The sequence below is a fragment of the Pinus tabuliformis genome, chromosome 7, assembly GCF_031772625.1.
Source record: "Pinus tabuliformis cultivar Carrire ecotype Pingquan chromosome 7, CPIR1, whole genome shotgun sequence".
Classification (NCBI taxonomy): Eukaryota; Viridiplantae; Streptophyta; class Pinopsida; order Pinales; family Pinaceae; genus Pinus; species Pinus tabuliformis.
The window spans coordinates 425,770,140-425,842,228 of record NC_142293.1 but is presented as its reverse complement, the minus strand read 5'-3'; positions in this window follow the sequence as shown (position 1 = coordinate 425,842,228).

Below are 72,089 nucleotides of genomic sequence, written 5' to 3'. Positions count from 1 at the left end.
GAGCTAGTTAGGGAATCTTCATCTTAGCTTTGAAACATATATAGCCATTCCAAAATCTTCATCCAGTCCTTGCATATATAAAAACTTCCTATAAAAATCCTGAAAAACAGTTAGAAACTGGCTCCTAAGAAAAATCCTCGACATACTAGGGCTAATCCTGACCCTAATCCACCCATCATTGTTGATAATCCAAACACTATTCCAAGAAACATCAGGAAGCAACAAAAGCAGGACCAGCCTGCTATTTTGACCTCAGTTGCAGATTTTCCCAACCTTTCTACTCCCCTTAAAGTCCTCTTTAGGTCTGTTCCAAGTTCTCCTAGTTCACCATCCACATCTCAAAGTTCTCCTCCCTCATCCTCATTCACTGCACATATCCCCTTCAACCATCATTCAGGTTCAGCTTCACCTGTTACCCCTGTGGTACCCACTGTTCCTATTATCCCAGCAGTCCCTATAAATACACTCAACCCACCAAACATGGCAAATAGATATGCACCCTTGCGGCTACCTGCTAATCCACCAGCTTTACCCCAGGATTACCAAACCAAAATCTCATATTTTGACTCCACTGGCCCTTACTCTGCCATCCAACATGCTAAGAGGATGCAAGACCATTTTGAAAACTATGAGATAGATGATGACAGTGTGAGGATGAGAATTTTTGTCCAAAGCCTGACAGGTGATGTTAGAACCTGGTTCAGGTCAATTGCTGCAAATACTATCACGACCCCTGATGAGCTCTATCAGGCCTTTACTACCAGGTGGGAGAAGAAGAAAGATCCCCTGCACATACTTGGTGAATATGAAACAATCAAGAGAGGCCCTCAAGAGACTGTTCTGGAGTATTGTGCCAGATTCAATAATGTGTACAATGCAATACCACAAAACTTGAGACCCCCCCTGATTTGGCCTTGTACAAATTCCCTGATGGATTTGATTCTGACATAGCATTTCAGTTGAGGGAAAGGGAACCTGAAACCCTTGAAGATGCTCAAAAGGCTGCTGTCACAGTAGAAGCAAACTTGATTGCCAAAAGAAACAGGGTAAGGTTAGAAAAGAGAAGCATATACAAAGAAGAACCCACATCCTTTGATCAAAAACTTGATGCCATACTCAATAGCATGAAGAGACTGGGTGATAGAGTGGAATCAGTTGAAAGAAAAGCATCATGGGAAGCTCCACAAAATAACCCTCCTAGAAATCCAAATTTTAGGAGGAACCCAAACACAAACAATGGCAGGGCCAATGCTGATCCGGAAATCAGACCTCCATTTCAGGAAAACTATGCTGAAACTTCCACATTGACTGAGCCAAATGAAGATCCTGAGATTAATTTGATAGGTCTAGATGGTGAAAGTCAAGTTTTTTTAACCCGAGAAGATCATGAGGATGATGAAATCAAACTATTCCAGACCAAATCAGGTGAATCCTTTGATTTTAAACAAGGCTATGACACTGCTGTTTATGAAGTCCATAAACAATACAAACTAAGGAGCAGGACAGTGAATGTAAACCAGCCCGAAAAGATAAAGGGTAATCAACAGTCTAAAACAGTCATAGAGCTTAATGACAAAACAAATTTACCTACAAAAGAAATGATCATTGAAGAGGTCACGGAACCACGGTTTTTGAAAGATCAACCTATGGCCACTTCAACTGCTCAACCTGATTCTAGTATTACTCCCCAAGAGATCAGTAACACAGATAAGACACCAAATCGAGATAAAAATGAAGAAGAAGACTTAATGAAAAAAGAAAGGACTGCTACCCATAACCTTAAAGCCCAATCTGAAAAACCTTTTGATTTAGGCACTGAAATTGGCAAGCTTAAGGTAGCAATTCCCCTCTTAGAACTGGCTAAACATGATATCTATAAACTACAGATCAAGAAATCCCTTCAACTCACCAGCAACAAGGATGATGTCAATGTGCTGGATGATACCCCAGAACTCCTGTTTGGGCCAGAAGTGGATGGAAAAGCCGTAGTCACAGGGGTATTACCTTTTTATGTTAGCTTACATATTCATGATAAAATATTGCACAATGCAATGTTTGATTCAGGTGCCTCTCACAACCTCATGCCAAAAGCAGTCATGGAAAGATTAAATCTAGATATAACAAGACCATACAAAGACCTGTTCTCCTTTGACTCCAGCCAAGTCAAGTGTCTAGGTCTCATAAAGGACTTATGTGTGTCCCTGGTTCAATACCCAAACAAAACAATCCTAATGGATGTGGTGGTTGCTGATATCCCACCTAAGTATGGAATGCTGTTATCAAGATCATGGGGAGCTAAACTCCAAGGCTCCTTACAATTAGACATGTCGTATGCTACCATCTCTGTTTTTGGGCAACCAAAAAGACTGTACAGAGAAACACTCATGAAATACATGGTCAGCAGTGAAGAAAAGCCTCAAAACTTTCCCATATATGCTGTCCATTCGGACATAGACTCATACATTCTTTTTAACAGCAATACTGCTCTCACAAAAAACAATGTTGAAACTGATATACTCATACAAGAAGAAAACTCGGATGAAAAAATCATCATTCACAAAACAACAGTTGATCAAATACTAGACACTGCTGATGATCTAGACTTCAAGCATACCAAAGTAAATGATGTAACTGCCCTACAAGACAAGCCAGAACAAGCACCAAAACTTCTGCTTACATTGCCAGCCCATGAACAGATCATAAAAACTCCTTCACAACAAAACATTCTATGGTTCCTTGAGTTTGATGGCTCAGTCAACAAGTTAGGAGCAGGAGCTGGAGTTTGGGTACACAATAAAGAAAATAGTTATGCAGAAGGCAGAGCCTATAGATTAAACTTCAGATGTACTAATAATATGGCAGAATATGAAGCTCTTTTACTAGGCCTCAAGTTAGTAAAATTTTTGCAAGCTGCCAGGGTTTCAATCATGGGTGATTCAGATTTAGTCATTCAACAAGTGAAGGGAAATTTTGTCACCAATGACAAAAGACTAAGGACTTATAGGTCTGCTGTTGCTGATGTACTAAATGTTTTCTCTGAATTCCAAATCACCAAAATTCCTAGGACCCAGAATCTGCATGCTCATAGTTTGGCCACATTTGCAAGTACCTGCAAGCTGCCTTTTGGACCCCATCACTGTTTTACAGCTGAGGTAAAACATAGACCCTCTATTCCAAACAATGTGAATGATTGGCAAGTATTTGAGGATGACAAGCAAATAAACCATTTTTTAACGCTGCAAAAAGAATTTGCAGGATTAAATATTGACATTGAGACAGCAAGTCAATCACAAATACTGTTCCAAAAGAGCACTCACCCAATGTCACCCAGAACAGCAAAACAAATGCTAAACCCAACCATTTTCAACATGGATAACATTCAGCAAATTCAAGCAATCAATTGTGAAGAAGTGGCTGATGCTGAAACTGAAATTATAGAATTGAAAGACAATTTTTTACCCACTGGCTTAGCTCCTTTGGAAGACATTTTTGACTCAAATGATGTTCCCAGCAAGCCAAAAATGCAGCCCATCAACAATGCCATAGAAGAATGCAACATTGGGACTGTGGAAAAACCAAAGATTATCAAATTGTCTGCTTCCTTACCTCCGGACCAAAAGCCAAAATACATTGACCTCTTCAAAGAGTTCCAGGATGTCTTTGCATGGAGTTATGAGGACCTAAAGTCCTATGACACCGCTGTTATCCAGCATACTATCCCTCTCAAGCCTGATCAAAAGCCCTTTAAACAAAAATTGAGGAGAATCAATCCTATGCTTCTCCCAGCAATGGAACAAGAGGTACAAAAAATGTTTAAAGCAGGCATCATAGCATCGATCAGATTCTCTGAATGGATTTCAAACTTGGTCCCCACAAGAAAGAAAACTGGTGAAATAAGGCTGTGTGTGGACTTAAGGAATCTGAACCAAGTATCTCTTAAAGACAACTATCCCTTACCCAAGATGGATCACATTCTCCAAAGAGTAGTAGGCGCCACAAGGATCTCATTACTAGATGGATTTTCAGGTTTCAATCAAATCATGGTACACCCTGATGATCAGGACAAAACAACATTTACAACCCCATGGGGAACTTTCAAATATGTGAAAATGCCTTTTGGATTAAAAAATGCAGGGGCTAATTTTCAAAGAGCCATGGATATTGCTTTTTCCAAAGAGATTCATGACTTCTTAGTCATCTACTTAGATGACCTTACACCTTTCTCAAAATCAGACCAAGAACATTTAAAACATTTAAGACAGATCTTTATAAAATGCAGAAAATATGGAATCTCCTTGAATCCCAAAAAATGCCTGTTTGGTCTAGAGGAAGGTAAATTATTGGGCCACATCATCTCAAAAGATGGCATTAGAATAGACCCAGACCGAATCCAAGCTATCCTACAAATGCCCCACCCAAGAAATGTCAAAGAACTGCAAGGATTCTTGGGAAAAATCAATTTCTTAAGGAGGTTTATTCCAAACTTAGCAGAACTAAGCAGATTATTAAACAACATGCTGAAAAAGGATTCAAAGGTCAAGTGGACTGTTGAAGCCAATCAAGCATTTGAAGGTATAAAATTGGCCCTTACCCAAACCCCAGTCTTGACCAATCCTCAGTTTGACAGAGAATTTATCATTTTCTCTTTTGCTTCCCAACATACTATTGCAGCTGTTTTATTACAAAAGGGTGACCAAGGAAATGAGAAGCCAATTGCTTTCTTTAGCAAAGCTCTTAGAGATGCGCCTTTAAAATATCAAATCATGGAAAAACAAGCTTATGCTTTAGTCAAAGCAATCAAAGACTTTAGGATTTATATCCTTTATTCCCATGTCAAAGCATATGTGCCAAGTCCTATTGTCAAAGACATTCTCACTCAAGAAAATTTAGAAGGCAGAAGAGGAAAATGGATTGCCAGCATTTTGGAATTTGACATTGTGATAAAACCTACAAAACTAATAAAGGGGCAAGGTCTAGCCAAATTAATGACAAAAACAAATTTTCAAGCCTTAGACATCAATCAGCTGGACAGTGAAACAGAGCTGGCGACTCCAAAGATCAATGTAGCCTTTGAACAATCCCCCTGGTACTCTGATATCTGTTATGTATTACAAAACCTGTGTGCTCCCCCAGGACTGTCCAAAACTAAGTGTAGGTTCTTAAAAATGAAAACATCAAGATTTTGTGTAATGGATGGCAATCTGCTGTGGAAAAACCATGAAGGTATATTGCTGCACTGTCTAATTGAAAATGAAGCTGACAATATCATAAAAGAATTTCATGCAGGTGACTGTGGTGGACACTTGTACTGGAAGTCCACTGTGGACAAGATACTGAGGGCTGGTTACTACTGGCCCACCATGTTCTCTGATGTCAAGAAATTTACAACATCATGTCATAAATGCCAAATGTTTGAAGGAAAGAGACAACTGCTGCCACTTCCTTTAAGGCCTATAGCAACATAGAGACCTTTTCAGCAATGGGGATTGGACTTCATTGGGGAAATTCATCCCTCATCTTCGGGACAACACAGATGGATTCTAACAGCAACAGACTACTTCACCAAGTGGATTGAAGCTGCCCCATGTAGACAAGCAAATGATTCCACTATCATTCAGTTCTTGGAGAATAATATTTTGGCTAGATTTGGATGCCCGGACAAAATAATAACAGAAAATGCTGCTGCATTCAGATCTAAGAAAATGGTGAACTTCTGCCATAAATTTCATATTACTTTGGGCCATTCTACTGCGTACTATCCCCAAGGAAATGGCCTTGCTGAATCATCAAACAAAATCCTTGTAAACATTATAAAGAAGGTACTTGAAGAGAACAAAAAGAACTGGCACAAGAAACTAGTCAATGCCTTATGGGCAGATAGACTAACAACCAAGAGATCAATTGGGACCAGCCCATATGAATTGGTTTATGGACTAGAGGCCAGATTTCCCTCATCACTAGGGATACCTGTCATGAAGCTTCTTCAAGAAAGCCAAGCTGAACCAAATGATATGCAGAGAAGAATAAATCAAATCATATGCTTGCAGCAAACCAGAGACCAAGTTTTCAGCCGGGTTCAAGTGTTACAAGAAAAACTAAAGAAAGCCTTTGACAGAAGAACCAAAGCAGAAGATTTTAATGTTGGTGATAAAGTCCTCAAGTGGGATGCAAGAAGAGAAGAGAAAGGAAAACATGGAAAATTTGATTCCTTATGGAGAGGACCATTTGCTGTCCAAGCAGTGCAAGGTAACAACACTTACTTCATAAAAAGCCTTAGTGAAACTGACTTGGATGAAGGTCCTGTGAATGGCAGGATGCTGAAGCACTATTTTGACTATTTCCCATGAGTGCAGCCTGAGGTTCCCTTGTATATAGGCAGATGTATATATTATTTTCTGGTTAGAGTGTAAAAATGCAGTTTTTGAAGGTTATTGACTATCAGCAGAAGGCACATAGAATCAGAGATAGACCAAGAAGGAAAAGCACAATTTTTGCATCTCAAAGCAGCAAACTTCAAGATTGGCAAGAGCAGTCAAGGAACAAGGCAATCTGACCTACTGTTCTTGGTCTTTCAAATGAAACATCATCCCCATGTGGAGCCACTGTTAGCTACCTATACCAATAGGTTTCATATTTCATGATTGGCTATAGAAGTTCCAAATATGCTCTGCTTTGATCATGCAAAGATCACATATTTCCAAGAAAGTACAAGGTCTGTAAATAGATTAATGCATCCCGATTTTGATGGATGGTCCAACAGCCTAATCTGGACCATGTCATGTTTTAAATTTTCAGTTGTAGAATAGAGAAAGAAGTTTGTCCAAACAGTTTAATCTTGGCAGACAACTAGCTTAGGTAGAGAAGAAAAGGTTCCCAACAGCTTAATCTGGGACCTTGGAAGAAATAAGGGTAGAAGTAGATAGAGAAACAAAAGAAAAAGCCAAGGAAAAGAAAAGGCAAGCAAGGGTCTGCAAGTCCAAGTGCACCCTCCAAGAAGAAATAAAAAATGCTAGGCAAATAGCTGGGTAAGTAGTTGGGGTTGCAGAAAGGTTATTTTCACCATTACAGATGTGTGAATTATGTTTTCCAAGGCAAAATTTATCAATGGACAAGGTGTTCATCTTCATCAAGTTACAGCAAGGAGCATGACTAACCTCCCTCTCTCCCTTCATTTCATTGCTAACATCCCCTCTTCAGCTAAGATCCATGGAAGAAGATCATGGTTTCATGGTGGTTCTTGTTCCTTTATAAACCACATTTCCTGTGTAAACTTCTTTTCATTTTGATCTACTCTCTAAACTAAGTGAGTTTCAAACAAACTTAGTGATACCACCTTCCCTTGCCCCCTCCATCCACATTAACCTCTAATTCTATTATATAACTCCCCTATTTTACCCTTTCCCTAATAGTATTAACACCATGGTGTATAAACCCCCAAGTTTTTATAAATACCCCTCCCCTTGGCATTATAGCCATATGTTCTCTGAAAAGGGATCAAAATGACATCTGGTCACTTTGATGAACCTATGCCATCTCTCTCTCCCTTGCTACAGGTCAATCTACTCATTATACCCCTCATTTGCAGAAAAAACCATGTAAAACCCATTTTACCAATAAAACCCTGTGAAAATGTGAAAAATACCCAAAAACCCACTTTTTCCGCCTAAACCAAAGTCGGGCGCGTATATTTGATTTTTCAAAAAATACGTTTAAAAAACATTACAAAAAGCTAAACCGTGACCTTTCTGCCTAGCACGTTTTTCGAAAAATATTATATTTTATTAAACCCGCCTGTCCGTATCGACCGGTCATGTCCCTAACCCGTCCGCCGTTGGATCGGGCCCATCAGATCTGACGGTTCACAGCAATATCGGGTTGGGCCCGACGTTCCCCCGTTACCACCCGAGAAGATGACGAAGCAGTACGTCAGGCCTGTGCCACGCGTCCCCTTCTCACTCTCTCGGGTCAGACTCTGACACTAACCGTGCCGTATCTAAGCCGCCCCGAGAGACCGTGGCGGTTATGCAGTTAACCGTAACCGCTACGGCTCTAACCGCCCGGTGGCTGGCCCACGTCAACTCCACGTCATCTCCGCCCTGCCATTTCCTCCGTCCTTTGTCCACCCCTCCGCCAACGTGGCTGCCACCTCACCGTCCCCATGGATCAATGAGAACCCGCCACGTCACCCGATGACGTCAGCTGACGTCATCCAACCCTGACCCACCAATGACGTCATGCTGACGTCATCACAAAAAGGCGCCAAATTTGGGAAAAAGTCTATATTATGGCCAAAATTTGCGCTTTTACGTTCTTTTCGCTCTATTTTTCCTTGCTCTGTTGCATGCCGTTCGCGTCCGATTCCTCGCCAACCTGCTAAAATCAACCAGGCGACCTCAAGAGCACCAATCCAGCCTGCTCATACAACCTCTGTTTGCTGTTTTACCAGGTATTTTTCGTCATTTCCCTCCGTACGCCTGCAGTTGTCTATAAAATCTCACAGGAAGCTTAAAAGGACGTTAAACTCATAATTCACCAGTGAATTCCTCTACAGAACCTCTGTTTTCAACCACCACCTCGAAAAACACTAGCTGAGCCTTAAAATTCCCAAGTCTTGTCAAAACAATTGAGAAATGCTCGCGCAATCGTGAGGCAGTAGTTATATCCTTTAAAAGCTTGCTACAAGTGACAGAGGGAGGCCTGACAGTATTGCAGCCCCAATTCAAACAAAATTTCACTTGCTCTTGGATTAATTCCCCTCTAATAGCTGTAGCTCACTTGCATTGTGATAAATCACCCCTGGATTGGTCTGCTCACTTCAAACAGTTCAATTACAGCTTAGAAGACTTAAAAACATCATGGAGACACCAATTGCACTCAATATCAAACCTCTGAATGCCCCTCAAAGAGAATTGGAGTGGAAAGCACTAGGAGATGTGGATTACCAGATGATGGAGTGGTTCAGAATGGGTTCTAAATATAACATTCATATGCTCAATGAACTAAAAGCCCAGCACCTCAGTGGGGCTGACATCCTGGGAATTTGGGACTCCAATCTACCCATATATAACCTTCCTCAGGCTACCCCTTTGCCTGAATTCATTTACAGATGTCAGGAGTGCTATGACCCCTGTCAAAGAGCTGTTTTGAGCCCCACTGGCTCAATCCTATTTCGAATTACCCCTGAGAGCATCAATGAGATGCTACACTTCCACACAACAAAGTCATTGGCTCCTCTCTCCATGGAGCACCTAATAAGGAAGGGAACTAAGCTGGCAGATGATCAGATCATCAAAATCAATCAGTTGTTTGTCACACCAACCTCTGAAACCATCAGAACTCCTCCCATTGGATATGAATACTTAAATGATTTGGGAAAAATGATGGTGGATTTGATTAGTTATGTCCTGGGGTTCAGGGGAGTGGAGGATGTGGATGACAGTATAATGGCAATGCTGTCCATATTTTCACCTGGAAGGGCTCCTGCCATTCACTATGACTATGCCACATATATTGCAGACAGGATCCATGAGCAGCTAATAAATCTGCCAAGGGAAAGATTATTTAGGTATGCCTCATACATCTACCATTTGTTTTTGTTATACCAATCAGATAGCTTCCCACTCCTCTTAAAGAAAGTGGATGCCCAGGGGAGTCCAAGATCAGTTGTCTTCTGGACATCAGTTTTCCACTGCAACTCAGTGTCACCATATACATATAATGAGTTTATTGATTTATTTATTCATCCAGCTTTGACACTACTGTATGGTGTCCCTCCTCCAAGATTGACTGATGATATGAGGAGAGTTCTCCATTTGTCTAAAAAATACAACATTGGTGATTGGTACTTCTACCAACACCACACAGTGATCAGGTATATGGCTGTGAGTTGAAGCCATATAGATTGCCCAGGTATGTCCCAATGAGACTGTTTGCCTTGGAGTATTTCAGGCAATTCGGAAATACTGACTGCCATCACTTTGAAAGCAAGAATAAGAAAGTACAGCTGAAAATAAGGAACCAGCTGGGACCTTTCCTTTTTAACAAGAGAGAGGAGGGATGGAAAGAGGCAGACGAAATCCTAGAGGGCCTTGGATTACAAACCAGTTTTTCTTGGGTACCCTATGACCCCAATCACTTCATTTCACTAAGAAGAATCAAATATAAACTAGGAACCTATGCACATGTGAGGCAGCCCGAGATTGAGCAGTATGCTAACACACTGAGATGGGCAGAGGGCACCTTAGAAGAGGAATTTAGTGAAGAAGAGTTGTTAGAAAAGGAAGCCAGAAATATTCAAAAGAATGCTGATCTGGAAAATTGTGTACAGGTTCCCTTCACATACAAAAGGCAACTTGGGACAGCAACTTCCTCATCAACAACACAGCAGGCTGCCGAGGATACTACACACAGCAAGGGCAAAGAAAAGCAGGTGGAACAGCCACCTCCTTTAACAGAAGAACAAGTAGAAACATTGCTGCAAGAACAGCAAGAAGAGATGGAAAAGCAAGCAGAAGGGCTGCAGCAAGAACAGCCAGGACAGCAAGAGCAGCAGCATCAAGAGCAACAAAGGCAGGAGCAACCTGCCCAGCAAGAAAAGACAGTGGAAAATCCTAAAACCACTGAGCAAATAGTGCCTCCGAGGCAAGATATTACAGCTGAGGCATCAATCCTCCAGACCCCTCAGAGGGAGGATACATTCATCTTTAGGAAAAGAGACAGGGAGACTCCCCCCACAGCATCAACAACTCATGGGGAGAAAAGGCAAAGAATAAACCCCTTCTCTGAAGAAGAAATGCCAATGGGGCAATCCTTTGGCATGGTTCCACCTAGCAGGGAAACATCAGCAAGTTCCTTACAACAGGAACAAGATAGAGCATTGGGAGGAGAGGTCAGCTCCTCAAGGCAGCAAAGGGAAGGTGAACTTGGCATTAAGCAACAGTTCATCGAAATCAAAAGGAGAAACGAGCCTATCAGGATACAGCTGTACAATCATCTGCTGAACATGGCTCCTACAAATCAACAAAGGCTCATGTCTGCCTTTGATCTACAAGAAGGCAAAATGATCATGAGTCATTTTATGCCAACAGCACTACAGCCACAATCTGCTTCAGATTATCTCAGGACTAACCTGGAAGTCCTGGCTAAAGACATCCACCCGATGGACAAGATTGAACTGCACAAACAAACGGGTGAAATGGTCTATGCTTCATTAGCAGACCAAACTTTGGACAACTACAGGCTACACAATAGCCTGAATAATACAGCGGCCCAGCTAGAACTAGAGAAGGCATCATCCCAAGCAAAAGACAACAGAATAAGGTCCTTAGAGGACATCATTATCGAGATTGGGCATGATCCCAAAGACATCAAAGGCATACAAGAGATTCTGAAATTGAGGGATGCAGATTTGGCAGCTTTAAGAAGGAAAATCAAACTCCCAGCCACAATTCACCCTCAGACTGATGATGTAGCCCAACAAAGACATGATGAAAGGGAAAACACTCTGCTGGTAACCCTGTACAAGCAGCTGATGCAAACACAGGAAAAGCTAGGAGAGGCAGAAGCAGCAAAGGCAGCATTACAGGCCACCTTGACACAAAGAGAAGAAGGGCAGACTTCCCAACCTCCTCCTAAAACTATCAATCTGGAAGAAGATGCCACTACTACTGCTCCTCCTCCTCAACAAACAAAAGCAACAGCACCGACTACATCAACAGCTTCACCAACAACAGAGCAGACTCATAGTCTGGATATGCAGAAGCTGCAAACTGAAATACAAGTCCTGGAAGCTCAAATGAAAGAGCTCAATGAAGTCAAAGAATCCCTAGCCAGTGTGAATGAAAAGTATGATAAAAGAAAAAGAAATGTGGCTGAGAAAGAAAGGGATGTCAAAACTTTAAAGAGAAGAATAACAGAGCTGGAAAAGGAGCTCACACTGGACAAGGTAACTGCTGAATTAAAAACTGTGCTGTGGGCCAATATTGGCCAATCTATTACTGACCAATGGCAGTATATAGAGACCATCCATGAGCAATTAGAGCTCATTCCAAGAGCACGAGCAGAAATTCACAAAGCAAGGGCTACTCTAGGCAGCACGCCTGAAGTAGCAACAAGGATGATCAATGTGCTCAACCACAAAACAAGCAGTCAGTTGACCGCCATAGGTATATCTAACAGAACTGAGCACATCCAGTCGATCAAAAGGGTTCTCACACTCAAGAATTTGGTACAGACATTAGACATAAGAACCCAAGACATGCAGACCGAGGTAAACAAATTTATGGAGAAGTTTCAGGTGTTGGAAAGCAGAGGGCCCCCTGGTTTACTGAACAACGCAGGGAGATTATACACCCATGACCAATATGCCAAAAGGGTCAACACCTTTGCCACCAGCCAGATCAATGAAAGGCCCAGCAGCTCAGAGGAAACAAGGCCAGCTACAGGACAGACTATCTACAACAAGGTAGAAAGTCTATTTTTCATAATGAATGAGATCAATCATCTTTTTGATGCAGCTCCCAACTTTTTCAAGTATACAGAAGCAGAAGAGACCATGGGTGCAATCCTAAGGCATCAGTTACCTACTCAAGAATGGTGGACCAATGCCATACAAACTATTTTGTGAACAGAGTGCCATTCAGCAACTTTTTGCTCATATAAAAGGTAAAACTTCCACACACAGGACAGCTGCAAAGGGATCAGCATACAGTCAAGATTAAAAGCTGAGCCAACTCAGCAGAGATTTCAGCCAAAAGGAAAAATAAAAGCTACAGGTGTCCAGGCCGAGAATCTACAGCAACGCAGCTCCAAGAACGCATTATCACAGCAGTTATGCAGGTCACTCCAACCGACTTAGTAGCCTCCAAAGGCTAAAATATCTTCTGACAAAGCATAAAGACACATTTACTTTATATTCAATGCTGTAATAACTTTCTGATTTTAATATCTTAAGAGTTGGTGAGATTATTAAATCTGAGATAACTTAGAACTCAGATATTTTTGTAAAGACCGAGAGTATATATTTTCCCCTCACATAAGTTTGAGGGGTTGTTGTTGATTTCTCCTGGAGAATTTACCAGACTCTAATTCTTTCAGAGCTTAATAAAAGTGATGGAATTTCTCGGACTTCTAGAGTGTTGAATGCGTTCTGATGGTAGTTGAATCTGCTGGATTCCTGTGTACTTCAAAATACAATAAGTGTTCTGTGCCTATCTTTGTTGTGTGTCTTCTATCTATCACATTTCATGTATGTTTCTAATTCTAACTGTTTGTCAATTAAGAAAAAGAATAACTTTCAGGATTTACTCATGCAGTACCCTGAGTTCAATCTGTGTTGTCAATGAATGTTTTCTTCAGCTACCGTTTTGATAAGTGTAATTCTTAATTGCTGCACTATCAAGAATATTGCTTTCACAGTGATCTTTGCTTTCAGGAATTCGAGTATGCTCCTGTATAAACAAGTATCACCTTCAAATCACCAGTTTAATAGAAAATTCTTAATTGCTTTCTATTGGCTGACCATGCATCACTCACTAAGTTAAAGTTGTTTGTTTGTATTACACAACAGGCCTTGCAAATCTGAAAACCATCACCTCTGCATTTCAAAGCTTTATAACCTCTAGACTCCATTGCGCAATGGTCTATTGTCCTTTAAACACTACATTCTGATCCCTGATAGAAATCCCCCAACCAAAATATAAAACAAACCCGAGCATTAATAGCTAGCCTAAAACACCAATAGAACAGTGACAAATTATACAGAGAGAGCCCTCTCTGATTACAGCTTGGCTAGAAGCTGCAATCCAAAGATTGGTTAGTGGTTACCCCGGCCGTATTCCCTTGGGAGTCATAGGGAACAACCTGGGTGTTAACACCCAACGCTGAGGATCTTGTGGGCTGTAGTTTTCCAATAGTGATGTCCTCGACATATGCCGGAATGAAACTGCTGCATAACCTCCATGGATTGTTCTTTGTCCAGAAACCTCAAAAGAATCTCAGAGGGGTCCCTCCAGTAGAGCAGGTTTTCATGAATGCAATATTTGGCTGCCCTGAGCTTGAAAAAAACATCTTGGAATACATATAAGTGCTCCAAGGAGTGGTGAATGCACTCTTCTCTTAGTTGTCTGGATGTACAACAACCTGGTTATACCCTGAAAATCCATCCAAGAAAGACATCACTTTGGCTCATGAGACCTTCTACAGAAAATGCTCCATCTTAGGCAAAGGATAATTATCCTTTTTGGAACACTTGTTTAGGTTTCTGAAATCAACACAGAACCTGATTTCTCCACTCTTCTTCCTCACCACAACCAAATTGGCTACGCACTTTGAATATCTTAGGGGGATTATAATTTTGGCTGCCAACAACTTCCTGATCTCCTTTTCAATCAGAGGAAGGAGTAAAGGGTTTATGGGTCTTAGTTTCTGTTTAAAAGGGATGGTATCCTTCTCTAAGGGAATTTTATGCTGGATGATCTTTTTGTCAGAAGTTTTCAGGTCACTATGTTCTTAGGAAAAAACATCAACAAATTGCTTCATTAAATTGTAGTACTCAGAACTTTGGACAGTAGATAGACGGGTGGAAAAATTTACATATCTTGGATGCTCTGGACTTCCTATGTTATGCTTATGGATTGCAAATTGATCCTCTTTTTGGGAAGCCTTATAAGGCACATCATTCTGGTCAAAAATCTTTTCTAAGTGGACAAGGCCTTTAGGTATATGATTGCTGGGCAGTTGCACAATGCTATTTTTTCCAATTATGTTTCTAAGTTGGGGTTGGGAACTTTCCTCCAAGGCTTCATTCTCTTGGTAAATTTGCATTTCAGAGAATTCATCAATGACTTGCAGAAACCTATTTACCTCATCATCATCTTCAAACATTATCAGGCAAGGACAGTCTATATTTCATCTGAACTTCATAAACTAGTCTAGGAGGCATGGGAAGGATAAACATGCTAGCAAACATAGCAAGGGAATCAACAAGCTGATTTTTTACTCTAGGGATATCTGACATACAAAAATTATCAAAAGAATCTTTGAGTCTCCATACCTCATCTCTATATGCTTTTAGCCTTGGGTACTTTGCTTGAAACACTTTGTTCACTTGCTAAATGATAAGATCAGCAAATCCAAACACCTTTATATTTATGATTCCTCTGTCTTTAGCTGCGTTAAGGCCCAATATCAGAGCCTCATACTCTGCTATATTATTAGAAACTTGGAAAGTCAAATTAAAAGAGAGATGTGTGATTTCTTGTTTTGGAGATATCAGCACCACCCCTGCTCCTGCAGTTTCCCTTGAACCTGCTCCATCAAAGAACATATCCCAAGCCTTTGTTCCCTCTTCTTCCATAACCTGGCCTACTGGTTTCCTGATCTGCATTGAGGCTTTCTAGGATTCTTCAATTTGGAGAATACATGCTCCAAAATCAGTTTCCACAACATAGATGGGATGATTAGAAGGATTCTTCTCATCATTGATGATATAAGCTAGCTCTGTTTCTCTGTACAATCTCCTACTCTCCCTTCAAAAAACTAGGACAGTGGCATAATATAAATCATTTTGTAATGTTCCACCCAGCCTCTTAATCCACCCTCTAGAAAATAGCATACCAAACTTAGGGGGAACATCTGCCACCACAATATCCATCACCATGCTCTTCATGAGTAGCTGAGTTGGGGTAATGGCCAGGTCTTTAATTAATCCCAGACATTTTACCTTTCTTGAATCAAAGGAGAATAGATCATGATAAGGTCTAGTAATATCAAGGCCTAACTCTTCCATGACAGCTTTGGGCATCAAATTATGGCTGGCACTAGTGTCTAGTAGGCAGTTATGGAGGATTTTGTCATGAAAGGTCATTGAGACATAAAATGATGGAGAAGTATCATCAGCAGGTTCAGTCATTGGGCTAAGGACAACTACAGGTTTATCATCTCGTAAATTTACATAGTCGGTGGAGGCTTGCGTGGCTTTCAGTTCAAGAGAATTAAGGATAGGCTTTCTAAAAGCCTCACTCTTTGCAAGTTCTATCAGAGGCACATATATTTTTAACTTCTAGACTTCTAATTCAAAGCTGAAAGGGGAAGGGGACTTGTCAGGACCTCTTACCTTTTGAGCTGGTGCTTTGAGGATGACAGGGTTAGCTGTTGGTCTTTTCTGTTTGATGGTCAGATGCTTAGTGGGGACAACAGCTCTTTGGACATGATTCTCATTGACATTGCTTGTTCTTGACCTCAGATTATACCTTTGTTGTTCATTGGCCTGCAGAACAGCTTCTCTGTCCCACTCTTGACTGGTTTGGTCCTGGAGTAATGATTCTTCATAGGGAGCCAATGTCAAGAAGGCAGAACTACCTTATCTTCCATGCAATGAATTTCATCCTCTTCTTCAAACTGCTCCTCCTCCTTTACTACGTTTTGGAAAGGAGCCTTAACCTTTTGTTCTTCACCGGCTTCTTTACCCCTCTGAATGATCTGCAATTTTTCATTTGCTCTTTTGAATGAATTTGGATTCCTTGGAGCAAATGTGTTTGGAAGCCTTGCTTTTCCAGAGCTCTTCTCAACCTTTAGCTTAGATATTTCAGCAGCCAATGACAGTATCATTTTAATCATTTTGTCTAATTTAGGTTCTGAAGATGAACCAAAGGAAGAAGAAGCCTCACCTCTCTGCCTCCTTCTATCAGTGCGGCTTTTGAGTTTTTTTGTAGCCATGATATTAGATTCTACCTCAAGGGCTACATCCTGCATTTCGGTCAGAGTGGCACATCTTCCTTCTCTCAAACAGAAAGAAAAAATTAGAGTCAAATGCATTAGCATAGGTGAGTTTTGTAGAGGTGGGGGTAGGCTTTACTTCAGCTGGTATTTTACTGTACATACGATTGAATCTTTTATTGAAATCAGATAATGATTCCTCATTTTCCCTCTTGAGGTTGCCAAACTCTGTATGGTAGTATAGTAGGTGTTTCTTATCTCCCCAATTCTTTAAAAACACATCATCTAATTCTTCAATGTCTACTATAGATCTAGGGGCCAATTGTCTGAACCACTTTCTAGCCTCTCCATCAAGGCTCTAGACAAACACTCTCATCCACACATCGTCTTCACTGATATCAAGGTTATCAGCATAACTATAAAAATATTTAAGGTGTTCTTCAGCTATTACTCCCTTTGTACTAGTGAACTTAGACATGTATTTTTGGTATTCTCCTGCAAGCATGGCATTCAAAGGAATAGGCAAGACCAAGGGTCCATACCTAGCAGCAATGATTCTTTCCATCTTTGTGGGTGCTTGTTGGCCTACCATGACTGGGGTGGATGGGAGGATATGGGCAGCTTGAACTGTAGGGAGCTGTCAAATAGATGACAGGGACAAAGGAATATGATGGAATGTATGGGAGGCTTTCTTTGGACTGAGATCTAAAGGGGAACTTATTGGACAAGAAGCGTTGTGAATCTCTACAATTGTTGCTTCACTAATAGTACTAGGCTCTAATTTTCAACATGAACATGCTCAGCTACAAGCCTTTCTTGCAGAAATGCACAATATTGTTTAGGCTCACCTGATCTTGATGCACCTTTCTATGATGTTTTTCTTTGCTTGACAATATTCTCAGGATCAGGCACTGGGTCAACTGGTGATTTCTGAGGATTTCTTCGGGTATGCCTCACGAATTGTGCCAGAACTGTAATGTGGAGTCACCAATGGGTTGATCCTCCAGTAGAGTCGCCAGATAGATGATTACAACTAGAAATGTGTCCAGACTTTTTCTATCATCAAAGCTAGAACTGTGTCGTTCTCCCAGGGAAGTTGAGCTTCACTCTCCTCTCCCCAGCAACGACGCCAATTATGTTAGAATTCCAAGAAACTCTCCTAGGTTGTAGCTCGGTGATGCCTGGTAACATATAAATTCAACTTATTGTTGCAAATGGATGAATGGAAGGAATGATGCTTTTCCAAGCCAGATAACCACTTCTACTTTGTTTCGCTCCAGACATGCGTGAACAATCTCAGACTACAAGGATTTAGACCACCAATTACTCACAATTTAAGATTGGTTGAATATGGAGAATACTGACCACACCAGCAGATGCACAAGACCATGTTATGGCTGGCTGCAACCAGTAAATAAGTCTGCAAATCTAATCTACTAATGCGTAGACTGGATGACAGCTCTCTAGCACTAGATGAAGAGAAACCTGAATAACTCATTCAATGATACATATAATATTTTAACACAGAGATAGGATGATAGCTACTCTAATGATAAACATCAAGTGTTTAAGCATACAGCATATTAGGCACAACTTGGAAGGGAAGAGAAGTGGAAAGTGATCAATTAACAACAAAAGAAGCTTGTATTAGCTAAAAATGAAGACGAGACACTGCAAGTGTCAAAATAGTTACAGTCTCTAGAAGTTCAACCTTACATCAGAACATCAACCATCAACCCTGATTACATCTTGCTTTCTGGTATATATAGAGTTTCATTACAAAAGCACTTGGCCATTTTAGGTATGGAGGGGTCATAATTAACCACCAACTGCATTTAATTCCTCATGGAGTCTCTGAGTGCATTTGATTGTTTCAATAGATGAATCTGATCTTTCCAGGTGCTCTGTCCTCTCAGGTAGCTGGAGTGTTTGTATCAATGAAGTTCCATAATTGCTAAATGCAGTTACCTACTCACGCTTTGTCCTTTTCCTCCTTGGCCATACTACTTGCTAAATATGGTTGTTGAGGAGAAACTGCAACTGGTACTGGTGAGCCAGTCGCCTTCATCCTTTAGGTAATCAGAACGGTCAAGGGATGTGGACTACAGGGCGAGTGGATGATTAGGGAGGCAGGAGAAAGATCAACCATCAGATCAAGAAAATAGGTAGTGGAGATGGCTTGACGAAAGATATCGGAAGAGGCGGGAGCAGGATGAACGTGGACCGTTGGATCTCAGACAAACGGATCTAACAGTGATCGGGAGGCGAAGGCATGCAACGGTTATCGGGTGGGGACAGAGGTTTAAGTAGTAAGCAGTATCGATCGCACCACCTTTGGGTGTCAGGCAGTAAAAGGATGAAGGCACGCGATTCCACTCGATGCATGACATGTAGCGGTGAAGGAGAGAGGAAAACCGCTCTCCATCGCGTGCTAACGTCCCATAGATTTGTGGGCGTGAAATGTTTGACAACCATCTGATCTTAGCAGAGATGATCGGACTGTGGAGAAACGATCGGGCAAGTCACTTTATCAGGCGTGATGAGAGCCGTTGGATCGGCGAGCAGAAATCGACAGCTGTGATTTAAAGGTGACGATTTCGTAAAGGTACGAAGTCATATGGGCGAGTTTTTATGGGGTTTTGGATTTTTCACTCAGGGATAGCAACTAAAGTGGTTTTGTTGGTTTTCTAGAAGAAAAACAGAGGAAATGGAGGTAACGGAGGATAAGCGGAGTGAGGGAAGGAAGGGAGAATGACCACCACGAGCCTCCTTTAAGCATCACCAAGTGGACCAGGCTCATTTCTGACCTTAAAAAATCACAGATATGTAGTAGAGATAACAGAATTAAATACACAGTAAGTGTAGAATACTTTTCTTTATTGTTATCTTCTAGTTTAATACAGACTCTATTTGCCCTGCGCACATAGCTTCAAGGGTCCACACACTCAGCTACGGACTTCCACCCTAGGCCTCTGCACACTCAGCTACAGATGCTCTACCTATGCTAAAACCTGAAACACTTAGAATTCTTTACCAAAACTCCAATGCTTCTCTCTTCACTACTCACTACTTAGAGCTTAGTTAGCTCCTTTTTATACAATCCCATGGTCCGCGGATCATGGGTAGATCTTCACAGCTGACTTAATACTTTACAAAATAAGGGCGGACAACCCTTTATGACTCTTGACACCTTCGCACTATGTGACCACAAAATGCAGATAATTTATAACTTTATTACAAAATTATCCTAAAACATGGGCTTTTAGCCCCAGAAATTATCTTTGGGGAACCCATTCCCAATAGGAGTGGAGAAGACAAGGTGCATTACAATACTCTCCAAGCTCTCTCCAAGATAGTCTTATCAGAAGTTTGGCTGACTAAAATCCCTTACAATGAGTTATGATGGAATATTTATAGGAAAGGGTAGGCTGATCCTTGACATTCCCCTTTGTGACAGTTCAACTACCCTCATGACTCTTCATCTACTCTATGATTGTTAAATCCAATTATCGACACTTGACTTACACTTAACAAGACATTCATTACAATGCACATGTACTCATGTGAGACAACATGGCTTGAGCAAGCCATGCAAGACATCACTGACACTCAGTTCACTATGATGAGACCAACTCTTTGACATGCTTGTGATGGTGAAGGTGGTGAGATGATGCCAAGCTTGGTTGTCTGTTATGGTATGTATGCACCCCATGGTTACATCTTACTGAAGCAAACCTTTTCCCCCATTGCAACCGGTGCATTGGTCCGGCTCCTTCATCCAACTCATCTGCTAACATGTGCATGGTCTTCTTGGGTGTGGCTGAACTAAAAATAGACTGATGCATAGTGTTCATGCTAATCTTCAAGTGTGTGCTGTTGACCATGTGCACAACTTACCAAAGTACATGTTTAGCTCTAGTTGGACTTGCTTCTTGTCTTTGCCTTGGTGAGTGTGCTGAATGGGTTGGATCGAATGTGTGTGGACAATGACATGCATACTACTGAATCGCTTGCATGAAACTAACAACACTTCTCACTATGTATGCTTTGTGCCAGCTGCTGGGATATATCTATAACTTGTACGAGCACTATTTCATCCGTGTGTTCATGTTGGACCCACTGTTGTTCCTATTCCTGCTACAACTCATTCATATATCTGTTCAGCTTCATGTTCTTCCTTGAGTTGTTGTTTCAACACATACAAATCTTTCTTTGTTCCATTCTTTGTTTTCCCGTGATCTTCATGTCGTGTCATCGCCTCACAGCCTAAATTTCCAAAGTTTCTTTCATCACTAGTGGATCTGCTTGAGATTGAAACTTTGTCCTGCCTCTGTGTTGTCCAAAGCCTTCGTCTTGCATTTGTTGCATTCGGTATGATGCCCTTAGTTGTTGTTCATGATGCTCCTCACTGTGATGCTGCTACTACCATATCTTGATGTCCTTGTCTATGAAAAACTTGAAATCTTTGTGAGTAGGAAAGCTCATAGACATTTGATCGAATACATCTCCAGGTGTGCTCTGAATGGTGACTTCAACTCTGCTCGCTTGGAAACCATTGTACCTGCACTGCTAAGAGGCAAATGAACACTTGCAATACCAGGAGACATGGCAATACTCATGGCGAGAAATCTGCCAGTTGAAAACCAAAATGAACTTGACAACTGACTTGTAACGTACCTATGTGACTGATCATAAAGGTTGTGCAATTTTGGTCGGGAGGTCAGAAGACTGACTGCCAAGACTATGCAAGGGACAATATCAGCTGTTGGGAGACTAACTCACTGCTGGAACTGTGCAATACAAAGTCCATTCTAGCTGTTGACTGCTAGATTTGCACAATGTGTAATCTTCGCTTGCAATGGTTCCAAGCTCAGTGATTGCATTGCGTAATTTTCTCAGCGAGTAGTCACTATCCATCAGAAATGCAAAAAGAAGTCCTGGACCATAGTGCCTGGGTAGAAATGTGCCTTTCTGGAGAGGGAGACTGAGCCTTCCTTCCCTGGATTGCGCAATGCTATCTAAGTGAAGGCATAGTCCAGGCCGAGGTTGCCCAGACTCGCCGACGGGCAAGTGAAGATGAATGTGAGTGGAAATGCATGGTGATACTAAGTGTAAACATAAGTGAATTATCATGCATGCAAATGGTGAATGACAGATTCAGAAAATGGAACAACATGCATGTGGGTGAGGTGAGTCACTAAATCAACGACCATTCGTGAAGAAGAGTTTCATGCATGCGGCAGCAGTGAGATGTTGACGAAAACTGAAACGGTGCCTGTACAAGCTAGCATGTATCAAAATGACAACAAAAGCTCATTGAAATAAAGCAGACAACATTCATACGAAGCGAAATACAAAAATCCCCAGAAATGTAACACAAGTCATGGAAAATAGGCTTACCCAAAAACAGCTGAGTTAAATGAGACGACAACTCCTATATGTGATGTGGGATGGCAAAGCTGCAAAGTTGATGTGAGAAATGATCTCTCCAACATCCAATTGATGATTTTTGATAAAATTGAGGTTGTGATGCACATGCCACAAATCTATGTAAAGCCCCACTTGGTGGGAGGTTTCTGAAGTGATCCTTACATGTAACCTCCACTTGCCCAAAAATAGATCCCTGAAACAAGGGATGCCTTCGCATGCTGCCTTGGGAGAAGCAACCCATCCATGCAAGTCTGTTTTGCTCAGCTCGAGAGGGAACTGGTCAACTCAGATGCATATGTGAGAGGTTGCTCAACAGCTGGGAGAAAACTTGCATTTTTGGCTGGGAGCCAGGATTTTTTCCCAGTAGATTTGCATAATTCCTGGGTAGAGCAGTTGACTACTGCCCATATTTGTGCAAATTCTGGGTTGAGTAGCCCTGTTGGGGAAAATTGTGCAATTTTCACTGTGAGTGTTGACTGCTGGAATTGCACAATTTTGGAGCACATCAGGCTACAAGTTAGGATTGCACAATTTTTGGAGGGAAGGCCGGTTTCCCTCTAGAATTAAGCAATTCTATGGGGGCGTTTCTCAGCCTGCAGCTGGATCAAGTGCGAGTGATCAACCTAAGAGGGGAATGCATTGAGGTGTGATCAACAAGTTGCCTTTCTACAAGAAAAACATTGAAGCTTTTGTACTTGACGAAGCAAGACAAACTGTTGTGAAAAGTTGGAAGGGAGGCTCCAAAACAAAGCTGAGGCAAAATTTTTGAGGGTGCTTGTAGTCGCTACAACACTTGGCGACACACTGGTAGAACTGTAGCTCTCTGAATGGAAATTTTTCGTGAAAAGCAAGTCTAACACCTCTAGAAGTATTGTTCAGTTCTCAGCTCCTCTTGGTTTCACACTAGCTTGATTGTAGGATGTAGCATCTACGAAAATCTTAGTTGATTGGCACACATTGCAAGCCAGGGCAACACTGTTGTTTCGATTGGAGTTGAGTGGTATATTGGTGCACAAGCAATAAGTCATCTGAGTGTTATCCGCATCTCTGGTATTGCTCCATTGCCAACGGCTTGGACAGTATCCCGGTGGAGTCACATAGGAACACAAGCATGGCTCTGGTGCCACTGAGCTTGGTCAGTACCTCGACAGAGTTACTTGCATCACCTCTCTATGCAGGAAGACTTTCTCTTCTTTCACCTTATTCATTTTTCAAAACTTTTTTAAAATAATTTTTTTTTGTAACTGTGCATAGCACTTATTTATTTCAGAGGCGGAAGAGGGATACTGACTTATTGAGAGCAAAAGAGGTTGTTCCAGGATAGAAGTGGTTTATTACACCTATGATGTGCCTATTAAGGTTTCCCCCCTCACCTTACTCTACTTGACTGAGATGACAAGGGTTAACCCAAAAACATCTGACTAGAGTAGGTGACACTAGTTAGCGTGTAAGCATTGTGTTTTCACCAAGGTTCACTTTACACAGTATGTATTTTCCTTTGATGTATCATGGACTAAAAGTAACAAGTTATCCATACAAAGGCAGGATGACAGATAACCAAGTAATTTTAGGAGCGTAAGGCCTCTTGTACTTTACCCAGCTTGCTTCGAGAGTCATATATGGTTTCATGCGAAATTATCCTACGAAACGAAACAAGTGAACTAAAAAACAACAAAGAAGACCAAGAGCAGAAGGAAAAGAGAAAAAAAGCAAGTAAGCAAAAAAGAAAGAAAACAAATAAGCAAACAAAGCAAGTAAGCAAACAAGCATGCATGAAAACAACTGAAAGGAAACACTACTCCTACTCCTAAGCTAATGGTGCATGGGTCATCTCACGTGAAGTGATACTTCCAATGCAACCACCAGCCATTGGTTGACCCATGTTGGTGAAGGAATGGTTCATGAACAAGACAGTTGTGCGAACCAGCAAACAAGAAAGATGTAATAGTGAAGAAAAACACACTCTGAACTTATAAGCAACAACAGAACAAAGATGAGTGAGAGTGCATGACATGCATTCTATGGAGCTTCCATGGTACTGTGCTACACTTCATGAAGATGTTGAGTGTATGCATTCTCTTTACTGTGACATGCAAGCAAACATGAGAAAGGTACACCACTTGTGTTGTGCATGTGTGCTTGCTGTGTAAGATTCCTCCAATGCATGAGCAACGAGATCGTGTAGTTCAAGTGGAGGAAGCAAAATCTAGGTGCTTGGTTGATCTTCAATGCAAAATAGAGAGTGATGAGGAGCCTTGAGAGATTTAACAATTTCCTAACCAGAAGTGAAACCAACCTCAGGATAGTGAGGGCTTTACATAACCATCAACTCGGGCTGAAGTGCCTCGACTGTCTGGGGGGTTTCGACTTCGTTGACAGATAGATCACCATATACCAGTGTCTTGGATAGATTAACAACAGTTGAATCAACATCATGATCAGATGAGGAAGTGAATAGAGCACGACAACCAAGATCAAAAAATTTAGGATGTTTGTTGGCATCCTCATGATTTGATGAATCGGGTAGAGGGGCAGATGAGAAGCAAAGATTTTCACCCTCTGTGTTTACAAGAAATATAGATGATAGATTGGATGGATTTCCAGAGGAATATGTGTCCTCTCCACATTGTGATGATAGACTAACATATGACACATCCTTTGAATGATCGTAAGTAGAAACATCCAGAAATGGGTTTTCACAGGGGAAATCAGCAGTGGCAGAATCACAAGGGACGTTAGGATGAAATTGATGATGCGCAGTGGGAAGGGAGTCATCCTGCACCACGTGTTCTTCTTTAGAATCTCGCACACACTCATCATGAATGATAGCGCATGTTGGCTGCATAACACCAACTTCGTCGACAACTAGATCCTCGTTCACGATAGGTGAGGAGTCTGAAGTGGAAGAACACAAGACAATACAATCCAAATGATCAACAGAACTTGAGGACGGAGGTCGAGGGAATGGATCCACGTGAAAACCAACAGTCTTGCAAGCCAAATTTGTGCAGATATTAAGAGCAGGTGGGGTGGGAGGATGTGACAGTTCAACAAAGGTATGTGCATGATCTCTCACATCACTCTACGGTGGTGGAGTTGTTTGATGAGGTGAAGGTGGATAATCAATTGTGATAGCAACTGTGCCTACTTGTGATTGCATAGCTCCATCATCAAAGTGTGCTGAGTGGGGTTCGAATACATGAAGAAGATACTCAAATCTTCCACAAAGAAATTCGTAATCGATTTCATCTTCAGGAAATCAACATGCAAGATTACAAAAGTGTGTGTAAAACTGATCAACGGATTCATCGGGTGCTTTTCGTAATTTCATAATTTCTTGATCAAGTGCTTCATGGTTAAAGTGATTGAAAGCACAATCTATCTCTGTGACCAGATGAACAAGAGAATGAGTAGATTTTTCGGGCAGTGTGGCGCATTAGTGCATTAGGTGCCCTTGAAGCATGTAGATGAACAATGCACAACTCATGTATTCCTCAAAGAATCCATGTCTTTCGCATGAGCTTATAATGCCGACTGTGAGCCTAACCAAGGCTGCATAGCCTCCACCATCATATGTTTCATGAGACAAGTTATCCAAGAGCTCTTCTGATATAATGAAATTATTTCCAAGAGGCATACATTCTAGAAGAGAAACTATGTAGCTAGTCATGACAGATGTGTACATATTCAAAATGGATGCGAGGAATCAGCCTGCCATCTGATCCTCCTTCTAGTGCCAAAATGTTGATGGTGCTAGACCGACCAACATGTAAGGGGATCTGGCCAGTAAGGAGTCCCAATTAGGCCTCAGACCATTTGTTGTAGGAGTCCCAACAGTGGGTTGTATGGTAATGCCTTGACCACGATTTCGCACAGAGGCAAGTAAGATAACTCTGTTCGTAGCAAGGGTGTGATTGTTGCAGTGAGTCAAGGAAGGTGCATGAGAGGTTCTAACATAGGTTGGTTGAGATGAGTGTGCCCCTTGGTAACTTGTAATAGTACTTGGATGGGAAGGGAACACACGAGTGAAGATACATCACAAGCTGGAAAGCAAGTTAGCTGGCAATCCAAAGTGATGGTTCAACCAATCAACACATTTTAGAAAGATTCATACATACTCATACCGAATATTCCATACATGAATGCATAAGAAAGCAAATACATATGCCATTTAGAGTAAACAAGATAGCTGGAATACAATACAACATATGCATGAAATGTGTTGGTGATGAGCCCCAATTTTGGTACAATTTGGGCTCATTTTGGCCTATTCTACTTGCTCAAACCATTCATTTTTATTGCTTATGCATGCATTTCTTAGTTTATTCATGTTGTTTGTAGGAAGAAGGGTAGGCACTCTATCTACGTGACTAATGCATTGTGATCCCAGGTTTTGGCATTAAAAGGGAGCAAGAGACAACGAAAAAGGAGATAAGGAGACAATGAGGTGGCACTGCTGGTTTTTAGGAGAGGATGTCCACGGTCTTGGGACATTCCTCGTGATTCCCACCAAGAACTCCGAGTTCCAATCCATCTCCCCTCCGAGTTTAACAAGCAGCCAGCTGTCCTACAGGAACAACAGTTATAAAGTGCTCTACACGAACAGCAATTATGACCATCCTACAGGATCAGCAGTTAAACTCTAGCTGGACAGTCGAGCTCCTAAAATCAAGGACACTTGTTGGATCATCGTTTTTGTATAAGTATGGAGGCCTTAGCCTTAGATAGGTTGTTGAAACTCTCGTATTGCTATTGTAATTTTGGAGCACAGTTCAGTTTTCGTTCCTTTTTGTAAGCCAATTTGGCATGATATCAGATTATGAATAAAGAAGGCAGTTTGTGATCTAGTTATGAGTTTCTTAAGGAGACTATAGCTCTCAGGTTAGGGCCCAACCTGAGAGCCATAGATCCCCTCTGCTGTAGTGTTGTTTCCATTTCGTTTTCAGCACTTTGAGTTTTCATTTGCACATGCAATTCGAATTACAGGTTGTTAAGTTGGTCTTTTTCATGAGTTAGATAGGATTTGCTTATGGTGAGTTTGTTTACAGTTGTTTAGTGTAGCAGAGGATAGATATAGTCCATTGGAGCTCCAACAAAAAGGTTGTTAAGGCTCACTGCCACCTCATCTGGGATTGGAGTGAAGTCCATGACTAACCACCAAAAACATGCATTTCTTTACTTGATGATTGCTGCAAACACAGTCACGTTACGTTAGATGCTTCCTTGTCATTCACACCTGCATTACACTCCTTTACCAGAGCTTCATTCACATTCTCCTTCGCGTTTTGGATTGCTGTTCATCGAATTTACAAGCACAGGTAGTTTAGGTTGATGCATTTTCGGTTTGGTAACAGTCACAAGCATTTGTTTCACTTGCACTGCCCTCTCTCGTCCATTACTTCATTCTCCATCTTGATCACGCATGCAACCACCTCTTCGACCCCTGCTCCGCTCTGTTATCTCCCAAAGTCTTTCACTCCTCACGTACTTCCATTCTCTAGCCCTTTCATTGACCTAGCCCTCTATCTTCCAACCTACTCCTTACATTCACTCTCTATCCTATTACTCCACTTCTACAGCCATCACCAGCCTCACTCCTACCTTACACATCTCCCCCTACCATTCCATTACTCCTCCATCACTCCAAACACTCACGGTAGGTCATCCTGTAGTCCATTTGTAGACATCCTGTAGAAAACAGAGTATCCTGTAGGATCCTCCACAGCCATCCTGTAGGAGGCCACTCTCTCGGTTGCTGAGCATCTGAATGCAAGGAACCTCTGTGGATGGATGCTAAGGATCCCTAAGGACCTCTCCTAGCCTCCCCAACCTATCCCACGCTTTCCTTCCTTCTCCATCCCATCTGCACAACCAAACCCTAGTTAGCACAAGATCACAATCATTCCACACACTTAAAGGAAAAATACAAAAACATATCTTTCATGATGCAAATAGTTTAGATCCATGCATTTGCACTTATTAGAGGTAACAACAGCATTGGTAGAAGTTTCATTCACATTTCTTGCATTGTAGAGGTTAGACTAGTTAAATTAGGGTTTCCTAGGTTTACATGCTTTGATTTGCTTTCAGTTCATTTTTGTCAAGTAAAGTAGCTTTCCTTTGAGATTAGCTTTCGTCCATCAATTAGCAAGCTTCTTCTGAGAGCCTATAGAATTTGGCTTGAGCCCTAGCGGACTTGTGCCAGCTGACCAAGTGACAGCTGCGACAAGAGCTAGTACTTGTGCATATAGCACCGTCGCTTCCAAGTTTGTACGAACTACCGGGTTGATAAAATGAGAGACAGGAAGCCCCATGAGTTGTAGCATTATTGCTACAATACTGGAGCTCACCATATTTTTGGCGCCGTTGCCGGGGAAGCGTCAGAGTATTAGTAATTGTTGCTTTTCTTCTACTTTCGTACTCTTACTTCTGCTCAGTAGTTTATTTCATTTCCATTCTGCAAAAGTAGCTTAGCCTTTCCTGCTTTCCTAGATTAGCATTTCCTGCTTTCATAGATTAGCATTTCCTGCTTTCCTAGATTAGCATTTCCTGCTTTCATAGATTAATATTTCTTGCTTTCATAGACTAATATTTCTTGCTTTCCTAGACTAGTATTTCTTGCTTTCCTAGAGTAATTTTTCTTGCTTTCCTAGATTAGCTTCCCAATTCTGCAATTTCATTTGAGCAATATAGTTAGTTGTAGATCACTTTGTTTCAGTTTTGCAGGTACCAAAGAAAAGGAAAAAGCAATCAAAAAAGAAAAGTCCTTTCCATTTCATGCCTCGTAGGAACCGAGATAGATCAGGCAAATTCCTACCAAACACCCCCACCACATCACTGAGTCACCCTTCTCTCTTCTTTGGTGACAGTGACCCAGAGGAACCTATAGGTGAACATCCTGAGATATACCAAGACCCTATAGAAGAAGAAGAGTTAGAGACCACTCCATCCGAAGCTATGGCTGACAATAGAGAAGATGAGAGAATAGAAGGAGCTTTCCCCATCCGAGAGACCAATGGGGAGATGAAAATGAAAAACATTAGCCCCTCTGCTTTTCCTCACTTCCATGGACTGACCACTGAGGATCCTGATACCTTCCTATTTGAGTTTGCTGTCCTCTGTAGAACCTATGACTATACTGAAGATGAGCAAAAGTTGAAGCTTTTCCCTTCCACTCTTAAGGATGCAGCACTACGCTGGTTCATGGGATTACCTGGGAATAGCATCGCTACTTGGGCTCAGATGCAGCAAGCCTTCAATACCAAGTATAGGGATTATTGTAGGTCCAAGGAAACCAAGGGAGAGATCTTTCGAATGACCATGGGGAATGATGAGTCTTTAGAGGATTATGAGGAGAGGTTCCAACTTAGCTATAAACGGGCTAGGTGCACACTTGACCCTGAATCCCTCAAGTTGGTTCTACTCCGAGGAGTCCCTGAAGATATTTTAGACACCCTTAACATGTTAGCTGGGGGGGACATTTACCAACTTCCTTATGTTGGATCCACTGGTGTCCCTTTCTCCAAACATGAGTTTACAAACCAATTAGAAGATCTTAAGAGTGAGGTGAGATAGACCATTGCCATGCAGCTGGACACATTCAGGATCCAACAGAAGAAAGAAGAAGCTGAGAGAGCCCTGGCTGTCTTCTATCCTAGGTGCACCAGAAGACACCCTAAGAATGAATGTCCATTGCATTCGGTTGAAGTGTGTTTCGTTTGTTTTGGAGGACCACCCAACAAATCAGTGTCCAACCTTACCTGGGTTTAAAGCCATGTACCAAGGAACTGAAGCCTCCACTGAACCTCTCTACTTCATCAACCAAAGGAGGCCTCAAGGATCTAGACCTTATCAGCAGGGGATGCAAGGGGCATCTCAAGCTTATTACAACCCCAACCACTCGACTCCCATGCCTTCCTGGGGTCCCCCTGCTCATCCTTCATGGTCCATGCCTCCTCCATGGTCTTATCCACCTCAGTATCCTACTCAACCTACTTCTCATCCATATCACTCACACACCCAGTCGCAGCCTCAATGGAGTGCTCCTCTGTCGGGGTGGAGGCCCCAATACAACACTCCTCCTGCCATTTTGCCTCCACCACCAGTTCAACCTCAGCCTTTACCTCTTGCTCCTCCAAGGCAACCTCAAATGCCTGCTCAACCGAACCCGAACCCCAACAATAGACAGGCTCAGCAGGTATATACTGGGGAGACCTCATGCCCTACCTATGCTGTGGAGATCCAGGAGATCAATCTTAGATCTGGAAAGACTCTTCCAGATCGCCAACCTCCTCCCCCAGAGGATGAGGAAAACCATCAGGAGAGTGAACCAAAGCCTATTCCACCCTTTCCTGAGAGACTAACAGCCACCACACAACCTAACCCAGAAGAAGATGAGCTTTTGGGTGAGCTCAAGCAGTTGTGTGTGAAGATACCCCTTCTCCAGGCCATCAAGGATGTGCCAATCTATAACAAGCTGGTTAAGGAGAAGTGTTTCAAACATCCAGGCAAACGGAAGAAAGATGCTTCAACTATCAATGTCATAGGACAACTGTCTGACCTTATGCTAGGACAAGTCATCTGCCCAAAGTACTTAGATCCTGGAAGTCCTGTAGTAGATGTCCACATCAATGGCACCATCATACCCCACACCCTGATTGATCTGGGGGCTGCCATTAATGTAATGACCAGGGATACAATGCTCAAGCTCAATCTTCAAGGTTCCTTGAGGAAGACCTCGACAGTACTGCAATTAGCAGATCGCTCCACTGTGACTCCCGAAGGGATTGTGGAGGATTTCTTGGTCTCTATTGACTCTTGGGAGTATCCTGCAGACTTCTTGGTTCTGCAACCAAAGGCAAAGCTTACTGGATATCCCCTCATTTTGGGAAGGCCTTGGTTAGCCACTGCAGATGCCTATATCAGTTGTCGTGCCGGAAATATGACCATCAAAAATGGTCCTATGTCCAAGCAACTTGTCCTATACCCTCCTGCCCAACCCTCTTTGGAGCATGACTTACCACTCTGGTTGGAAGAAGGAGAAGAAGACGAGGTGTATTCAGCACCTCTGTGTACCATAGAAACCAATAGAAGAAATCCCCCAACCGAGGATGACTTGATCGAGAACTTGATCCAAAACCCACCTACCAGTGCACTACCTTTAGAAAAATTGGTGGAGGATGCCCAAGCTAGCACCGTAGTGGACCTTTGTACAACCAGCCCTGTCACTCCCAGAGTCAAAAGTGTGGAGTTCGGCCCTGAGAGAGCATTAAAGATCAGCTCCTCCCTATCTCCTTCCCAGGAGAAGGAGTTGTGTAGCCTATTGGCCAGCCACTTAGATGCTTTTGCTTGGAGCTATAAGGAGATGAAAGGAGTCCATCCCTCGGTCTGTACCCATCATATATACATCAAAGAGGACTGTAAACCAGTTAGGCAACCCTAGAGGAGAATGAATCTAGCCCTTAAGGACATTGTCAAGGAAGAGTTGCAAAAACTGTTGGATGTCGGATTCATCTACGCCATCTCAGATAGTGAATGGGTGTCCCCTCTAGTGTTGGTTCCCAAGAAGAATGGGAAGTGGAGGATCTGTGTAGATTACCGTGAGTTGAACAAAGCTACCAAGAAAGACCATTTCCCTCTACCTTTCATAGATCAAGTGTTGGATGGACTGGCAGGAAAGAAGTTCTTCTCTTTCCTGGATGGGTTTAGCGGGTACAATCAAATCCAAATCAGCCCGGAAGACCAAGATAAGACCACCTTCACTTGTCCTTGGGGTACCTTTGCCTACCGAGTCCTTCCCTTTGGGCTATGCAATGCTCCTGCTACTTTTCAAAGAGCTGTCTTGAGCATCTTCTCGGAGTTGGTCCATGATGCAGTGGAAATATACATGGATGACTTTACTCCTTATGGGGCCAACTTCCAGGAAGCATTGTCCAACTTGGGAAAGGTCCTAACCAAATGCATTGAGATGAACCTGTCCCTCAGTCCTGAAAAATGTGAATTCCTGATGACTGAAGGGACCGTGCTAGGCCATACCATTTCTTCCCAAGGATTGCAGGTGGATCCTAACAAAATTGCTCTCATCAAGAGGGTTCCACCTCCTCAAAAAGTAAGGGATGTCCGGAGTTTCTTGGGATTAGCAGGATACTACCGGAGATTCATTAAGGACTTCAGCAAGTTAGCCTCACCATTGTTTGGTCTGTTGGCAAAAGATGTGGAGTTTAAGTGGACTGACGATTGTCAGAGGAGTTTGAATGAGTTAAAGGACAAGTTGGTGTCAGCACCAATCTTGAGAGGTCCAAACTGGGCCCTACCTTTCCACATCCACACTGATGCCTCAAACAAAGCCATAGGTGCAGCTTTAGGACAAGTTGAGGAAAAACTTCCATATGCCATTTACTTTGTCAGCAAAAACTTGTCCAAAGCAGAGCTGAATTACACTGTAACCGAGAAAGAGTTCTTAGCTGTAGTCCATGCACTAAACAAGTTCCGTCATTACATTACTGGTTACTAGACTTTTGTACATACTGACCATGCTGCTATTAGATATTTGATGAATAAACCAGATTTGAATGCTCGTATTATTAGATGGTTACTTTTATTGCAGCAGTTTGATCTAACCATTGTTGATAAACCAGGTAGAGAAAATGTTGTTGCTGACTTTTTATCTAGATTGGATTTGTCTGCAGGTGAAGATGGGACGGTGGATGACCAGATGCCTGATGAGCATCTGTTTGCTATCTCAGTACTCTCTCCATGGTTTGCTGATATAGCAAACTACCTTGTTTCAGCTCAGTTCCCTCCGCACCTCTCTTCAAAAGAGAAGAGCAAAATCATCAGAAAAAGTGCCTCATTCACTTGGATCGGGGGCAACCTGTTCAAGCTTGGCCCTGATCAGATCTTAAGGCGTTGTGTAAGGGAAGAGGAAGTCTTTGACATCCTCCTCACCTGTCATGATGGGCTTTGTGGAGGACATTTTGCAGCAAAGAGAACTGCCTTCAAGATCTTGCAGGCAGGCTACTATTGGCCCACACTTCATCAAGATGTCAGAAGATATGTCAGCCAGTGTGACCAATGCCAAAGAATGGGGAAACCGACCCAAAGGGATGAGATGCCTCTCCAACCTCAAGTGACTCTTGAGCCATTTGAGAAGTGGGGCATGGACTTTGTGGGTCCAATCAATCCCTCTTCGAGGCAGAGATCCTACATCATTGTGTGTACTGACTACTTGGCAAAGTGGGCAGAGACGAAAGCAATCAAAGCAGCAACAGAAGAGAAGGTGGTCGAGTTCTTGAGAGAGAACATCTTCTACAAGTTTGGCTACCCAAGAGAGCTGGTGACCGATCAGGGGAGCCAGTTCACATCCAACTTGATTGAAGATCTTCTAGCTCATCACAAGATCAAGCACATGACTTCCACCCCCTATCACCCTCAAGCAAATGGGCAGGTGGAAGTCACCAATAGAGCATTAGAAGGGATCTTGACCAAAGTGGTGAGCAGCAGCAGAAAGGACTAGGCAGATCGCCTTGTTGAGGCCACATGGGCTTACAACACCACTTGGAAGACCACCACCGGCTTCACACCTTATGAGCTGGTCTATGGGAAGAAAGCTTTGCTGTCCATTGAGTTTGATTATAACACTTTGAGGATGGCAGCTCAGCTGGACCTAGATCTCAGCCATGGACAGCAAGAAAGGTTATTGCAGCTAAATGGACTGGATGAGCACCGCATGCAGGCCCTCCTTCACTCAGAAGTGGTTCAACTTCAGAGAAAGGTGTGGCATGACCAACATCTCCATGACAAGCAATTCCAGCCGGGAGATTGGGCTTTGTTGTATGACTCCAGATTCAAAGATTTCAAGGGGAAGTTGAGAACCAGATGGCTAGGACCATATGTAGTGGAGCAGTGCCATGACAATGGATCTGTCCTCATTCGAACCATTGATGAGGAAGCCATCCCCATGCTTGTCAATGGGCACCGATTGAAGATCTACAGAAGACCTCTCTCAAGACAAGAGTTTATCAGCACTATGGAGAAATCTGTTTTGGTCATAGAGAAGGGTTATGCCTCCACTTTGGGCATACCCTGAAGAGAAAAAAAAAAGAGAAGAAAAAAAAAAAAAAAAAAAGAGGAAAAAATAAAGATCCTTGGGTGAAAACCTCTCTGAGGCGCCCAAGGCAGGCAGTAGGGGTGAAAACCTCATTGAGGCGCTCCTATTGTCTTTCAAAAAAAAACAAAAAGAAAGTTTAAAAAAGATCCTTGAGTGAAAACCTCTTTGAGGCGCTCAGGGCAGGTAGCAAGGGTGAAAACCTCTTTGGGGCGCCCCTGCTATCTTTTCAAAAAAAAAGAGAGAAAAAAGAAAAAAAAGGAAAAAAAAAATAAGCACAATAAAAGTTTTGCATGCAGATGTTCTATGGAGGAGAAGAAGCCTCTCCACTCCGAGCCAGGGGGCCTTCATCATGCTGTCAAGGAATGTCATCAACACCTCCTCCAAGAATAACAATGCTTTTCAAGGTATGTGCAATTTTTATCATGATTTGGATCTTCTACAGGAAGATACAGTTTTCTACAGGAACAGACAGTCTTCCTACAGGAAGACGCGGATCTTCTACAGGAAAGTGCAAAATTTCTACAGGAAGCTCTGTGTTCTACAAGAAACTTCCTATAGAAGGTTGCGACGGTCGAAATGTGTTTCAAATGAAGATCTAGCGACTGAGGAGTGGATTGAATGCATGCATGCCACTGATGGCACCCCTGAACATTGCTATTATCTTGCTCCACCATCCTCATCGCCATGCAACCAAGATCCCTGCAGCAGCACAACAAAGCAATGAGTTCTCGTGAAAAAATATCTGTCAAAGAAAAAACCAAGCACTGAGAGCCATACCACATCCACGTTATGCATCAAAAGCGCTGGGATCGTGATCGAGAAGCCAGAACCGCCAGCATGCAGCATGCACCCAAGGAGAAAGGACTGTGACAAGACCCCTCGCGGGGATCCTGTAACAGTTCAACCTGCTCGAGTGAAGACCGTCCACAGCACCGCCATCTGAGATAAAACACGGGCGCATGAACGCAAAACCATTCACTCCATCGCCAGCATCCTGTAACCACGAGTCTACAGGACTGTGCAGCCACATGCAGCAGGTAGATCCATCGCTCAAAAACTGGAAATCATGTGCAGCCGCGCGCAGGTAAGTGTTCTAATCCTTCTCTCCATCAAATCGCATGGATATTACTTTGATTTGTTTTGCATGGCATAAAGGTGAATGGTTGAGCGGCCGTAAGGCCAGTTGACTGGCCACATCGGCTAGTGAAGGGACAGTCAGATGATGAGGTGGCAGCCACGACAAAAGACACACGTAGCACGCACGTGAAGATTAGTCCCGTCAACTGTGAAATGAGTTTAACCGAAAAGGGCGGCGGTAGATCTGTGGGAATGAATTCGGAAGCGAGCGAATGTGCAGGCGGATGATGGGTGACGTCACCCAACGGTTCGGCGGGGACAGCTCACCCCCCGCGCCACGAGCTGCGCCGATTCAAAATCTAATCGGCTCGATTAAGTGTGTATATCCATCAACCTCACTTCAAAACTCGAGTAGCTCCTCTGATTACCTCTGCATGTTGATACGCCAAGCTTTCGGCCGACTGAACACCAGTGAAGCGCACCTCTCGACCGCTGTTCAACTATAGCTCCCCCCGAAGTCTGCGCACTGCTCCTACAGGAACGCAGTCCTACAGGAAGCAGTATCTACAGGAAAAGAATCTCTACAGGAAGGTGAAGTCTTCACGTAAAAAAAGGTGGCAGAAAAGAGGTAACCCTGAAACTCCTTCCGCAATTGGTTTTCAAAGGTGGCAAGGTCATTATTCACAGTCTGGTCATAAAAAAATTGGATTGCCGTGCATATACTATCGCTTCTACAGGATAGCAATATAATTAGACTGTGGTTTGTGAATTCATTGCATGCTCTGTCTATAAGACCGAATTCCTTTTGTATCTACCGCCTTTGGTCAAAACCACTGTGTTCTTCACTAGAGCACAATGGATGTCTTTTTGTGATAAGCTACAGGGATACGATGATGAAGTAGCTGAGGAATTCTTGCAGGCTCTGCAGCCTAAGTCCCAGACACTGGCCACAGTAACCTTCAGAGGTCTAAGCCTCAAACTCACCCCAGAGCACATAAGTCGAATCACAGAACTGCCCATGGGTCTGCCGTGGGATAAAGAAGAGCGGAAGCAGAGCCAGCAAGCAAAGAAGGAGTTCTTCCCGCCTGAAGAATCATTCACAGAGGATAAAAATGGGGTGAAAAGGACAAGCCTGTCACCACCGTGGAACAAAGTCAGTTTGCAAATTATGAAATATATCACCTGTGAGGGTCGTTACAGCATCGTATATGCGTATCACTTCAGGCTGCTCAATGAACTAAGACACCAGATTGACCTCCCTGCAGCACAGAGGCTGAGCATTCCTTACTTTTTACTGCAGTCCTTGATGGAATGCTCCACAAAGCTCAAGGACGGAATTCCGGATCAGGTAGCCCACCATGGGCTAGTCAAGCTTCTTGTGGAGGATGCTCTCCACTCATATAAAGTCCCCCTCGCTTGGGAATCATTTAGGAACTTAACAAGAGAAGGGAACATAAAAATGTTGCTTAAAGAAACAGAATCCTCTAGCGGAGAAGAAGAAGAGCCAGTAGCCAAGAGTAAGAAAGGGAAAAGCCAAAAGGTCCCGACTCCAACACAGAAGAAAGAACGAAAGGAGAAGGAGGAGGGAAAGGATGACAGAGCAAAAAAGGACACCCCCATCCTGTCAGCAAGGGAAAAGAGGTTGAAAAGCAGGGCAGTCAAAACTGAGGTGGTCCCTGCCAGCCCAAGCACCTCATCAGCTCCTGCAGTCAAAACCAAAAGCAAAATCCATGCAGCCAAGCAAGAAAAGGTGGTGAGAGTTGCATCTGCAGGAACGCAAACACTGGCTTCTACAGGAAGCCCGAAAACACAAACGCAGGCTTCTACAGGAAGCCCGAAAACAAAGACAAAGGCTTCTACAGGAAGCCCGAAGATCAGTAAGGAGCAGCCTTCTACAGGAAGCCCAAGAGCAACGACCAAGGCTTCTACAGGAAGCCCGAAAATCATTGGAGAATAGGCTTCTACAGGAGGCCTAAAAACGGAGACAAAGGCTTCTACAGGAAGCCCGAAAGTGCAACCACAGGCTTCTACAGGAAGCCCGAAGACAGAGACAGGGGCTTCTACAAGAAGCCCGAGGTTGGAAAGAGGGGCTTCTACAAGAGGCCCGAAGGTCATTGAGAAACAGCCTCCTATAGAGAGTCCGAAGACAAAGAAAGAATCTGCTACAGAAGGCCCGGAAGCGGGCAAAGCAGGGTCTTCCACAGGAAGCCCGAAATCTACAAAGGAGGGGCCCTCTACAAGGAGCTCCGAGAGAGCAAAACACAAGAAAGAGAAGGCTGGCATTCTCGAAAAGGAGGCAGCAGCGGCACTGGCTACCCTCAGCACACCTCCAAAACCGAAAGAGAAAAGGGAGAGGGAGACCCCTCTACCACCTGAAGCCAGGAGAAGCAAGAGAATGAAAACAGACAAGTCGCAGCCTCCACCCAGCAGCCAACCCACTTCAGGAGACATCCCTACTTCACCCAGTACAAGAACTCCCTCTAAAACACAAGCCACCCCTGAGAAGGGAAGCCCAAAAGTCACTTCCTGGATGCGGAAAATAGGCCAGTCGCCTTCTGAAGCCCGGCTCAAGGAAATGAAAAAGGGGGAAGAAGCACCACCCTCGTCTCCACCTGAGGCAGAGAAAACAGAGGGCCCAAAAATAGAGAAGAAGGAGCAGGTTCTGGGCCCCAGCTCTCGGCCAAGGACAAGGAGCCGGGGCAAAATTGCTCAAGGATGAGCAAATGGTTCAGCTGGGGGGTGATGATGAGCCCCAATTTTGGTACAATTTGGGCTCATTTTGGCCTATTCTACTTGCTCAAACGATTCATTTTTATTTCTTATGCATGCATTTCTTAGTTTATTCATGTTGTTTGTAGGAAGAAGGGTAGGCACTCTATCTACGTGACTAATGCATTGTGATCCCAGGTTTTGGCATTAAAAGGGAGCAAGAGACAACGAAAAAGGAGATAAGGAGACAATGAGGTGGCACTGCTGGTTTTTAGGAGAGGATGTCCACGGTCTTGGGACATTCCTCGTGATTCCCACCAAGAACTCCGAGCTCCAATCCATCTCCGCTCCGAGTTTAAGAAGCAGCCAGCTGTCGTACAGGAACAACAGTTATAAAATGCTCTACAGGAACAACAATTATGACCATCCTACAGGATCAGCAGTTAAACTCTAGTTGGACAGCCGAGCTCCTAAAATCAAGGACACTTGTTGGATCATCGTTTTTGTATAAGTATGGAGGCCTTAGCCTTAGATAGGTTGTTGAAACTCTCGTATTGCTATTGTAATTTTGGAGCACAGTTCAATTTTCGTTCCTTTTTGTAAGCCAATTTGGCATGATATCAGATTATGAATAAAGAAGGCAGTTTGTGATCTAGTTCTGAGTTTCTTAAGGAGACTATAGCTCTCAGGTTAGGGCCCAACCTGAGAGCCATAGATCCCCTCTGGTGTAGTGTTGTTTCCATTTCGTTTTCAGCACTTTGAGTTTTCATTTACACATGCAATTCGAATTACAGGTTGTTAAGTTGGTCTTTTTCATGAGTTAGATAGGATTTGCTTATGGTGAGTTTGTTTACAGTTGTTTAGTGTAGCAGAGGATAGATATAGTCCATTGGAGCTCCAACAAAAAGGTTGTTAAGGCTCACTGCCACCTCATCTGGGATTGGAGTGAAGTCCATGACTAACCACCAAAAACACGCATTTCTTTACTTGATGATTGCTGCAAACACAGTCACATTACGTTAGATGCTTCCTTGTCCTTCACACCTGCATTACACTCCTTTACCACAGCTTCATGCACATTCTCCTTCGCGTTTTGGATTGCTGTTCATCGAATTTACAAGCATAGGTAGTTTAGGTTGACGCATTTTCGGTTTGGTAACAGTCACAAGCATTTGTTTCACATGCACTGCTCTCTCTCGTCCATTACTTCATTATCCATCTTGATCACGCATGCAACCACCTCTTCGACCCCTGCTCCGCTCTGTTATCGCCCAAAGTCTTTCACTCCTCACGTACTTCCATTCTCTAGCCCTTTCATTGACATAGCCCTCTATCTTCCAACCTACTCCTTACATTCACTCTCTATCCTATTACTCCACTTCTACAGCCATCACCAGCCTCACTCCTACCTTACACATCTCCCCCTACCATTCCATTACTCCTCCATCACTCCAAACACTCACGGTAGGTCATCCTGTAGCCATTTGTAGACATCTTGTAGAAAACGGAGTATCCTGTAGGATCCTCCACAGCCATCCTGTAGGAGGCCACTCTCTCGGTTGCTGAGCATCTGAATGCGAGGAACCTCTGTGGATGGATGCTAAGGATCCGTAGGGACCTCTCCTAGCCTCCCCAACCTATCCCACGCTTTCCTTCCTTCTCCATCCCATCTGCACAACCAAACCCTAGTTAGCACAAGATCACAATCATTCCACACACTTAAAGGAAAAATACAAAAACATATCTTTCATGATGCAAATAGTTTAGATCCATGAATTTGCACTTATTAGAGGTAACAGCAGCATTGGTAGAAGTTTCATTCACATTTCTTGCATTGTAGAGGTTAGACTAGTTAAATTAGGGTTTCCTAGGTTTACATGCTTTGATTTGCTTTCAGTTCATTTTTGTCAAGTAAGTAGCTTTCCTTTGAGATTAGCTTTCGTCCATCAATTAGCAAGCTTCTTCTGAGAGCCTATAGAAGTTGGCTTGAGCCCTAGCGGACTTGTGCCAGCTGACCAAGTGACAGCTGCGACAAGAGCTAGTACTTGTGCATATAGCACCGTCGCTTCCAAGTTTGTACGAACTACCGGGTTGATAAAATGAGAGACAGGAAGCCCCAGGAGTTGTAGCATTATTGCTACAATACTGGAGCTCACCAGTTGGCTCTTATTATATAAAGAAGTGTAAGTTCTAGTCATACAATACATCCATGTACACCCACTAGCCCTGATAGTGGAACGTTACAGCCACATGTGCCTGCTTGTCCAAAGAGATGAACTAGCTCTGTGTAGTGGAGAAGCCAAGGCGCATTACAATATTGTCCAAGCTCTCTCAAAGATAGTCTTATCGAAAGTTTCGATGACCAAAATCCCTTACAATGAGTTATGAGGGGCTATTTATAGTTAAGGATGGGGTGACCCTTGACATTCCCCTTTGTAATAGTTCAACTACCCTCATGACTCTTCATCTAATCTATGACTGTTACATCCAACTATCGACACTTGAATTATAGTTGACAATACATACATTACAATGCACATGTACTAATGTGAGACAACATGGATTGAGCAAGCCATGCAAGACATCATTGACACTAGGTCCATTGTGATGAGACCAACTCTTTGACATGCTTGTGATGACGAAGGTGGTGAGCTGATGCCAAGCTTGGTCGTCCATGATGGTGTGCATGCACCCCATGGTGACATCATGCTGAAGCGAACTTTTGCCCCCATTGCAACCGGTGCATTGGTTCCACTCGTCTACTAAAATGTGCATGGTCTTATTGGGTGCAGCTAAATTGACAACACATTGATGCATAGTATTTGTGCTGATCATCAAGTGTGTATTATTGGTCATGTGCATTAGCTTGCTGAAGTACATGTTTAGCTCTAGTTGGACTTTCTTCTTGTCTTCACCTTGTTGAGCGTGCTGAATGGGTTAGATCACATGCGTGCACACAATGAGATGCATAGTGCTGAATGCCTTGCATGTGACCAACAACATTTCTCACCATGTTTTCTTCGTGCTATCTGCTAGGATAGATCTATAACTTGTATGGGCACAGTTTCATCTGTGAGTGCATGTTATGCCCACTAGTGTTCCTATTCCTGCTGCAACTCATTCGTCTATTTGTGAAACTTCATGTTCTTTGTTGAGTTGCTGTTTTAGCACATGCAAATCCTTCTTTATTCCATTCTCTATCTTTGTGCAATCTTCATGTCACACCTTCACCCAATAGCCTGAGTCTCCAAAGTTTCTTTCATCATCAATGGATCTACTTGAGCTTGCAACTTTGTCCCACCTCTATATTGTCAACAACCTTCCTCTTGCATTTGTTGCATTCATTGCATTCGTTACATTTGATATGCTTCCATTAGTTGTTGTTCATGATGCTGCTCATTGTGATGCTTCTATTATCATATCTTGATGTCCTTGTCTATGAACAACTTAATATCTTCGTGAGTAGGCAATCTCATAGACATTTGATCGACTGCATCTCCAGGTGTGCTCTGAATAGTGTCTTCGACTTTTCTCTCTTGGAAACCATTGTACCTGCACTATTGGGAGGTAAATGAGCACCTACAATACCTGGAGACATGGCAACACTCATGGCGAGCAATCTGTCAGTCGAAAACCAAAATGAACTTGAGGACTGACTTGCAACATACCTGTGTGACTGATCATGAATGTTGCGCAATTTTGGTTGGGATGTCAGGAGACTAACTATCAAGACTACACAAGGCACAGTATGGGCTACTAGGATACTGACTGACTGCTAGAACTGTGCAATGCATAGTCCATTCTGGCTGCTAACTATTGGAATCGTGTAGTGTACAATCTTAACTGGAAATCGCTGCAAGCTCAGTGACTGCATTGTGCAATCTTTTGGGCTAGTAGTCACTGTCCCTTAGAAATGCAGGAAGCAGTCCAAGAGGATAGTGCCTAGGAAGAAATGCGCATTTATGGAGAGGAAGACAGAGCCTTCCTTCCTCAGATTGCGCAATGTTGTCTCAATGAAGGCAGAGTCTGGGTCAAGGTTGCCCAGACTCGTCAACAGGAAACTGAACGTGAATGTGAGTATGAATGCATGGTGATACTGAGTGTAAGCATAAGTGAATGATCATGCATGGAAATGATGAATGACAGATTCAGAAAATGGAACAACATGCATGTGGGTCAGGCGACTCATCGAATCAACAACTGTTCATGAAAAACAATTTCATGCATGCGACAATAGTGAGATGTTGATGAAAACTGAAACGATGCTAGTATGAGTTAGAATGTATCAAAATGACAAGAAGCACTCACTAAAATCAAGCAGACAACGTTCATATGAAGAAAAATATAAAAAGCACGATAAATGAAACATGTCATGGAAAGAAGGCTTAACCCAAAACAACTAAGATGAATGAGCCGATAACTCCTAGATGTGGTGTGGGATGGCAGACTTGAGAAGTTGATGTGAGGAATGAGATCTGTAGTGTCCCATTTATGAGTTTTGATAAAATCAAGGTTGTGATGCGCATGCCACAAATCTAGGGAAAACGACACTTGGTGGGAGGTTTTTGAAGTGGTCCTTGAATGTAACCTCCAATTGCCCAAAAATAAATCCCTAAAACAAGGGATGTCTTTGCATGCTACCTTGGGAGAAGCATCCCATGCATGCAAATCTATTTTGCTCAGTCTTAGAGGGAATCGGTCAACTCAACTGCACATGCAAGAGGTTGTTCAACTGTTGGGAGAAAATGTGCATTTCTAGTTGGGAGCTGGGCTAGTTGCCGAGGAGATTTGCACAATTTCTTGGTAGAGCAGTTGACTACTACCCAAATGTGAAAATTATGGGCTGAGTAGCCCTGCTGGGGAAAATTTCACAATTATCACTGTGAGTGTTAAATGCCGGAATTGTGAAATTTTGGAGACCAACAAGCTGTTAGTGAGGATTGCACAATTTCTAGAGAGAAGGTTGGTTTCCCTCCAAGATTGTGTAATTTCTTAGGGGAGCTACTCAGCCTACAGTTGGACCAAGTCTAGGTGATCAGCTTGTGAGGGGAATGCATCAAGGTGTGATCAACAGGGTACCTTTCTGCAATAAAAACAATGAATCTTGCGTACTTGACGAAGAAATAAAAGCTGCTATGAAAATTTAGAAGTGAGGCTCCAAAATGAAGCCAAGGGAAAATTTTGGAGGGTGTTTGTAGCCGCTACAACACACCACAAATGAGCTGGTGAATGGCCATAAGATGTCCTCCATTAGCCTCATGAAGTTTGGAGGAGAATTCGTTAACCCGAAAGGCATAAACAACCATTCGAAAAGGCCCTCCTTAACTTTTAGGGAAACCTTCCACACATCAGAGGGTTCAATTGATACCTGGTGATATCTAGACTTCAAGTTGATCTTGCTGAAATATTTTTCCCACTTGAGTTGGTCTAGAAGGTCATCAATTCGTGGGATCGGGTACCTATTCTAGACAATGATCTTGTTTAGCTCCCGATAGTCAATATGAAGTCTCCAAGTCACATCCTTCTTCTCTACCAACACGATAAAGCTCCCACATGGTGATGAAATCCGCTGGATGTGACCTTTCTACAACTACTCTTGAATCTACCTCTTGATTTCGTCATTTCCCATAACAAAGCACTGATAGATTGGTCCATTAGGTAATGGTGCACCTCACGTAATATCGATGGAGTGCTTGACCTGACAATGCAAAGGCACCACTACGGGTGAGGAGAAGATGTCCTCGTACTCCTCCATGACCTCGTCCATTTGTTGTTGTCATACAGAAAGGCCCTATGTAGAGGTCGTGGCTACCGTATTCTTCTTTCTGTGAGGGCATATCATCAGGAAAACAAATTTCCCAGTTTGTAAATGAGCTTACTGCATTGTTTTGTGGTAACCAAAGAGATGGCAGTAGGTGGCACTACCTTCGGTATTCTGTACAAATTATTTCCCAAAGTAACAATAACAACATGAGGCCTTGAATTATATAGATCATGTCACTTCTACAAGTATGGTTAGCTTAATAATACATCACAAATGTCAATGGGAGCAATGTCACATAATACCTCCTCCATGAAGGGCTTGATGTTGTATGGAAGGCGACACTACTGGCACACATGGAGATCCCGTCCTTGGTGAAGCCACCCAATGGTGTATGGTTGTCGGCGTGTTGTGGTTAGTAAGCCTAGCCGCTTCATGACATTTGCTGAAATGAGGTTCTTTTGGCTCCCACTTTTGACAATGAACTATAGCAGGGAACCCTTTACCCACATCTAGGAGTGGAAGAGGCACTCCTCCTCCTTTGGATATCTGGTTTCCTCCTTCTAGATCTTCATGGTGGTAACGGTGGCATTGGGCTCCACATCGATAATATGCTTCCATTTTTCATTCCCCTAGTCATGTTTTGACTCAGAGTCGGAACATGCATCTAATTCTAAAGCCTTCAGCTCGACCACTAGCCTCTGCTTGGTCAGAAACTCACTTGTGTTGTGAGTGGAGCTCTTATGGAACTCAGACCACTTTTTGGTGACCTTCTTCTGCTTCACAATGTTGTTCTTTCATACGGCATTGGAGGGTTGTCCTAGGCTTCCCTCCCTCGGCTTTGTCCTTTGTTCTATGTTTTGGGGCCACCTTTCCCTTGCTTCAAATTCGCAGATCCAAAGTCTCGCTTCTTCTGTTTAAACTTTTGCTTGATCCTAACGGTGTATCGATATGGCCTACTAAGCGAGGAGATGTCTAGGAACTCCATCTCATCCTAAATTTACTTGTGTAGGAAGCTGTGGTACTTGAGTACCAAATCTTTCTTAGAATCCCTCATACCCAACTTCGTGCGAAGGGTATGAAAAACATTGGTAAAATCCGACACATCTTGATACCTTCCCTGTCGCAACATTGTCCACTTTATGTATTTATCATCATAACTCCTCACAGGGTAGTACTACTCCTTGATTCCATCACAGAATGAGTTTCAAGTGGGTGTGGCTGAAAACAATGAGGTTGTACTTTCATCCTTATGCTCACAGTAGGTTTCCCACTAGTCCTTGACGTGGGGGACGACTTTGAGAAGAGAAAATGTAATATTTTCTCAACTGGAACAATCATGGATAGAAAAATATCCTTCTAGAAGATTTAACCATTTATCTACGATGTATGCATCTATTTGGCCCTCAAATATGGGAATGTTAAAGTTTACTTGTACCTTAGAAGGAGTGGAACCTCTAGAGTGGATGTTGGATTTGGATGCACCACTAGTGGGAAACTGTTGTAGGATTTTTGCAAAGTTATCCATCATCATGTTCCTTTTTTTCTCGAGGGCCTCCTTGAGCAATATTTTTATAGGATCTCCCGCCCCATCGTATTTCTTTTCTTCACCCATGGGAAATCATTAGGGTTTGTGAGGCTGATCTTGCAAAGGTTCAACTAGATCGAGCCCTAACTCCTTAAATCTAGATCTCATTGGGGACATGGAAAGAAGAAAAGAGAAAGAGAGACCACTGTGATGCCACTGATCCAGATTTAAACAGGGTCTTGTATTTCAAGTTTATAACTTGTCTCTGTAAAACCCTGTTTTACTTCTTTAGTTTCTTGTTCTTATTAAACCACACACTTATATGTAAAAGGAGGTTGTCACTCTTAGCTATTTTCATTTTATTCTATGCTTTCAAGGCTTGATTTTCATTTTTAATGTACTTGATTAATTTCTCTATTTCGAAGATTTCCTGTTTTAATACATTGATTAGTAGAGGTTCTTGTGGTTCATTAAACTAGACTTCTTCTTCCTCTTGAATTGGAATTGATGTTCTGGCTGCATCCCTTTTCTCCAGGGATTCAATATAACCATAAATATCTTAATGCAAAGGATCAATTTCTGGCATTCTTCTTCTTGGACTTTGAGGAGGCTGGGTGAAGCTGGTGATGAAACCCTTGGTGATGTTCTTGGAGAAATTCCTAAATCTTCTTCTGCCTATGAGTCGTCTTCCATTTCTTCATTTATATGATCTAATCTCTTTGAGGTTAATTCTTCTATTGAGTTGAGTCTGATACTCCTTCTTAGACCTATGACAGAGGTCTTTTGTGTTTTCATCCTTTTTGTTTTATGCTTCTCTGTTTAAGGTGAAATATATGTCTCTTTACTGGCTTTCTTTTTCCTAACATTTCTTTTGTTTATTTTATCTAAAACTTATGCAAGATGGATGTCATCCTCTGAGAGTTCTTGACATTGTTGTGGTTCTCATTCTTGTGTCCTACAAATTTTCTTTTCCTTCCCCTCTTAGGTCTACGGTTATTTTGTTGTCCATGAGTTTCTTCTTGAAAGTGATTTATTACTAAAAAGCTTTCCCAATTATAACCTATGTTTCGGAGATGATATTTAACAAGTATTTTGACTAGACCATGGTGATACATTGTATTATATATGAACTGAATTCAACTTTCAACATTCCCTGACATCTTTCTAAGACTATTCAACAAGAAATATGGACGATTTTTCTCATTTTCTTCAAGAAAACTCATTAGCAGCCAAATATGATAGAAAAAAATACATCCAAAGCTTCCTTCAAAGGTAAATTTCTTTTGGATTATTAGAAGAAAATTCCTCCACTTACTTTTTAATGTCATGCTTGGAATGCCCTTCTTGAAAATGGTGTTGTCCATGCTTGGTTTCTTCAGGAAAACCTTCCAGTATTCTCTTTCAATTCCTCTATTTTTGAACCATTTTTCTCCAATCCACAATAGTCCAGTGGCTTCAACTATAAACGTCTCCATCACTGTGAACTTGATGTCTCCTATCTGCACTTCGACTCCATCAAAAGCCCCGACGAAGGATTTGGTGACTTCCTTATGGAAGCTATCAAATTTCTCTATAAATTCTATCCACTAGGCCTTCGGCAACATATCTTTTGTATGTGGATATACCTCCAAAAATTTCTTCCCTATTGGCTCTGTTCTGACTATCATTCCAATGCTTCAGAAGCTTTGTTTCAAAAATTATTTCGTTTGATAGGGTAGGATGGCTTGGTAGGGTTTTTAGAGCAGAAAGGCCGAGAGCGTGAGTGATGGAATAATGAGAGCATAGGTAGCGAGGGTATAAGGGAGTGAGGAAGAATCTAACCATTTTGATCATTCATGTCTAGGATTTGGGCGATCCATTCAATGGATCAAAATATGAGTTATGATGACTAGGAGTGAATGGAGGATTATACATGATTTGACATGGCACAATCAACTCTTTGCAATGATGATTTTTATTTTTGGTAGTACTATGTCTTATAATTCATATATGTAATCTTTTGATCCCTATTATTAAATTAAAGAAGTGCATACCTTTGAATTATTTTCTTGCTAACATTTGGTTTCCTTTTTGTGTTGTCTTCAGGTACTTTGTAGTGGAGGGAGCCAATCATTCCTTCAATTGTATCATCAGAACTTTCTATCAAATTAGTTGCAGAAAGTTATCAAAGCTACATAAAATCAATAATTCTATAGCTCTATTTTTTTTTTTGAAAAAAAGGGATAAAAGAAGATGGAATTCTAGAAAATGGGATACAAAGAAAATTTAAGATGCCAAGAATTCTTGGTTTTCTCCTTGAATTTCTACATAAACATGCCAACAATTGTTGGTTTTCATGTTTATGCACATTTTTTTTAATAGATATATGAAAAATAAAATTTTAAGGTGGAGAAGAAGAATAATTCTTCTTGACCAACTTCAAACTAGAGTTGTCTTGGAAAACATTTACAAATTCCTCCTTTGTCATTGACTTATGATAGATCCTGAGTTGATGTCCATTCACTAAGAGACAAATTTTTTCTTCATCAATAGTCAATCTCATAAGGCCCAAGTCAGTGAGTTTGAAACTTTCCTTGGAATTTTTTGAACTTTGAATCAAAGAGTAATACCCAGACTCCTGGCTGGAATTTTCTTTCTTTGATGTATTTATCATGCCATTTGGTTCTTTGTTGTTGGAATAAACTATTTTTTTGGATAACATCTTTCCTTATTTCATAAAGTGTTGGCTTAGTGGGGCCTAACCCAGGTTCGAAAGTGATTTAGTCAAGCAAATCCTGGTACTATTGGCCCTTTTGACAATAGTCCACGGAGCACGGACCGAGGTCTCACCTGAAGTAGTATGTGAGGGTGATAGAACCAGGTTTCTGCACCTTGGGGATATATGATATGAGGTAATTGGTACGCGGTCCAACCTTCGCACTTACTGTGCTACACGCACCTATGGGCAACCCGCGCCCCATGATATTGTCTTTGTGCGGTTCCAGCCATAGCGCAACCTGTGTTATTTACCCAAGTCTTCCTTAATTAGTCTCTGTTAGTTGATTTCTTAGATTAAATTCACATATAAGCATTCATATAAGTATTCATCAAGTGCGTGTAGTAAATAAATAGAGTAAAAGAAATGAATAACATCAACATAAAGATTCCAAAACAAACAAACAGAATAAACTTCTCTTTATTATCTTTCAATCCTAAGTACAGACTTGACTCCACCCCACGCACTCAGCTATAGCGGTCCACGCACTCAGCTGTAGACTCTACTAGGCTTCTGCACACTCAACTGCAGAGCCTCTTCCTACTACTACAATCCAATACTCTTCAGATTCCACTCTAGGCTCTAACCATGCCTTCACTATTCTATTTATTCTCTCCTAAGCTTAAAAACTATCTTTACACTTAGTGCCTTTCTCTATTTATACAATTCCATGGTTCACGGACCATGGGTAAGCCGAAAAAATTTACATTAAATTACAATATTTTAAGGTGGACAACCCTATGACTCGATTGTACACTTCACGCTTCATGGAATTCTACACCATATTTGACCAAAACTTGGAATTTAAGCCCCAAAACCTATTGCGGGGGATCCCATGCCCAACAGACCCCCAACACAATCGTCGTGACGCATCTCGAGTCACTCTGTTGGTGCGACGATCTTTGTGCGAAGTCCATCCAGTAGGTCTCGTGCAGCTTGGGTGTCCGTGACACACTGTTCTGTCGTTCGCTGTACTTTTTGCACGTGCATCTCTGAACCTTTGTGAGCAGGGTTACATTCCTGTCTAGCCGCATAAATTCCCTACATTTGTGCCAACTTTCCTTCAATGGTAGCTGTAATTGTGAAAGCTTCATCAATCCAGTGCTGGATGCGCACTTTAAGAAAGGCTTCTTTTTGTCGCACGATGTCTAACTGGTCCTTCAGTGCCCTTGCCTACTATAGTTTGGCAAGTCGTTGAGTAAGGACGACCATCTGCACAGTTCCCCAAACACTGTCGTACTCCTGCTGCAACTCATGCACCTCTATCTCTGGGCATTGTAGGTTTGAATCTTCCTACAGGTATGTAAGCATGGTTAGTTCCTGATCCAACATCCCGGTGCAGTTCTGTACCACTTAGAAAATTTTCTCCAACCCCGGTTGGATAGTGCAGATGCATTGCTCACTGACTTTTGGGGGCGTGGAGGGTTGTGCCTTCAACCATAGCTCGACAATATGTAGGCTCAGCTCCAAATGAACCTTCGCCATTTCCTCCCTAGCCTCGTGGACTCTAGTCGCCAATCGGTGGACCTGCTCTGCTGCTGGTAGCTCTACTAGCACAGCTAACTCTGGGACGCTCCTACATGCATCCTCTATCTCTTGCTCCAATCAACGAGCCTGCGCAACCAACTCATTACGCTGGAGGCTGAGCTGATCCATGTAGATTTTCTACTCGTTCAAGACCTGGATCGTGTAACCTTCCCTAGTACAGAGCTATGTGATGAACCCATCCTGTAACTGGTACAGGGTTTCACGCAAAGGGCTGCCAAGTTTAAGCTGACGTATTTCATGTTGCTCATTGCAGCCTGATCAACCTCGCTTGCTTCTACTAGGGCAACTTTGGGCAACATGAAAGGGTTGTCCCTATGGGCGCGCAACATCCATTCAGCCTCTACGGTTCCTGTTGTGACGTATAGAGCCATTGTACCTGTTTGGGGGGGTTGTACCTGTAAGCCTTGTACATGCATGCTAAGTGCCCCCAACACCATGTTCTACTCCATCCTCATTTCCTAGAGCGCATCCTTTGTGACCTCATGAACCGTTTCGCTGATGTCAAACAGATCACCTTCTGTGAGCATGATCGGGTCAACGGACGTCTTTGTCTCCTTCACCTTCTTCTTGGGAGTTTTTTTCTCAAGGATGCATGGCCGCTTGAGTTGGGTTGATACTGAACTGAGGTTCTCACGCTCTTCTGTCCTTTCCACTTCCCTGCTTTGCTACCCCGTGGGCATCTCCTGGCCGTCATTAGGCTCTTTTGTTGGCATTGTAGTTTGTTTTGCTATCTACGCTGATGCTGCTACTACCTCCTCAGCCATTTTCTGCACCCCTACCTGTAATGCTATTTCACAGAGAGCCCTAACCTCCACAGCTGCCTTCCCATTACGCCACTTGTCAGCCAACTTTGTCATATGATGCTTGGCTGCTTCCTTTTTCTTCCCCGCTATTGCCTTTTCCACCTCAACCAAGTCTACTGCACACCACTTCGGAGGCCAAGACTCCATCACTGTGAAGATCACATCATTCATTGTGATGAACGGGAGCTTCACCCCCATTTCTGCACTGGATCCTTGTGCGCTCGGATATACAGGTTATGCATATCTGCGTTGAACTCTATCGATTTGCAAGCTGTTATAAACTGTGGGAGACATGCACAGCCTTCGGTTGATCCACATTCGGATGCTCGCCTTCATGAACACCCAAAACACCTTCATCTGGTGAATCCTCTTCACGTCTTTTCTAGCCTAGAGCGAGGTGTACCTTGCGGGTTCGGGCAGATCATGCTCAATATAGGGAAACTAGCTGTCCTCCAGCAGTTCCCCTGCAACCAGCAAGATGGATAACAGAAACCACGTGTAGTGGAAGGTCTTACCCTGCTCATGGGCCTCCTTATAGTTCGTCAGAAACTCCTCGCAGAGAAATTGTTCCCGTTGAATTGTAACCCCTTCGCGCACTGCTCTGCCAGCACAATCACAGACGCTGGTACTTCATCGACGTGACATTTCCTCATCAGCCTGCCGACCAATAGCTGGGTGGCTACGTGCACCCCTTTGTCCTTAATGCTTGTGATTGTGTACCCTCGCTTTTTCTTCTCTATTTTATACTTGGCCTTCATAGCTTTTGCGAGGGCTAGGTCATTGTTTTTTCCCGCTATGCCCGCGAGGTCATGTCCTTTGAAGGGCAGTCGAGAAATTCTATGAATTAGGCTGGCTGTGATGGGAATAGGATCCTCTAGCCAGAGATACCGATCGTGCACCAAGCACAACAACTGCCTGATGACGAAAGTGGTGATGGGCATGTGGTGGTAGTGCGGTATCCATCACAGATGGAGTAACCTAGCCTTCTCCACACCGTGCAACCATTTTTTCCGCTTCAAAACTGTAATGGGCCCCTCTAAATTCTGCTTCATTAAACTCTCCATGGCTAGCTGTGGGAAAGTCTCGCTATCCATGAGGTCCCAATCCTCAAAATTCATGGTAGGTACTCATCCCAAAGGCGAATCTTCAAATATTATATCGTTAGGGAGGAGCGGGATCTTAAGTGCACTCTTCGTGGTCTCCAGGTCTTTCGATATCTTGGCTTTCCCTTTCCACTAGGGGACGTATGTAGGTAACTTTGTTGCGAAAGACATTGGTGAGACATCCTCCTCCATATCGTCTTACACCTCAATTTGAGAAATTAGAGCTTGTGAGTCTTCCTCCTCTTTGTCTGATTCAACGGTGATGGCTTTTCCTTTTTCTTTCATTGACAGTTTTCCGAACCGTAGGTTCCTTGGGGATACACAGACTAGGCCCATAGTGTTATAGACATTTTTGGGCACTACAACCCCAATCATATATGTCCATAAACCAAGGGATCCTAAGTCCATAAAAGTGTTGTTCCATCCCCTAAAAGAACAAGGTCAGCTGATTACATCATCTCCCAGAAGTTCTCCATGAAAAACTACTTAGAACTGGTCAAAACTGGACCATCTCACCTGCTCCATGGTCAAAGTGCAATGCATCCCACCTAAATGCACACGGGAGGTGCGATGCCTACTGAAAAGCCCTTCTATGGGGTGCAATGGGTGAGAATGGACAAATGGCAGAGGCAGTATGCGAGGTGGAGGATCATGGAATCTTCCAGAAACTTCTCCTGTGACACTTGCCTCTCTGAATTCACCCAAGGATGAGTAAGAGATCATCATTCTCCAAGTGGAATCAAGAGCTATCAAAGAGAAGACACTAATCAGATCCTAGAAGCTAACTCACCCCCCTTTCAAACATCTATATATGGATCCCTCATCCCAGAGATCCAGAGGCTGGAATTTTGTATCTTGTAAGGAAGTGCTGTTGGTTTCTTGTTGCAACATCATAGTGTTGGGTGATCTAAGCTTTTCATGAGGTGAAGAAGGGATTATTGCTGAGAGGATGACGCTGGGTCAGAACAATTGGTTGTAATCCTCTCTGCTCATTCTTGATATTAATAAAGCTATTCAAGTTTTCCTCCACATTCTTGTATGTTTGATGATATATGCTTTTGTGTGGTCAATATACATCTGGTCCTATATTGTTTATGATTGTAGATCTTTGTTCTTTGATAGTATTATGCTGCTTGTATTCCACAGGTGATCTTTGAAGTTGTGTTGACGAGAGAGGAGCAGCAAGGATCTGTCAGAAGAAGGGAGAGGAACCAAGCGCAAGACTGAGGTTGGTGTCCTTTGTTCCCCTCTTATCTACTTATCATAAAGGAAAACGAAAGTAGTTTTAGTTTGTTTGTTTCTAAGATAGCTACCAGTCTTAGTGGGACTAGCAGCTCTGCATAGACACTAGATTTCCCGATAGAAAAATGGCGACTCCACTGGGGACCGAATAGCTTGTTTACTTTTCTATATTTGTTAGTTTTATAAACTTACAGATGGAGCCTGAAGTCAAGCCAGCTAGCCTTCGAACTGCATTTGCTATGCAAGTGAAAAGTAGATCAATGATGCTTCAGTCTATCTCTGGGTTTTGTTTATAAACTGAACAATTGATTTAGATATACCCCTGTGATTTGTTTACTGATTATCACTTGCTTGGCCTAAATCCCTAAACTGTGCTGCAAACTGTGATCAAGAACGGCTTGAAAAGTCTCACACTATATCATCGCACCCTCTCTTCAAGGATCTCAATATGCATCACACTTCCCATGTGCTATAGGTGGGATGCATACTGGAATCCCTGTGTAACAGGTGCGCTGATCAGAAAAGGCTAGTTTTGCCTCCAGACTTTGGTTTTTCTTCACTCTTTCCAGCTCTATTCAGGAGTTTTGTTGTCTGTAGTCAGTATACCTCTGTTGGAAACCACCTTCCTTACCATTATTCCGCCTTCATTGTGCAAAGCACTGTAAATTTTTTAATGTATTGTGAGCCATTTTCAGTTCTCTTTTACAAAGAAGTACCGTAATTGAACTGTTGTTTCTTGATTTGGAAGTGTCGCAAGTGTCATTTTTAGTCATAGAAGAGAATCCGATTGTTCTTGAAAGTCGATTACACTGTTACTCTTATATTTGATTTGAATTAGTAGTTTTTCAAGTGTTGAAAGCAAGTTTTCAATTCCAAATCGCAAAGTTTCGTCATTGTCTTCATTTTGTCTTGAAAAGAAGCTTGCCAGTAATGTCGCTTTGAAAAATAATTCAGATTTGCGCTTAGCTTTCTCTTTAACATTCAAACATTAAGAAGGTTGAAAACAAATACATGCATGTGCAATTGCATTTAGACTGTTTGTTGGTTTGATTTAGGACAATGCATATAGTGTGTGCTCTCTGCTCTATGTTGAAAGAATATCATCCCTCTTTCTTTAGTAGCTAGGATTTTCATTGCAAAAAGAAGATTAAATGATTGTTTATCATCATAGATTGCATTTTAGGAATTATATATCTACATCATGCGGTGAACCTGAAAGGAAAATTTCTTAAGCAAGATCAACTGTAAAATAAATTTAATGAATCTAAAAACGCTTTGGAACCTAACGCACAACATTTAGAAGTCTAGGCTAGAGACATATTCCGGTGTCGTAAATCCTGGTAACTGTTGTTTTCATTGCTGGTGGGGTGATTCCTCCACTTTGAGACAACAAGTGCCAGTACGGACTTGTGCTCCCACGTACCGTCGAGTATATATTGGGATACCACAATAGGCTATATCCTTTATGTATAGGAAGCCGTGTCTGCCGACCTTTTCGATCGCAATGCACTGAACACAGCATTCTGGAAGATTGACTGCCGCACCGTAAAAAGTATTCTGTAGTTTTGCGATTGGTTTGGTAATCCCTCTGTCTAGATTTCCAGAGTAGTCTCCTTCATTCCTTTTCAGACTCCTTAAAGGAAAGGGTCCATATGAGCACTTGTCACTTCAAGCTCATTAAAAATCAAAGGCGACTAGAGTAATCTTTTGTTTTTTCTCGACTCTTAAAAATTGAAAAAACAAGTTGTGTCAAAGCATCTAAAATTCATTTAATTCGGAAACATATTTCCCCTTTTATTTTTTAGTTGATCGAGTAATCCGCAATCATGGAAGAAAGTCAATTGAAACACCGTCATTCATGGAGGCTTACGAGTCAACCGTTTTTGTCTCTAGAATCAAAACTGTTATGGACGAAGCAAGCTCGTTTAACCGGTTCCAAATCCCCTGGTAATGTTGGAACAAGTGTTCTGACACCATCGGAGACTCAAATTACTCCAAACATTTCTGGTATTCCTGCCTTTACAGAAGAAGTTCCGCAGCCACCAAAGGACAGTAGAACTGATCCTAGTGTGAAGGCGAACACTTGTATTACTGAACCAGCTCCATCTATAGCTGATTCAGAAAGTGTTATTCCCCAAACATCTGTAGCTGAAGAATCTATACCTTCTTCGGCATCATAAATATTTTACGAACTTGACGGTCTACCTCTTCCACCTGGTCTGATTGCTATAGAAGAGATTGTGGAGGATCCTCCATCTAGTACTCCATCGCAATTTGGAGTCGGGATCACCCTATATCCTTCTTCATCAAAAATTAGTCTACCGTTATCAGAAGCTCCTGTAGAATCTCTAGGAAATATTTTGGATAGACTAGAAATGTATGAACAACCATTGACATCTAGGACTGTGTCATCTGACACAGCGACGACAGAACTTCCTGCTGTCACTCCAATAATGTTCGCTGGCATACCAACTGTGTCGACTAGCTCTCAATCGCTAGATGGGGCCCACTCAGGGGCTATTTTGATAGTATGGTCTGTTCCCATTTTTTCATCTGGAATAATATCCGAGAGCTCTTATGTTGAGTTTCAGCAAATTGATCCTTCACGGTGTCAATTTGGGCAATCCGGTCCTCAAAGGCAAATCATTCCTTTGAGTAACGGATTACCGCCGTATCAGGGGAAATATACCCTTTCATTGTCTCCTTCGGGAGAACAACCATATGAGAGTTCACAACAAAATCCAGGTTATGTTGGAATTACATCTAGTGGTTGGGTGCCGATACTGCCTCAACAACCAAGAGTTGTATACTCAATGCAACAATGTTTACCTATGTCAAATATACCAACTACGCCAGCTATTGTGACGGTGTTGCAAGTACAAGCATTGCCTGTTGTATGCCAACCTCAGGTTTCTCAGGTCGTAATGCAACAACCTCTTATCCCTGTGACTCAACCACAATCGCCAACTAGTGGAATGACACAGGCCCACATGGGTACAATTACCCCTCATCTTGGTAAAATAGCTAGTATTGGACAAAAACACATGGCTTCACAACCATGGCTGGTGCAATATCAACAACTGCAATTCCAACAAGCTTACCAAGGATCTGAGCAACAAATCTTTGCAAATAATGGGCAGCTGTATATTCAAAACGGTCAATATCAACCATTCCATAATGGTTATACCCATCAACCTTACCAAAGTTACCAGCACCAAATGCATTATGCCGGTATGCAAAGACCAATTGCTCAGGAAATTCCATATTATCCTGGTGATGAAGTTGATTGGCTCAATCCCCAATAGAAGGAAGGCAATAAACGTCAAGAGAAGCCCACACCACCTTACCTTCTAGCTAGCGATTTGAGGGGAAGAAATATGGATGGGTTTCTCCTTACCTTTCACTGGCACAGTAAGGACCTTACTGCCTGAAAGGATCTTACCTTGACACCGGCCGGCACAGGACCTTACCTGACTGCTCTAGGGTTGCCCCAGTAAGAACCGTCTGCCCTCTAGAGTCTTAGCTTCTCAGTACTTCGTACCTCTCTATTTGGTCTCGCCTGCTTGCGCATGATGGCGGCCCTCACCCATATGATGAGTGCGCGTTAACACACCCTTTGGTCTGAGCGTTCCTCCCCCTCCTGCTAAGGGAGAGCTACTCCGTTCCACCGCCGTTCACGACATCCCTTGAATATAGATAGATATCAATTCCTCCATCCTTGTATATTCTTTCTCCGAAGCTCGGGTACGTACGGTCTGTGTGCCGTTTTTTCTCTATACCATGAATGAAGAAGAATGCTTCGCCAAACCTAAATCAACAGTTACCCTTTGTGGCAACTTTAGAGATACCGGATCTAAATCAGCTAACAAACGATCCAATTGCTTATGCCGCTTGGTGGCCAGCGATTCCTCATAAAATTCCTTCAGATATTCCTAAATTTAATGGAAATCCAGGTGAAGACCCGTCGAATCATGTGATGACCTTTCACCTGTGGTGTTCATCAAACACCCTCAACAATGATTCGATTAGACTTCACCCTTTTTAGAGAACGTTAACTGGTCCGGCAACAAAATGGTATATCGAATTACCTAGAGCTTCGTTTGATAACTTTAGTACCCTAGCCACAACCTTTTTAACCATTTTCAATTACCTATAAAGTATGAAATGGGAACAGAACTTCTTACCAATTTCAAGCAAACGACGGCCACTCACATATTTGATCATATTCATGAGTGGCAACGTCATCGTAGAATGGTAAAAATGTACGTTCGTGATCAGCTTTTAGCTAAATGGTTTATCGAGTCATTGTTACCTTCCATTACAGAAGATGCGGCAAAGGGAAGAGTCATCACTGAAGAGCAAGTTATTGCTCGTGCACAATATTTAGACTTGATTTACACTCAGTCTGGCACGCTCTACGATAAAATCCCTGATGCTCCCAGGCCGGAATTTTCCGTTCCTCCTCCTTCTAAAACGAACAATGACTCCCATGCCGGTGATGGTGTGATAGGCACGACAAGCACGAAGTCAACAAAGGCTACATCTAAAAAGGCCCGTAAGACTTCTAGTCAAAATGCAAATGAGGAACTTCTTGCCTCAGAAGTAAATGCCATCTCAACTGACAAAGGAAAAGAAACCAAGCAACTAGGAGGCAAGAAGAAAAACAAAGGGAAGAAGAAGAAACAGGAGGAATCATCACCTGAAAAATCTTCTGCAAACCCTTCTGGAGATAAGAAACCAAGTCGTCCATGTCTTATATGTGATGAGGATCATTTGGTAAAAGACTGTCCATATAAAGCTAAGATTAAAAAATTCTTCAAGAATTCAAAAACCTCAGCGGTATTAACTGATCCGTTTCCAAATCTAGGAACAAATCTGGTTTCCAGTAATAATGCTTCCCTGTCCCAAGTGCTAATGTTTTCAGTTTCGAAGCAGCAAAATGATGCTTTGATAATGACAAGGAATAAAAATTATGGGAATCGATAGCTGTCGAACAACAGTGATAAAGATCAACCTAGTAGTTCGACAACAACTTCAACAGAAGTTGTGCCACCCATCATTCCAGAGCTAACAATAAAACCGCCAAAGGGAGTAGTACACAAGTTGATATTTAATCCTCGTGCCAGAGCAGCACAACATTATAATATAGTGGAAGATCTGGCCCAATCGCCATCCGCTATGTCGACACTTGAGGTACTGCAAAATTGCCTCTCCCAAAAGCGAGCTTTGTTATTAGCAATAGGTGGGATTGACCCAAAGGATTCTAATCTTGTTTCCTTTAATCACAAAGGATATGAGCCTCAGTTACCAGCTCAACTAGCTTTCCTCATTCAAGTGAAAGCCCTCAACAAAACTGTTCACCAAACAATTATTGACGAGGGGGCATCTACATGTATCATGTCGATGAGTTGCTGGAAAACATTAGGATCTCCAACCTTGTCGCAATCTTCGACGACACTAAAAGCATTTTATGGATGAACATATACCCCATATGGGATTTTAACTAATTTGCAAGTTGAACTAGGGGGGAAAACAATAGAAATAGATGTTGAAGTAATCGACGGAAACCTTGATTACAACATCCTACTGGGAAGACCCTGGATATATGCTATGGCTGCAGTTTTGTCAACCTACTTCAGGAAGATTGCATTTCCTTTTCAAGGGGGAATTACAATCGTTGACCAACAAACATTCCTCCCCAATAGTTCCCAAGTTACGGGAAGCATTCTGACGATCCATGGAAGCCCCCACTCGCTTCAAAATATCAGAGTAGGCCTACTAAAAGACCCTATATTAATGGGGATTTTTTCCCTCCCACCTCCAATCAATCCGGCGGAAGTGGCGATGGTAGGAACCTGCAATATGATATCTTCTATTCAAAAGATCTCAGAAAACGATGTTAGCATGGATGATCTGCGAGTATTACCTCCAAGCCCAATAGAAATATTGTAGCAATCAATGTTTTTGGCATGGGAGGCAAACCCAAATCAATGCTCATCAAGCGTTTGGATAGATAGGTCTAAGGAATATGGCATCCCTTCAGATCCTTGGTCGCAAGTATATTACACAGATGAAGTAATTGTTCAGTCAATGATAATTGACGGGGCGCCATAGGAAGATCACCACCATCGTTCCCATCTTCCGGATTGTCAAGAATATACTCCTGATAACCTTCATCATCCTTCAGTTTTTGATTTCCTATCAAATACCGTAAACACGGTGGTTTCCGAGCGAAACTTGTCGAATATTGAAGAGACTATAGCCATAAATATCTCAACTAAAATAGATGTTATAGAGAATATTTATGTTGGCAAATGTTGTTCTCCTTCAGAACTGGAAATATACGAAGCTCTTTTTCGCGAATTCAGAGATGTCTTTGCTTGGTCATATGATGAAATGCCAGGCATTGACTCGAGTATAGTTGAACACGAAATCAAGATGTATCCAGATGTCAAACCAGTACGACAATGGCTACGGAAAGTGCACCCCAAGAAAGCCGCTGCCATCAAAGTAGAAGTTGAAAAACTTCTCCATGCTGGTTTTATTTTCTTGGTTCCTCTAACTGATTTGGTATCGAATATTTTTCCTGTAATGAAGAAACAAGGAACGATTAGAGTGTGCGTCGATTATAGGGATGTAAATCAAGCTTGTCCAAAAGACAACTACCCTACACCCTTTACTGACTAGATAATTGATGAATGCGCCAGATGTGGAATCTTTTCATTTATGGATGGATTCTCCGGGTATAATCAAATAAATATCCGTCCACAGGACCAGTCAAAGACTGCATTTATTTGTCCATGGGGCACATTTGTGTATCGTAAACTACCCTTTGGTTTAAAGAATGCAGGGGAAACTTTTTAGAGGGAAATGAATTATGCCTTCCATGACATCAAAAACATCGTTCAACCATATCTCGATGATCTTCTGGCTCATTCGCGGAAGCGGACCGATCATCCACAGCATTTAAGAGCGATATTTCTACGTTGCCGACACTACAAGATACGACTCAATCCACACAAATGTGTGTTCTGTGTTAGTTCTGGTCGTTTTCTTGGCTTTGTAGTCTCAAAATATGGGATTCTTCTCAACCCATGTAAGGTTTAGGCAATCATAAATTTGCCTCCACCTTCAAATTTGCTTCAAATTCAGAAACTCCAAGGGAAAACAAACTTTCTGAGGAGGTTCATTCCAAATTACGTCACAATTGCTAAAGGTTATACACGTCTATTGAAAAAAGAAGTACCCTTTGTTTGGGATCAGGTCGCGTAAGATTCCTTTGATGCTTTAAAGGAATCCCTAATAAAAGCATCATTAATGTACGCTCCTGATTATCAAAAAGACTTTAACCTATATCTAGCTGCAGCAGATACAACCATCGCAATGGTTTTAATTCAAGAAGACGATGGAAAAGAACATCCTATATATTATTTGAGTATAAATTTAAATGAAATAGAAAGCAAGTATTCCTATGTTGAAAAGCTAGCTCTCACAGCTGTTCAAGCGATACAGAGATTTTGACACTACATCCTCTTTCGAAAAACTACCATTTTGTCAGATTGCAACCCCATGACTTATATCTTGTCGCGACAGTTTCTGGGGGGCAAATATTCAAAATGGATAGAAATTCTACAAGAGTTTGATCTGGAATTTCTAAAATCCAAACCGAAGAAATCCCTGGTTTTCACGGAATTAATATGTTATCTCCCATCATCGTCCAATGATGAGACATCCGAAGAAACCATCGTGGATGAAGCTTTGTTTCTGATAACCTCAACCAATCCGTGGTATGGAGATATAATCATATATCTCCAAACCCAAAAGTATAGGTCTAATACCTCTCGCTCAGAACAAAGACATATTCGATACCAATCAAAATACTACATGATCAGCGGTGATACGCTTTACCGTCATGGTGTCGATACAGTTCTGAGGAGGTGCCTCACCCATGAGGAGGCCGAAAAAGTCCTGAATGATTGCCATTCAGGCGTGTGTGGAGGGCATCAATCTGGTTATGCTATGATGCAAAAAATTTTACGAGCAGGATGCTTCTGGCCAACAATGTTCAAAGATTGCATAACCGCAGTCAGAAGTTGCCATGTGTGTCAAATTTTCGATAGCAAAACTAGAAGACCACTCGCACCACTACAACCAGTAGTTGCTATTGGGCCATTCGCCAAATGGGGCATAGATTTCATGACATGTAACCCCACGTCGACCGGGGGCCATGGGTATATCATAGTTGCGGTAGACTATTTTACCAAATGCGCCAAGGCGATGCCTACATTAAACAACACTGGTGAAACAACTGCCCTTTTCTTTTTCAATCATGTAGTCGCCAGATTCGGCATTCCACAAGCCATAGTTACAGATCATGGATTGCATTTTCGCAATCACATGATGGTTGAATTGGCTGCCAAATTGGGGTTGTCCCACGAAAGCTCTACTCCATATTACCCACAGGCCAACGGACAAGTTGAAGCAATCAACAAGGTCCTGAAGTGGATGCTGCAAAGGATGATTGGAGTCCACAAAAGGAGTTGGCACCTGATCCTGTACTTAGCCTAGTGGGCATACCGAACATCAGTAAGGAATGTAACCGGGTTTACACCCTTTCAACTGGTGTATGGCCTATAATCAATCTTACCAGCTCAGTGTGAAATCTCGTCCCTCAAACACGCAGTCGACCTTCTCCCCGGAACTTCAGAAGAGGAGGCTCGTTTCTTGGAACTAATCCGATTGGATGAAACCTGTTGTGATGCTGCTTTGGCTAATGAAGCCCATAAGAAATGAGTCAAGGCGCAGTTCGACAAGAATGTCAAACCTCGTGTCTTCTCAGAAGGTGACTTGGTCTTACCTTACGACCAGGAATCCGATAAATTGGGAGCAGGTAAATTCAACTCTTTGTGGATGGGCCCCTATATTGTTAAACGTGTATTAGTAAAAGGGGCCTATGAGTTAGTGGACTATGACGGGATTCCACTGGCGCAACCCCGTAACGGGTTGTACCTTAAGCGTTACTAAGCATGATTCAGTGTAGTAACCCCTATGCTTTTGTTACATTTTTATTTTCGCTAAGGGTAATTGATTTGGTCAAGTAATCCACTTTTTACATGTGTTGCAGATGTCAAACCTATGGGAATCATTTGTTGGATATGCCGATGGAGCGAGTCGTAGTTCGCAGAACCCATCTTCTGCGGCCTGGGCCATTCTTGAACCAAGCGGCGAGTTAGTAAGTTTCAGAGGGGCATGTATTGGTCGGTCAACAAATAACATCGTTGAATATAGCACGTTGATAGAACTCCTCTCTGATGCCATCACACATGGCATACACCGACTTGTCGTCAGGCTAGACTCGTAGCTCATCATTCTACAACTCACCGGTATCTACTCTGTCCGAAATCCAGCTATCTATCGCATATTCCTGAGGGTCAAGATTTTGGAAAGGCATTTTGATTCTATTCAATACCAGCATATTTCCAGAAATTTAAACACATTAACGGACTCATTGACAAATTATGTGTTAGATAGACATTTGCAACATTTATAAAAGGAAGCATGTCATCAATATTTGCATCAGGATCATCTAACTTAACCAAAATAAAGCTCTGAAAATCAATATATATATATATATAACTGTTTGTGGTTTACACATAATGTTTTGTAACCAAGAAAAAATTGGTCGGATGACCCAAAACTCAAAATGCTAGGGGGCACCCTAGTCTAATGATGCTGGTGATAACAAGTCACCGCCTGTGCAATCATGCATAAAAGCCTAGTCCATTGACTCAGCATGCCAGTAGTATGTCGCTGCAACCTCAGAGGCAGCCCGTCAGTCCTCATGTCTTGAATACCAAGAGTGAGGCCCTCGAACTGATCCTGAAATGCTGAAAGAGTCTCGGCCACATCAGGGTCACGAAGGATAGCCCTTCTAATAATCTCTCCTACTGGAGCGGCAGTTGGCACTCTCAGGCGTACTACTGGTCGAACTGGTCCAACATCTGCATGAGCACATGAGTTTTGATTAGTCTTGATAAAAGAAAGCACAAGAACATTATAAAAAGAAACGATAAACAGAGATATGATCAGAGAATTTACCGATAGCACCCCACTGCTCGCCAGCCGACAGCAGAAAATTCGGATCACCCTAGAAATCCATACCAGCATATGGATACTCGGAAAAAACCATCTCCTGATGGTTGAACAACTCAAAGAAGGTATCAGAAAAGGAAACCTGGGACTGACCAGCATGTCGGGCCATAAGGTCGACCCATCTCTGTATCTGTGGCTCAGTCGGTGGAGGTAAACCAAGTGAAACGTACAGCGACTGCATCAGTGGAATCTTTTCCAAGGTGAAAGCAGTCAAAATAGAACCATAACCAAAGTTCTTCAATCTTCCATTTTTCACCTTGGTCAGTTGTTCTTTCATCACATAGAATACTACATCACGCTAGTTGAACACCTTTGGTTCAAGGCATTCCAAGGCATACTGCATATAAGACCTGTTGGCCACATGGAGAGCCACACTACCAGTCAATCTAGCAAAAGTGAACAGAATGGTGCTCAAGGACCTGTCAGTGACATCTCGGATATTGATCTTGCCATCCTTGCTCGGCTGAGATCCCTCTCTGCAGTACCAACGAATATAATCTCTCACGGATTCACCCCCACGGGCGGAACCTGATAATAAGGTAGGGGCACCACGCCTCGATAAGCCGGTCAAAAAATAGATGTCCACGACAGTCAAGGGAATGGATTTGCCCCTAATCTGGAACACTTGGTTGGTAGGATCCCATGCATCGAGAAAGTATTGCAACAAGTTGATTTCTTGCCTCATGCTAGAGATGCGGAAAACTTGAACAGACCACAGTTCCGCAGTGCATTTACCGTAACCGGATCATGTAAAGAAAGCATGTCCTCTTCTTCATGCTCACGTTCTCACCATGTAACAGGCATTTTTCTCTGATGAATCTCTGAAAACAAACAAGAGAAGAGTCAGGATCCTGATTTGGTGAAAAACGGGCAAAATTTCGATGAAAAAACTGTGCACAAGTTTCCCTCCTTGCGCCCATTGCACCCCTAGTAGTGTAGTGGGTGGGATGCATCCCTATTGGCCAATGGCCAAGCTAGAATGCGTCGCACCTTTCGATATAGAAAGGGTGCAATGGAGCCAGGGTGAATTTTTCAACCCTAGAGGCTCAGAAAAACCAGGAAACATGCTCAGAATTAAAAAAGGAAAGGATGAAACTGAAGAGCTCAGGTTTAGCTCCTACCTAGTCCAGACGACGCCAAGAATTTTCCACAGAATCTCCCAGAATCAACTGGTGAAAATCAAGGGGGAAAAGCACCTACAGAGCTCCAACAAACCAATGTTCAAATGAAATGGTAAAATGAGAGGTAAAAACCACTTTTAAATTACTTTTCACGTTGTTCAAGTAAAATATTAATGTTTTATCTCATTTTTGAAATATATATTGTTCGTTTCTAATTGGTTTGATGAAGCAATTGAACAATCAGTACAACCTTTGAAGGAACAAAGTGGTTAACGGTGAAATTGAATCAATGACCATTATCATCGAGCAGTTTTTATGTGGAGTTCAAGCTTGTTAAAAATTAAACATAAGCAGTGAGCAAATTTTTCCCCCAAAGTTTAAGCTCATTCGTTCAAAAATGAACCATCTTCCAGTAAATAACCATTGTGAATGTATTATCATCAGCTTTCGAGCCATGGTCGTGTTCTCATCATCACCTCCACTGTGTTTTAGCCGATCATTCACCTCCATTTGATTGTTTACCCATTTTGAGGAACAATTGTGAAGAGTGATCCTGTTAGCCATCCTTGTAACACTGTCGTGATTGGAAGATTCCAAACTTTACCTGGAATTATCTGCTACCCGAATTTATCACTTATTCCTCGAAAAGCGAGTCTCCTTTAAGCTCTTTTCATCTGACTTGTAAAATATGAAAAGATTGTTGAGCAATTGGCCTCTCCAGCTCGTTAAAGTGACTAGAAGTGCTATCCCTCCTCTAGGTTTTAATCTTTTTGGACCTAAGGGATTATTACACAAAAAGATCGAGCGCTTGTCTTGTTTGGCTTGTTAAAATTACCGAAAATTCATCCCTTTTGTATTATTTTATACTATTTCGGACCTAAGGGATTATATGACGAAAAAGGATTATTGGAGTTTTCTTTACATCCCTTTCAGACTGTCTAAAATTGAAAAGGACTGAGTTGTCTTTGTCGTTAAACTCGTTAAAACCTAATAGTGACAAACTTGTCCGTACAGACAAGAACGAGTTTCACTATCGCTAGGCTTGTTAAAACATAGCGATGGGTTTGCCCGAAGGGAAAATTATAGAACAAGCATATGTTATCCTCCTCAAGCTTGACAAAAATAAAGAGGTACTAGTCAGCAATGACTACGGAAAAATTGGGAAGAAAACTTGAAGAAACTTTATTGGTAGCAAGCCACTCTTGAACATGACACTTTTGCTCCGCATCCAAGTCGGGTTGGGCTATTCCATTCACTGGCCATATCACCGTTGGTCCATCACACCATCCACATTTGGGGTTAATGCTACCAATCCATCATGTCAGTGTCGCCGGTATGTTCAAGAGACGTTGCTCAGAGAATTCACCTGTGTCTCATCTGCTATAGTACATTCACTCTCCATTCTTTCATGGCCACCACACTGAACCTTATATCATCAGATCGTTTTCACCTCCATTAAAATCATTTGCTCTGTTCCGTGTCGTAGATGTGGGATTCATTAAGGCCCTCCTACGACGGATCACTTCTTGTCGACATCATCTCATTATCCAGGAATTCGATTTAGGAACAACCCTTTCGGTACTTTGAAGCTTGCATGCCTCAATGGCAAGTTTCCCACTTCCGGCGACAGGTTTACATAATTGGCCTTCGACCGAAAGATTTTGCATGGTGTTCGATGCCAAGTCCCTTTTCACACCATGCGAATTGTACTACAGTACCTTGAGGGTCATCATCATTATCGGTGATTCCTCTCGTGCCTGTTAACAACTTACATCAATGGCTGGTAATCAGGCAATGTCTTTGCATGTTCGACTGCAGAACATCTCTCACATGGATCGACTTGTACTATGAGTGAAGATCGAATGAGATTGAAGACCCCAAATCTAGTTTCATCCATCTGGGCTGCGATATATGTTCGGGAAAATAAAGACATCAAATGTACATTATTACTGCACAGACAATCATCCAAGTCAAGGGATGATCGCTCTACCAGAATCATCAGTTTGCACACAGACGATTGTCTGTCCTATGTCCATGAAAATGAATTGATAAAGCTAAGCATGGGAATTCCCGACTCAACTAGGCCATGAAAAATATTATGAAGATAATGTATTGTATTGTATCTTATTACAGGTCGCCTTCCAGCTCGAAAAACTTCGGATCCTCATGATAAAGAATTTCACCCGACATCAAAAGATTAACGACCTCATGCTTTAGGGGGCAACTTTTATAGACATTTTTGGGCACTGCAACCCCAATCATATATGTCCATAAACCAAGGGATCCTAAGTCCCTAAAAGTGTTCTTCCATCCCCTAAAAGAACAAGGTTAGCTGATTACATCATCTCCCAGAAGTTCTCCATGAAAAAATACTTAGAACTGGTCAAAACAGGACCATCTCACCTGCTCCATGGTCAAAGTGTGATGCATCCTACCTAAATGCACATGGGAGGTGTTATGCATACTGAAAAGCCCTTCTATGGGGTGCGATGGGCGAGAATGGACAAATGGCAGAGGCAGTATGCGAGGTGGAGGATCATGGAATCTTCCAGAAACTTCTCCTGTGACACTTGCCTCTCTTAATTCGCCCAGGGATGAGTAAGAGATCATCATTCTCCAAGTGGAATCAAGAACTATCAGAGAGAAGACACTAATCAGATCCCAGAAGCTGATTCACCCCCCTTTCAAACATCTATATATGGATCCCTCATCCCAGAGATCCAGAGGCTGGAATTTTGTATCTTGTAAGGAAGTGCTATTGGTTTCTTGTTGCAACATCATAGTGTTGGGTGATCTAAGCTTTTCATGAGGTGAAGAAGGGTTTCTTGCTGAGAGGATGATGTTGGGTTAGAAAAATTGGTTGTAATCCTCTCTGCTCATTCTTGATATTAATAAAGCTATTCAAGTTTTCCTCCACATTCTTGTATGTTTGATGATGCTTTTGTGTGGTCAATATACATCTGGTCCTATATTGTTTATGATTATAGATCTCTGTTCTTTGATAGTATTATGCTGCTTGTATTCCACATGTGATCTTTGAAGCTGTGTTGACGAGAGAGGAGCGGCACGGATCTGTCAGAAGAAGGGAGAGGAACCAACCAAGGAATGAAGTGCAAGACTGAGGTTGGTGTCCTTTGTTCCCCTCTTATCTACTTATCATAAAGGAAAATGAAAGTAGTTTTATTTTGTTTGTTTCTAAGATAGCTACCAGTCTTAGTGGGACTAGCAACTCTGCATAGACACTAGATTTCCCGATAACACATAATTTTCTTATCTTTCTTCAGCCGCGGAATTCATGGTGACTTTTTAACTTCTGGTGCAACTTTCACCTCTCTAGGCTCCTCATGGGCCATATTGGGCTTCGTGGTATCTTTGACAAATCACACTCTTGTTTTGGCAGCAGTCATCGTGTCAACAGTCAGAGGTAGTAAGAGTACACGACGCTTACTGCTCTGTAATTTCTCAATTCTCAAACAACCAAGTGTTGCCTCATGGATAGCCCTGGGGATTTTATAACAACTTTTGAATTTGAATTTGACCATTCCCCACACTTTTGAGTCGTTAATGCCTTTTTGGCAGTAGATCGTCCAAAATCTAGCTCTTAATTCCTATCTTAATTGCTCGTCGCCTGCTCCTCTTTACCTTAAATTAGACATCTTGTCATGAACAGTGAAACCCATGGTCACCTCCCAGCCAAACCGCACGGCAGCACAACCCCCTATGCACGGGTGCGACCCCTATGATATATTGATCCTGCGCACAACCTCCTTATCACGCACCTCCCACACAAACTCTTTTATAATCCCGCGCTCTCTTTCAACTACTTGGAGCGCTGAGACTGTGCTTCCAATGGCTAGTCAGATGGTCGCACCACCTATGCAAGACTTCAATTCACCTTCTAGCCTAGTTTGTGGGAACTCCTCAATTATCCTCACGACTATCAGTGCTGCGCGTTATTCCTTATGTGGTGCACTCCCTTGGTTACTTTGTATAGTAAGGTGTGGTCGTAGCCATGGTAGAAGAGTCACAAATGCTTGGTGACAATCTTCTAATGCAGTAGTATGGCTGCCCATATCTTGTCTTGTCATTCTTAGTTTATCGACGAGACATTCTTGCGTAATTTCATGTTATAGTCTTTTAATCTCCACATCCATTGACATGCTTTTCTTCCTTAGTCATACCCAACCCTCTTCGAGTTTGTGAAGCTTAAGGTTCCCTCACCAAATGGCTTCCTGAATCCGCATATATTCGTCGTCGCGTAGCTGCATATTCCTTCGTTCTGGTCCTCACATATCGTCCCAATTGTGGGAGCTATTGTGTGAGGATTCCTTTCCTTCAAAATTATGGTTTCGACCCTGCTCCTCAGCTTCAGAATCATCTCCGCACTCAGGGTTTTACGCATGGCCCTATAGGCCCATCTCACCGTTGGTACACGTAGGTCCCAATCAGTTCATCTCGCTTGGTGAACTCTGTTCAGGATTCCGCATACCTTCTTGAATGCTTCGACGTGGAATGTTTGTGGTGCGCGTCACCTCTCTTGCTGCTGTGTCCTGTTCCAATTTTCATCCTAAATTTGGGGTGTGCTTTTGTGGACTACATAGAACATGTTTGTACCCATCGAGATAGATGGGCACGCAAGTTGTTCCACCCTCACTGACCGAATTTTGTTCGAAGTTGGGGGCTTCCAAATCGTAGGTGCATCATCCTTCTACATCCGCGCTAGTCCTCAAAATTTTCTTGATGTGTATCCCACCATTGTGCGGGCGTTGCGCGCAGTGCCCACTTCAATGCTTCGAATTGTTGTTGTTCGGGTACCGTGATTTCAAATTTTCTCAGGAATTCATCCACTGTTGTCAATCACTCATATGTTGGCAGCTCTTTTGCCTCTATTGTCACACAATGTAGTGATCTAGCCATCATGTTGCAATTCAGCGTTGTCACTTTGTGTAACCAATTTTGCCAACGCTTTACTTCTTCATCTAAATCTAAAGTGTAGGAGCTTTCTTGCTCCCACGAGATCCTCCCATCTACAGTCGAATTCACCCAATCCTGGTCTCATATAGTGATCTTGTAAAGACAATTGAGATCATCATCATGAACTGGTTCAGTGTAGCGCACTCCTTCGGCTGGTTCCAGTTGGACTACTATGCGTAGTGACGTTTTCTTGAAGATCATTTTATGCTTCTTCAGATTGGTGACTCCATTGATATTGGTGGCCCTGTCTATTCCTAACAATGTGGGATAGGAATTATTTTCATCGACAATCTCTATTAGTTCAAAATCTGCCTGCGCGCTCGCGCCTTCAATATAAACTGTTACTCCTTGCAACCTTCCCATGGGAAAAATCTTCTGTTGGTTCGCCATTTGTAATTGTATATGGGACTATTGCAATGCGGGCCTGCCCATGCGTTCCCATGTTTGCTTCGGTAATACATTCGCGTCCAAACCCAAATCTAGGATTACCTGACCCATTTCATATTCCCCAATCTGTGCAGTCAACCTCATTTCCCTTCCACTGTGCAATGCACGCTTTCCCAATTTCGGTATGATGCACGGTTCCCCTGACCCCGCGCATGTGCTGATCAGTTCCTATAGTCCTTTAACTACCTTGTTTTCGCGCAGCAATTTCATGCATGTCTCCAGAAAGTTAGTGAGCATTGAAGGATCCATTTTTGTCTTTGGTTGATCCTTACTACCTGAAGTGGAGGCCTCCATGAAGCTCTTCTTAGCTTCCATGAATGTCTCCTTTGTGCGTTCTAAGTCAAACTCGGGTTCCTTTGCAGGAGCCTTGCGAACCCATGTAATTTCCTATGGTTGCTTCCCCATATCTTATGTCATGGCCATACCACTTTTGAGCATCATGTTTACATTCAGGTCCTCTTCGCATGGCTCAGACCTCATCATTTGTATATTATGAGTCGGGGGAGGCTGGAATACCCATTTTTTGTGCATCTTTGTGATCAGCGTAGGACAGTCTATTGTTTCACGATTAAAATGAGCACAATACGTATAGGATATCCTTATCGGGTTGGTACAATCGCGGGCATAGTGTCCTAGTCATCTGTAATTGTAACAAATTAACTATTTGCGGCCCCTTCCTGGTCCCATTCCACCTTTTCCTTGTCCTCGCCCCTGAAATACAGTGCATGCCATCCCCGCATCTGGGTTGAGGACTCGCATTTCGGTCTGCATCCTATAGGCTGGGGTCTGATCCATCATTAGCTCGTAACTGTGGCAAGTGCACTCATCGTGGCCTACTGACTTGAAAAAATTACAAAACAATTGTTGGCGTGTCTATGTATATTTCTCCATTAAATGAAAATTGTCTTTCATGTGTTTCCCTCCTATCTGACAGATCACGCACCATAAAGCAGGTGCCGCAGTCGTCCCTACCTGTGCCTCCAGTCTCAACAACATTGGTCCTCCTCCTACCAAGTAGTTCGCGAACATTGGACAATGATCCTTGTCATGGTTGTAGCCTTGGCATTTTATGCACCATACTTCCTCATGCGCCTCTAGCTGCGGTGCCTTATCCTGCTTCAATCTTTGCATTTCCAAACACAAATTTTGTAGCTGCACGTGGATTTGTTGAAATCCCAACCCAAGATCCTGTATCGGGGTCTCATGCAATCTCATTTCCATTTCCAACACTTAGGCCTGGGTTGAAAGTTTCTGCTGTGACAGCGCCGTCCTCAAGTGCGGTGGCAGAGACGCTACAAACCATGCACGATGTTGTTCATATGTCAATGTCATATTAGCTTCCCGGATATTACTCTTCAGCCATTGATCCAGATCTTAGGGAGCCTCACCTGGGAGCATCGTGATCTCTTTGAACCCGATGATTGATTGTGTTTTTGACTTTGGTCTGCTAAATTCCTTGTTTAGTGCATTCTGGATCTCTGCTATCCCTACGTTTGGGTGGTCGTTAGAATGATTGATATACCATGTTAATGCGCGATCCTGCATCGCACTTACCAATGTAGCCTTCTTAATATTGTCATCCATGACACTTTATTCTTCCCATACTACTCTTACCATGAACTAGAATTGGTCTCGATCCTCATTCCCTACACCTCTGAATATTGGTAATTTGATCACGCTCGCCATACTGAACCGTGGAGGCGGTGGAGGTGGAGTGGGTGGAGATGGAGGTGAGGGAGGTGAATTGGGTGGTGGTGTGGGTGGAAGTGGTAACCACTAAATTCGCTGCCTTATCAAACTTACTGCGCTTCTCAGAGAAACCTTCGTGAGCTCATCCTCGTTCTCCCATGAGGTGAAATTAAGGGACTGTTTTCTAATTCTTCGTTACATTCACTTCTGTAGCTTTTTTTGCTCTGCGTAGTCCCAAACATTAATTTATTTACATAACTCGCTTTTCACATAACAACATCTTATTCCAGGTATTCAAAGATTTAATATACTTACCTCGCGGTCCCTTGAGAAAACATCGCTTTGCCTCACTATAACTGATGGTGATGTCCACCCTGAACTCAGTGATAAATCCTCCTATGATTTGGTTGAGCCAGTGGTCCATAGCTCGTGGTATCTTATTCTCTGAGGCTTCTAGTCTACGCACTAGTTCTGGAGTCCACACTATTGGTTTGTCGAGTCTAATCCTTCCTTGGCTGTTTGCTAACTTCGCGATCCACTCATACAGCTCTGACGGAAAGGATGCAAAGAAAATCTCATGGATTTCAGTGTACAAATAGTGATCCAACCACTTTTCCTTAGATACTCGGGGATTTCTATTTTCCTGTGCCACGAACTTGTGAATCTTCTTATCCAACCACTCTTCAGTTTCCTTCTTTGTTGGGTTCTAGTGGCATGAAATCAAACATCCGTTATGAAAATCCCGGTCTTGGAAACAGAACCATTTGTTGGCTTACTGGGGCCTAACCTAGCTTTGGAAGTGATTTACCCAAGCAAATCCCAGTACTACTGGCCCTTTCGGCAACGGTCCGTGGAGTGCAGACTGAGGTATCACTTGAAGTAGTATGGGAGGGTGCTAGAACTAGGTTTCCGCATCCTGGGGATG